Source organism: Centruroides sculpturatus, unplaced genomic scaffold (genome assembly GCF_000671375.1).
Source record: "Centruroides sculpturatus isolate CEXI.00-Female unplaced genomic scaffold, Cexi_2.0 scaffold131, whole genome shotgun sequence".
NCBI lineage: Eukaryota > Metazoa > Arthropoda > Arachnida > Scorpiones > Buthidae > Centruroides > Centruroides sculpturatus.
In genome coordinates, this window is record NW_019384439.1 from 763831 (window position 1) to 828877 (window position 65047).

General features: G+C 31.8%; 2 protein-coding genes across 7 annotated transcripts in view; one reads left to right on the top strand and one right to left on the bottom strand.

The window, feature by feature from the left end:
• LOC111620108 (pecanex-like protein 4) overlaps positions 1-279 on the top strand; it is a 34980-nt gene extending 34701 nt beyond the window's left edge. For all 4 annotated transcript variants that reach the window (XM_023361962.1, XM_023361960.1, XM_023361963.1 and 1 more), the window contains exon 12: positions 1-279. This exon is cut by the window's left edge and continues 255 nt beyond it. The gene's annotated coding sequence lies outside the window, so the exon portion shown is untranslated.
• A 34562-nt stretch (positions 280-34841) lies between these two features.
• LOC111620111 lies at positions 34842-60018 on the bottom strand. Of its 3 annotated transcripts, none has more exons than XM_023361965.1 (2): positions 59814-60018; positions 34842-36116 (listed from the first exon to the last, which is right to left on the bottom strand). In XM_023361965.1, exons 1-2 carry the CDS (start codon positions 59844-59846, stop codon positions 35013-35015), a joined length of 1137 nt encoding a protein of 378 aa, XP_023217733.1. In that variant the 5' UTR covers positions 59847-60018; the 3' UTR covers positions 34842-35012. The 3 variants fall into 3 exon arrangements, with proteins under 3 accessions (XP_023217733.1, XP_023217735.1, XP_023217734.1); XM_023361967.1 differs by lacking the exon at positions 59814-60018 and adding an exon at positions 54376-56975; XM_023361966.1 differs by lacking the exon at positions 59814-60018 and adding an exon at positions 53718-54355.
• Between the last annotated feature and the right edge of the window lie 5029 nt (positions 60019-65047).

A 65047-nucleotide genomic window follows, 5' to 3' on the forward strand; every position in this document is an offset into this window, starting at 1 on the left:
ATTTTAAAAAACTACAAAGAATTATTTAATGACAAAATTCTCCATGGAATGATTTATTTATTACTAAATGATGTACATAAGAAAGGAATCAAAGCATTTTCAAAAATATATATAAGCAAGCTTATATTGTCAATATTCATTCATTATCATTTATCTGTACTGTACATACATATGTCTTATTCATATGCCATTGTGCCTTTCTTGCATTACACATAATTGTATTTTTATTTATTTTTCAATTTTATGTTGTTAAATTATTTTAGTGTAATTCTCAACCTTATATATGTTACAGTTAAAACCCGATTTTAGTTAAAACCCGTTTTAACTAGTTAAAACTAGTTTTAACTGGATGCCTTTGTTAAAACTAGAATTTACTGCTTATAACTAGAATTTACTGCCGTACATGTTTTGATTTTAGTTAAAACTAGTTTTAACTAGTTAAAACGGGTTTTAACTAAAATCGGGTTTTAACTGTAACATATATAAATGATTAAAATTATTTTTTTATAAAAGCTCAGAACAACCATTAAAAATATCATTCTAATATTTGTTAAAAGATTTGTCAATTTTGATACACACAATGAACCTTGATCTATCATTTCCAGATGTACTCCTTTCCCAGAAATATTGTTCAAATTCTAGACCTGAGCAAATTCTATTTAAACTATGGAAATTAAATTCATATTAATTGTTTCTTGATTTATGCTCTATTGGTCAGTATTTTTAGTTCTGAAGAACATTAATTCTGAACAAACCATTTTTAAGTAAAAGCAACACCAAATACATAAATACAACAATATTTATGTATTTGGTGTTGCTTTTTCATAAAAATGTTTGTTTTTGGTGTTGCTTAATACATATTGATAAAAGTAACAGCAGACATGTTTTTGGAATGTGGTAAAGCAAGTAGTAGTCTAGAGTGTGTACAGTTAGCTGTGTGACTATGCACACATCTTGCCCATCAGACAATGAGTGGAAAGGGAATGAAAGTTGGTGATGATGAAGCTGAGCCTGAGCCAGTGCGGAGTTTTACTGAAGTGCATTCAATCTCATAAGAACATTTTTGTATTTTCACATTATCATTGAAAGGGATCAAGCAAACATTATGAATATTGGAAGTTTATTGTTCGATTCTGTTTGAAAAGGAAAGTGCTACTAAACAAATGAAGATTGGCTTTTTTAAAAAAGTAATGTGGATTAGACTTGTTAATATCATTTGTGTATGTTTAGTTGTGTGCATTTAGTCAATCACAATTTGCAAATGCAACTATTTTATTTGTTTGTTTATTTTATATAGGTCCCTACATCTATTGTTTTTATATGTCCGTAGTTCTCTTGGATCTCCTGACGAAAACAATGAATCAAGATTTCATTGTATGTTTCACACATATGTGATGACAATAATTTTATTTTTCTGAAAATTGTTGGTATTATTAAAAAAAACACACGTTATAAAATAAAATTAAATCTCTTTGATTAATAAATAATAATATCAGGGAAATAAAAAAACAAATGTTGAGATATATATTTTCATTTAAAGATGTTTATTATATTTAATATATCAGAAGTCATAAAACTCTGTAAACTCTGATAACTGAAAATTAGATTTTATAATGTATTAATTAGTAAAGTGAGTTTATTGAAGTTGTATATATTGCATCACATAACTTAGAGTAATAGATTTATTTTTATATAAGTTCCAATAATGGTAATTTAATAATATATATAATTAGTAACTTTTAGAAAAATAATAATTGTTTAACTTTTAAATAAGCATTGAGAGTTACCATTAGTGATGGATTCATTTTGAATGAATTTTTTAATTCCATCTTTCAACTAAATTCTTGCAATTTCCCAGATATTTAATACTAAAATGATGATGTAATCATTTTGCATTTTCCACATTGAAATATAAAAATATGAACATTTTTGACTACAGTGTCTACAAACTATTTTTAAAATTTCATTATTACAGTAATTCATAAATTTAAATACATTATTTTTAATTGTATTTAAATAATCACTTTAATTTATAAAATTAAATAAAAATGTTCCTAAAACCAAAGCTTTTCAATTGTCTACCACAGGAAAAAATCAAGACACAATCTAAATTACTCATTGATTTGATCATTATTTGATTACATTGATTTGATGTGATAGGAAACTGCCCAACTGTGTAGTGCAATGTTTCACAACTGGAATTAAATTTATCTTCTTTAATTAAAATGAACAAAATTATCTCGTTTAGGATCAAAAATATATTTTTGGCAAGAAACTTTAATTGTAGACAAAGTTTTGTAACTGTTTTGTCAATTTCCTCTTTATTTTAAATTTAAAATTACTTGAATGAATCATTTGTCCAAAAGGGACAAATGATTCATTCAAATAATTTTAAAATCATTACAGATATTTTGAATAATCAATTTTTTTTTATTTGAATGAACCCATCACCAATTACAAGTCTAGAGGAGAAGGTCACTAGCACACACAACTCATATGAAATTACGCACATTTCTGCACAGGCAAAGTCACAAAATAAATATTGTAGTAGTAGATTTACATCTGTACATATTTTGTGCAAATAATTAAATTTTTATTTTATTATATTAATTGAATTTTTTGAAATTTTGTGATAAAAATATTTTTAAAACAAAATGTATATAATCTTCAAAAAATTTAATAAAATTCTTTTATTTAAAATATATTGATATGTTGTATATAATCAAAATCAGACTCAGTAGTGAGAAATAATTAAAAAATTTTTGTAACCATCTTATGCTTGCTAAGAAATATTTATTTATATTAATATCATCACATACATTTTCAACCTAAATTCTATAAGTCATCATCAGGTGTAATATCGCATCTGAACGTCTTTTAAATGGAACATTTCATGATGGAATGCTTGAACACATAATTTAAAAAATAAAACAAAATAAATAAAATATAAATAAGTAACAAATAAAAGTAAATAAATAAAAGATATTGTTTGAATCCACCTTTCTATATACAATAAATGAGTTTCTATATTGCAATTTTTTATGTTGAATTTCCATGACAAAGGTAACCCTTCTGCATCTCTGGCATTAATGCAACAATCAATTAATATGCTTTTATAAATTTCAATTTTTTCCTCATTGGTTGTCAGTATGGGGGAACATAGTGCTCTAATGATATTAGCCTCACTCCATTTGACTGTAGAGTCTTCTAGTTGTGCCATCTCGGACAATATGGTGTTACATTGTCCTTTTTCAATGGTATATTTATGCTCTTCTAGGTTCCTCTTCGTGATGCCAATATAGTCTTTTTTATTCCCAATTACCAGTTCTCAAACAGTATTTTTTATATGCCTATCTTTTCTTTTTTTCTTAGTTTATCTTTGTCATTTCTTAAAATGCTATACATTTGGAACTGTTTATAAAACCATTTTGGAGCCTTTTAAGTTTACTACTTGTTTGATAACATTCTTGATATGTTTATTGTAAGTAAACTTGGTGATGCTACATATGCTTTTTTCTGCTTTCTTCATACCTTTTAATTTTTATTCCTCAAAAGACCAGAGTTAGGTAATTATACCAATGATGTGATAGAATTAACCAATCTAGTATGATATGAATAGTACTTCTGTTGTTGAAACAAGCATACAAAAGAAAGGTGTCCTCATGGGAAATCCAATGTCTGAATTGTTGTGTGATCTTGTTTTACACAAATTAGAGAGAGATGTTCTTAATTGAATTTTTACAAAAAATACATAGACAATGTTTGCATAATTTGGAAATCAGCAAGAAAATTCATTAGTTTGTGCATATAGTTAACAGAAACAACAAAGATGGATTGTGGAACTTCTTTGTTCTAAGACTAGAACAAAAGTTCCACAAGGATCCACAAGGTTTTTGAACATAGACATGAGTACAAGAGAGGTAGCATTATTACAGGGGTGTATGTAAAACCTACATACAGCCCATTGTACATTCTGGTTGGCTCAAATGATTCATATAAATATAAACTATACTTTTTGAGCACTAAGAAGAGCATGCTTGTATTGCTATTGACAGACAAAAAACTAAACAGAAACAAAACAATAGCTATGAATCAAAATAACAGCTACAATATTGCGATATACAGCGAGAACAATAAAAGGGTTAATTACAAGGAATGAAGAAAGCAGAAAAAAGAAAGAAAAGCTATGGTGACCAATTGTCCTCCTTTTGTAAGTTCTGTCCTCCCTCCAAAAGTGTTCTCCTACATGTCCTCCTTTTTGATATTTGAAGATTAATCTATAAATCTCCATATTCAATCAATTCCGAACCGATCCGTTGTGTGATGTGATGTGACATGTTTGAATTTAACATGACAATTCATCAAGGCTCTGTACAGTGCGATGAGATGCAATTATGAGATGCATGCTCTTCGTATGGGAGACCTTGAGAGAGAGCGTGCACAAATGGCTTTATTTACTTCTTATCAAAACATGACATGGCACCTATGCATGCAGTAGAGATTATTATAGTATATTATTGTTGCAATGAATAAAATGTTTTTTGTTTACAATATTTTTTCCTTCAATTTATTAGTGTCTTCCTTTTCATTATAAAAAAGTTGGTCACCTTAAAAAAGCAAAAATAGTATGTTTAATAAAACATTTAACACCTTATAATGCTGAGAATATTTATTAAATCACAAACGTTTTCAACCTAATGGAATAGGCCATCATCAGATGACAGGCTATCGAACAAATTTGAAAATTGTGTTAAAATGGAACTTTCAAACATTACAAATTCAAAATTAAAACTTAGAATAAATTAACCAATCAATATACAAAATAACTATAATAAATCGTTATAAGATGTTAAATGTTTTAAAAGAAGCTGAGTTTGATATTCAATTTAAAAGTAGTATGGCCAAGTTTACTTATAATAAGCATATTAAGAATGTTATCAAACAAGTAGCAGACTTAAAAAGCTTCAAAATAGTTTTCAAAAGAGCTCCAGACATATACAGTATTTTAAGAAATGACAAAGATCAACACTGCTCTAACGTAACGAGAAAAATTAAAGAATTGTGGCACTTCAGTAGAGGAGAAAGAGATACTACAACGGAAAATGAAAGATGGAGATGTGAGGCTCTGGACAGATCCGAACCTTCACTAAAATTCGCGTTAAAATTACTTTTTAAAGAAATAAAATAGAAGCTAGAAATAATATTTTTGTGTGAAAACGTGACGCGAACCTATGAAAAATAGAAAGGCCTAAAATCGACCTTCTCTGGTTGGGGATCGAATAAAACATCGATTTTGACCTTTCTCGCGATCTAAGCTGATATCTCGTTACACTTAGTAATGAGCAGTCAACCCCTTGGAAAGAGAGGACGAGGAAAAGCGGCCAATCGGAAAGGGCAATCGAAGATGGAAATTAATAAAAACCCGGGAATTTGAGGACGTGACGGCTTCTTCTCCCGAAAGTGTCCAAAATTCCCGAATATCCCAAAATTTCAAGTTTTGGACCAATTGTTGTGTGTCTCGTGCCTATCTTTGTCTACGTCTCCCTTCCTCGGATCAGCATCTTCCCATCACCGGAAGTCGACTGCATCCTCGGAGCGTGGAGACAGACGTCGAAGGAACTTTCATCAGTGAATCGAGGACACTTTTTGGGACTATCTTGGAATGGAGAGGAAGACCCAGAAGCCACCGCCGACTTTGACTTCCAAGATGGCAAGCTTCTTTCGTGTCAAATAAACGGTTTCTTGTAACCAGAGCTGGCCCTACCATAAGGCGAACGGAGCAGTCGCTCCAGGCGCTAAGTCCTAGGGGGTGCCTCAGTGATATAGAAAATTAAAAGAAAAAAAATTTTTTTTTTTATTTTCGATATTTTAATTGTAAGCATGTGGCCAGTATGTGAATGGCCTTATCTGTTGAGACGCGCGTGGTCGAGTGCGTGGGCGGGATTACACTAAAGGGGGCGCCATAATAGGATCTCGCTCCATCCTAAAACTTGCTTCGGGCCGGCACTGCTTGTAACCGTAAAGTCTGTCTCAGCAGCCGTGCCGATCGCTCACATATGATCTCTTCGCGACCATATTGCAAGAGTCCAGACATAAAGAAAAGTTAAATTAAGAATCCCTGCTCTAGATACTCGTAATTCATTTTGACATTTAATTAATTTATCCCATCTAGGAGGGAACGTAATCTGTTATAAATTGAAGTGGTATATATAAAGTCGTATAAGATTATCAACCTTTAAATCAAGGATGTCAAATACAATCAATTTCTTCATTATTGCCGTAGCAATCAAGAATTTTCTTGCCAACTAGACGTTTGGCTTGTCGTGGTCCATATTAATTAACTGCTTATGGCCAATAGATAATACTTTGAGAACCATTGTTCTATCAAATCTATAGGGGTAGCTTTCCAACAAGAAAATTTCACTTCAGATACAGGATCGTTTTAAAAAAGGCACAATAAAACTTCTGTGAGTACTCAATAGGATCCAAGAATATTTCTTGATTAAATAACAGATGGTTCTTAAATTCACCTGCAGTGTATCTCTTTTTGGGATAAAAGCCATTTTATTCCCTAAACAGAATCATTTAACTTCCTCTGAGATATTTACGAAACAAGTACAGTATACCGTATGTAAGAACCAAACAATAAATTAACAATCAGTCTTTGTTTTATTTTTAACTCTTAACGCCCTGTGAGCACTAAGAGGGATTCTTTTTAGCAAGCCTATTATGGGTTCGGCCAGACCAAAAATGGGGCAGCCGGGTGATGAGGGACCATTCCCGAAAAATTCCTGCAAATTTTTCGACCCATGTTTTATGAGACATCATTCTGTTTCCTTTCCTTTACATCAATATCTTGTTACTGTGTGGTATGCTATATCCAGACAGCTGCAAAATTTTTGAATCATATCAAATTTAAAAGCAAACATGTTATATCAATAAACATATTCTTGATGTTATTTAATAAAAGATAAAACTGGTAATTATAGAATTACCGGTATGATTTTTATAGATAGAATATCTTGACGAAATATGACTTTAAACGGCAATAAACATGTTAGATTATTTTGTACAAATGATGTAAAACAATAATTTTCTGATGTTTTCATCTTAAAAAATAAGTTAAAAAAAAGGTAAGAGGAAAGATCACTCGGCTGTCAGAATTACCAGAAATGTTCTATTTTTGGCTAAAAACTGATCAAAATAGCTCGGAATTATCTAAACTGACACAATTGATAGATTATGAGCGTATCAAAAAATAATATTTGACCCTCGACAGCGCTTTACTATAAACAAGATGTCAAACTAAATGTCAAATGAATCAAAACGTCTAAACTCCAGTTAATTTAAGACAAATCTATTTATTTACTCGAATTCTAATTACTAGATCCAAAAATATGATTGAAAGCTAAAATGTTTCGTGTAGTTTCGCGGAATTAACTATACTGAAACAAATGACCTTGAACTTACATACCTTAAACTGATTTTAATTATTTCCGGAAGCTAATTTTAGGCAAGGATAAACTCTAGGTATCAAAATAATCAGAAATAATTAGGACATAATTTTAAACTATCATTATTTATTTATATATTTTATAATTGCTCATTTTTTCTTTATGCCCAATAATTTAGACATGTATCCTTCATCAATCATTAAGATTAACAAAACTTAACCCATATTTCTAAATATTAGATAATAAAATTAGGTATTTTATGTGTTAAATGATTGTAAAATATAAGAAACAAGAAACTTGAAAGAGAATTATAAAGTTTAAATAGATATATAATACATAGAAGCTGTATTAATCGTGTATAACATAACTTTACATCTATAAATGTCACGTAACTATATCTTTTCATATTTTTGTATTATCAAGAAATTCGAACTGAGTTTTCAACTTTAGAGGAGTGGTTTCAGATCACGACCTCGATTTTAAGTATCTTACACACACCCTTTGATAAATTAATGAAGTGCTATATACGATGGTTATATTTCGCAACGTGGTGCTTTCCTAGATTATTTAGTTTACATATTTTGTATTCTAAGCGAATAACGTGAAATATCGGTCAATATATGAATATGTGTTTCGGCAGGGAGTAGATTATTTGTATATTCTAAGGACAAATTACCATTCGAAACAATTCAAGGATGACTTCAGAGTATATCCAAGGCCACTGGAAGCAAAACAAATTGATTTACTTGGTCATAAGAGCTCTTACTGTCTTTCTGAATCGTATTAGATTGGTACTAGAGCTCAGTACATCAAAAAGTACTTAATAACTAGATAGTTTCTGATCATAATGTTTGATTAAGCAGTAAAATAATGCATTGGAGTTGATAGGTGATTAGAGCTTCCAATCAAGAAAAGTTTACTTGAGTAATACTTTCTTCATATATATATATATATATATATTCAATATTTTTTAANAATCTATAGGGGTAGCTTTCCAACAAGAAAATTTCACTTCAGATACAGGATCGTTTTAAAAAAGGCACAATAAAACTTCTGTGAGTACTCAATAGGATCCAAGAATATTTCTTGATTAAATAACAGATGGTTCTTAAATTCACCTGCAGTGTCTCTCTTTTTGGGATAAAAGCCATTTTATTCCCTAAACAGAATCATTTAACTTCCTCTGAGATATTTACGAAACAAGTACAGTATACCGTATGTAAGAACCAAACAATAAATTAACAATCAGTCTTTGTTTTATTTTTAACTCTTAACGCCCTGTGAGCACTAAGAGGGATTCTTTTTAGCAAGCCTATTATGGGTTCGGCCAGACCAAAAATGGGGCAGCCGGGTGATGAGGGACCATTCCCGAAAAATTCCTGCAAATTTTTCGACCCATCCGGATTAGATCCCGAGTCCCCAGAGCGGTAGGCTGCCACCTTGACCGCTCGGCCATTCGGCCGTCGATTAACAGTCACAATGAATTGCTGATGCAATTTTAAAATATTTAGATTTATGGAAAATGGATACAGAAATTTGTTACAGCTGTATATTAAGATGTCATTCAAGAAATATGACGATATATTAAATATTACATCAAGTAAAAATAATTTTAAAATAATTCTAAACGACGCCATAAAATTTTAATAAAATATTATCAGTAGCAAAATAAAAAAAAATACTATAAGTATTTTAAAACAAATATTTTGTAGCTTAATCATTTTTATTCAATAAAAAAAATTAATAATTATACAAACGGCCATCATCAGATGACAGGCTATCGAACAAATTTGAAAATTGTGTTAAAATGGAACTTTCAAACATTACAAATTCAAAATTAAAACTTAGAATAAATTAACCAATCNTAAGAAATGTAATAAATTTTATTTTATTTTTTCTCATAAATATATTTTATATTCTTATTCCAAATATTATAAATATCTTAACTGAAAAAATAAGCATGATTGATATGGACAGTACTTAATACTGTACTGTTGAAAATAAATCCGCATATGATGTGTTTTGTGTAGAAAATGCTGTTAATATCTTTTTATGTAAATCATTGGTAAAGATTTTAAATTCACTTAAATTTAATTATTGAGAAGCGAAATAAGATACAGTTATTGAACTTGTGTTTTGCATAATCTGAAAGCAGGATTTCAGTTCATATATTTTTGTCTATTGAAAAAAATTTTTCGTGTTAAAAAAAATTAATTTATTATAAATTTAGTTTTGTAAACAACCATAGCCTACTTTTTATATGATTTAAAAATTCACTCAAATGTAGGTTAATGCGAATAAAGTATCAAAAGCATTAATGAGAAAATTACTATTAAATTATTAATGTTAGTATATAATTTACTTCTTAGTTAAAGGAATAGTAGTAGTTAGTTAAGGATTGTATTTGTTGTGATATCTGTCTAGATATATGTCAGGATATGTGTTTGTCCTGATGCCATTCTTTCCTTTTAACTATTTTTCTTTTCTGTAATAAATTTTCCAATGTTTTCCTATTACATCATTCTTGTCTGTCTTCCGTATTATTGTTTCATAAAAAAAATTAATAATTATACAAACATAAGCTTCTTGCAGGTGGCGCCGTAATCGCTTCGTTACCGTAATCAAGGTGATCGGACGAAAGTCGGGAGAAGAATTAGTCGCCATGTCCTTCGTCGTAAGAAATATTGCTTTGAAATCGCCGGTGATGAATGCTTTAATTCCTAAACGTAATTTAGTAGTGGGCCCACCGAGACGACGTGTTTCTGCAGGAGAAAAAGTCGCTCATATGGCTGTTATGGTGAGTTGCATAGTGGCCATTCCCGCTTATGTACTTACTCATCTAAAATATTACAGAAAGGACTAAGATAGCCGCACAACAGGCAAGATGTAGAACTGTTGATCGAACATTCGATATATATAAATATCCCGGTAGTTATTTTCAGTACAAACATAAGTTTGATATTCTAAAATGGATGCCGTTAATTAATGGACTGATGCTTGAAAAACACCAATAGAAGAGTTCTTTTTCATCATGAAATCTCTTATATTTCACCATTTTTTGTTTGTAATACGAAGACGACAGAAGCATGTTCTACATCATTAATCTGTTATGTAAGGAAATATTTAGATTTATTGATTTTAGTGTAATGTAATATATTACTTCATTTAATTCAATAAACTCTAATATAAAACTTGTTAGATCCAAATTAACCATTTTTATAATTAATCTTATGCATATTATTACAACAAAACATGTATTTGTTTGATAAAAAGAGAGCAACTTGTACTTAATAATGCCAGTTAAAATAAACTTGATGTCACTAGTTTATTTAGAATTATATCAAAATTTCTACATGAACACTTTATTCTTAAGAAATGATATATTTTATTTGATAAAACTCAAGTTTTAATGTATTCATGATTTGTAATTATTGTAGAAGGTAATCAAACTAAATCTTAGTTTCATTGGATTAATAATAGAAAATAGTAAAACCACCACTTAAAACTTTTAAGAGGTGGTTTTACCTACTGTATTTATTAATGTTATATAGGCCTGTATATACACTATATAAATTTAATGTTGGATTTATGAAAACTAATGTTTTTTTTTTATACATTTGTAGTGCATGATTGAAAGATTTTTGTGCAGGTATCAAAATATGAAATTGGCTCAGTACTTTTTAATACTAACAAAAAAGAAGTGAACTTTAATACAGTCAAATATTGATCTGAAACAAAATCTCTGGGTAGATTTTTTACTTTTTTTTTTTTACCCTTTAACAATATAACAAAGACAAACTATAAAAGTAGAGTAATACAAGAATTTAATAAGTAATAAAAGAGTGATTTATTAATTAATGATGAGATGCATTTTAACTTTAAGAAAAGCTTAATTCATAGTTTGAAGTAAAGATTGATACCTACTTAGTACTATAATATTTAAGAATATCAACTGCATGTACAGTACCATGCATTGGTTGGCTTTTGAAAGAGTGATAAAAACAATGGTCGTAGTAACTAAGTTAAAATGTACATTTACAGTAATGAAACTCCAAAAAAAATTGCTCGAGCTTAAGATGGGATTTAGGAGTGATTAGGGACCTCCAAGATATTTTTCCTACGGTGTCGGAGAATATTCATGCAAAATTTGGTGCGAATACATTGAATGATATAGAACCCTTTACCTAACATATATACATATTTTGACTTTTAATTATCTGTATATTAAAAGCAAAATGTTCCATCCCTACAAACTGAAACCAACACTTTACAAAGAAGCAGTATTTAAGTACTGTACGTTACATCAAGTGGGGGTCTACAATTCATTCTTTGAAAGGACCACCAGTTAACTTCTGTGGAATTGGCATGAATTTGTGGAAAGGATTAAAAGGGGGAAGGAAAGTCTTTGTGTAGAGAGAGGACACACAAAAAGACTTCACTTTTGATTCAGAATTGGAGTTGAAGAGACATTTGCTCCCTGTAATAACTATTGTTTGCTTGATTTTTAAATAATAATCTTTGGTTAGGCCTATATACAGATTAGGTTTTAGTTTTTATATTATTTTTAATAATAATTCATTTATTGGACTGCAATTTGGAAAAAAGTAAAGTCCTATTGTTGAACGTCTGTCTGTCGTCCTCTAATCTCAAGAAAGGAGTTAAGTAGACGAAAGACGAGACCAGATATAGAAATCTTGGAGGCAGAAAGCCCCGATTAATTATATACGAACTTCCGATTCAAATCGGAAGTCGCATTACTGTATTTCAATTCAAAAAGTTTCCCCTGAAATAAGTTACTAGATGACCGGCATGACTCTATTGCTAACAGGAAAGGTTTGATGTACAGGGCCAAGACACTACTAATTTGAGGTAGGTAGCATATATTTTAAAATTAAAAATATGATTAAATAATTGCTGCCCGGTATTGTGACGATGTCGCAATAAATAATTGCTCGTTTCAATTCGTCATACTTTCCCATCTGTATCTCTTACAAGGCCTAATATTACTGTACATACGCGAACTGTTATCCTTCACATTTTTTGGGCTGCAGTTTGAAAAATTGTAGACCTATAAATTGCCACTATCGTCCGTCCGGTGTCTATCCTTCCTTAATCCGAGAACGTTGTTAGTTAGATGAACGCTATTTTTTTTTTTCAATTATTCTTTCCGTTTATCACCTGATCATCGTTTTTTCAATCGGCTTTTTTACATTTATTGTGATTAAAGCATATTCGTTTATTTTCTTTAAGTATTGTTATTCGAAACCAAAAACTTTGGCACGCATAAACATCTTTAAAGCTAAGTATACTTACTATATGGCACGCGAATCAAAAAGGTTCGCCATCCTTGTGTTAGACTGTCACAAACTCATTAATCGTTCGGATATCCGGCCATCAATGCCGAATGGTTAAGGCTGTATGTTCAACCTTTTTCTAACAGTGACATCCTCAACTTGGTGCATTTTTCTTCCGGTCCTCCTACTTCTTTATTAAAGCAGATTTATAGCGATTTTTGTACTTTTAGTAATATATGTAAGAGTAATGGGATTGCTCAGCAATACATTTCGTGGAACCCGGTTAAAAATCATTAAGTTAGGCAACAACATAACACTGAATAACCGAGAATAAATCCCGGGTGGTTCAAAAGATCCCAGGAATTTTTCGCGGATGATCTGTCCGGATATGTCGGGCTCTGTCCATTATCGTTCGGTCATCCCATTCTAGGTCTGTCCGAACCCGTAATGGGCTTTCCAAAAAGTCTCTCTTAGTGCCCATAGGGTGAGAAGTTTTTAAAAACAAATGAGTATGGGAGTGATTGAAACTACCGATCATTTCATTGGCAGTCGGTTCCGGATTTGACTCGACCAACGTACTGACCACAGAAAGTTTTTCGGTTTTTCTTAACGCGTTTACATCGAAACAGAGATCAGTTTCCCATAGAAAATCAACTAAGGAGTCAACCCCATGCCAAATCGCCCCACGTTGCATTGTCTTATTCGATTCAACAATAATGAACAAATGATAATACTGTATATTAATAAAGACGAGCAAAAATTATTGTGACGATGTCACAATATTTCTGTGTACTCCAGCGCCATCTATCTACGGATTTTTGTACTATTTTTTAAGAAATATCAAGCACATTTGAATTATCTGTAGTCCAAATTTTGTCTCATTTCGAGCAGTAGAATGCACTTCTAAGCTCTCTGAAGTGGGAAAACTTATTTCTCGCTAACCCTGTATTTCCCCTCTTTTCCGATCTGTGGGCATTTAATAGGGCCTTTTAATCACACTCATCGTGTGCTCAGCCAGATCCACAATAGAGGCGACCTGGTGCGAGACATATCCGACACCCATGAAAAATTACTGAGGTTGCACTTCCGCAGGGTTTCTTTCAGAGGAGTCCGGGAAGGAAATTCAGAAATTGAAAAATACCCATTCACATAACCTCGTAAACACAAAGGATTATCTATACAGTATATATAAAATTACATGTCCTGACTGATTGATTCATCATCGGCCAGAGCAAACCGCTGAACCTGAAGATGTGAAATTTGGTACACAGCTAGGGTACGCAATGAGAATGCACATCAAGAAGGGATTTTTGGAAGTTCACCCGCTGGAGGGAGAGGGATAGGATTAAGGCTTAACCTGAGGAACGGCTTCTATTGTACTATTTTAGATGCGATTTTTTTTNATGTACAGTACCTAATTTATATATAATTTATATAATACTGTCCAGACGATAGAAATCTCTCCGTAGCGTGGCGCTACGGACGGCGGGAAAGTAGTTCGGCTTCCCGATGACGTTTGAGGTGTTTATAGGGAACTTTTACTATTTTTTACGGATACCGGTAGCAATTTTTTCGTAGTTTTATAGGAATCGTAACTATAGGGACCGTAATTATAGGGGGGTCGACTGTAAATGATAATACAGTCGACCCCCCTATAACACTGCTGATAATTCCGTTTTATATGAATTCCATGTTGTACGAGTCACTTAGATTTTACAAATACATGAGCCGTTCACAGGCCAGCACACGTATTTGTAAACTTTAAGTGACTCGTAAAACATGGAATTCATATAAAACGAAATAATCAACAGTGTTATAAGGGGTCGACTGTACTGTACTATATTAATAAAGACGAGAAAAAATTATTGTGACGTCACAATATTTCTGTGTGCTCCAGCGCCACCTATCTACGGATTTTTGTACTATTTTTTGTTTTTTAAAGAAATGTCAAGCGCATCATTTGAATTATCTGTAGTCGAAATTTTGTCTCATTTCGAGCAGTAGAACGCACTTCTAAGCTCTCTGAAGTGGGAAACTTATTTCTCGCTAACCCTGTATTCCCCCCTTTTCCGCTCTGTGGGCATTTAATAGGGCCTTTTAATCGCACTCATCGTGTGCTCGGCAGATCCACAATAGAGACGACCTGGTGCGAGACATATCCGACACCCATGAAAAATTACTGAGGTTGCACTTCCGCAGGGTTTCTTTCAGGGGAGTCCGGGAAGGAAATTCAACCTATAAATTGCCACTATCGTCCGTCCGGTGTCTATCCTTCCTTAATCCGAGAACGTTGTTAGTTAGATGAACACTATTTTTTTTTTTCAATTATTCTTTCCGTTTATCACCTGATCATCGTTTTTTCAATCGGCTTTTTTACATTTATTGTGATTAAAGCATATTCGTTTATTTTCTTTAAGTATTGTTATTCGAAACCAAAAACTTTGGCACGCATAAACATCTTTAAAGCTAAGTATACTTACTATATGGCACGCGAATCAAAAAGGTTCGCCATCCTTGTGTTAGACTGTCACAAACTCATTAATCGTTCGGATATCCGGCCATCAATGCCGAATGGTTAAGGCTGTATGTTCAACCTTTTTCTAACAGTGACATCCTCAACTTGGTGCATTTTTCTTCCGGTCCTCCTACTTCTTTATTAAAGCAGATTTATAGCGATTTTTGTACTTTTAGTAATATATGTAAGAGTAATGGGATTGCTCAGCAATACATTTCGTGGAACCCGGTTAAAAATCATTAAGTTAGGCAACAACATAACACTGAATAACCGAGAATAAATCCCGGGTGGTTCAAAAGATCCCAGGAATTTTTCGCGGATGATCTGTCCGGATATGTCGGGCTCTGTCCATTATCGTTCGGTCATCCCATTCTAGGTCTGTCCGAACCCGTAATGGGCTTTCCAAAAAGTCTCTCTTAGTGCCCATAGGGTGAGAAGTTTTTAAAAACAAATGAGTATGGGAGTGATTGAAACTACCGATCATTTCATTGGCAGTCGGTTCCGCATTTGACTCGACCAACGTACTGACCACAGAAAGTTTTTCGGTTTTTCTTAACGCGTTTACATCGAAACAGAGATCAGTTTCCCATAGAAAATCAACTAAGGAGTCAACCCCATGCCAAATCGCCCCACGTTGCATTGTCTTATTCGATTCAACAATAATGAACAAATGATAATACTGTATATTAATAAAGACGAGCAAAAATTATTGTGACGATGTCACAATATTTCTGTGTACTCCAGCGCCATCTATCTACGGATTTTTGTACTATTTTTTAAGAAATATCAAGCACATTTGAATTATCTGTAGTCCAAATTTTGTCTCATTTCGAGCAGTAGAATGCACTTCTAAGCTCTCTGAAGTGGGAAAACTTATTTCTCGCTAACCCTGTATTTCCCCTCTTTTCCGATCTGTGGGCATTTAATAGGGCCTTTTAATCACACTCATCGTGTGCTCAGCCAGATCCACAATAGAGGCGACCTGGTGCGAGACATATCCGACACCCATGAAAAATTACTGAGGTTGCACTTCCGCAGGGTTTCTTTCAGAGGAGTCCGGGAAGGAAATTCAGAAATTGAAAAATACCCATTCACATAACCTCGTAAACACAAAGGATTATCTATACAGTATATATAAAATTACATGTCCTGACTGATTGATTCATCATCGGCCAGAGCAAACCGCTGAACCTGAAGATGTGAAATTTGGTACACAGCTAGGGTACGCAATGAGAATGCACATCAAGAAGGGATTTTTGGAAGTTCACCCGCTGGAGGGAGAGGGATAGGATTAAGGCTTAACCTGAGGAACGGCTTCTATTGTACTATTTTAGATGCGATTTTTTTTGTTTTTGATAGCAATAACTTAATTTCCAAACGTACAATATTTACCAAATCGTTCAAATCGTTTGGTCGAGTAACGCCGGGCTCATTTGCTAGTTGTTTACATATATACTAGCAGATGAACCCGGCGTTGCTCAGGCAAAAAGTAACGATAGCAAAAGGAGGGAGGGAGGGGATTAAAAAAGCTGAGTTTTGTCTTGTTTTAAATACATAAAAATTGCGACATCTCGTTTCTTTTATGCATATAAGGGCATATTTGACACAATACTAACCGGTCGACGTATTGTTAAGTTGGTATCTTGTTTGAAAAGTTTTTTCAAGAACTGACACACCGAAAATTAACGAACAATAGCTTTAATAGGTTAGTTTTTACAATCGTAAAACCTAGCTACGTCATACTTACGTTATTGAAAGTCACGAGTTGCTATTTGCATATAGATACGTTCGATTGTACGGAGTTAGTTACTGGGCACGCATTGCGATATAATTTGATTGCGCTTTAACTTATTTTTCCGCGGAGTTTGTGCTTTACGTGTGAGATTTAATTTCGTGATTCTTTTAAATTAAATTACGGTTTTGGATATGTGTTGGCGTTCTTCCACAACTATAGACCTTGTTATGCTGTTTCGTGGTGAATAAGGAGTTAATTATGGGATTGACAAACGGTCATGAGTAATGCGGTAAGTGTATTTTAAGTTTATTTATTTTTATAATTATTTTAATTTCACACGTATCAACTGAATAAAAGATGAGAAAACCGCCAAGTGTCTTAATTTATAATACTCCATTGTGTTTGAAGCTACAAAAATGTATTTTAAGTGTTAACCTAAGCTTCATACGTAAGACTGGAAGTGGCTCGTGACGTAGGGGAGGTTTTAGGATTCAACTCTTTAGTATTTTTTCGTTTATAATATTGGACAAATGTTGTGACAGTGTATCCTAATGGTCCAAAATCTAAGATTATGAAGAGACTTCCGGTTAAAGTCCAGATGCGTGTACCGTCATGGCGGATTCCAGCAAATAAAAGAAAGGAAACAGTGGGGACGCACGTTCTAACCTAACCTATTCTAATAAATTACCATAATTATTAGAATAGGTTAGGTTAGAACGTGCGTCCCCACTGTTTACTGGAATCAGAGATGAGCCGCCATGACGGTATACTTATCTGGACTTTAACCAGTTATGAATTATGTTGTAAGACGTTTATTTACGTCAGATAAGATAGTAGAAAATATAAACAGTAGGCAATATTTTAATAATAATGCCTATTGTTTCTACATTTCAGAAAAATAACTTTTTATATGAAAATAACTGACATTTAATTTTAAGCGATTAGACTATAATTATGTATAAGTACTGCAGTATTTTTCAACCCTTTTCTAACCTTTTCTAATAGTTGCATCTCAGCTTTGTAATTGTTTTTTCTTGCGGCACTCCTACTTCTTTATCAATGTAGTTATTGTTCTTTTCGTACTTTCAGTGATACACACAAGAAAGTGTTATCTGAGCACTGTATTCAATTCTTTATTGTATTAACCTTAGTTCGTTACAAGGGAGTTAAATTTTTCAGATTTATTATTTTCTAATGTTAACTTTAAGAAAAAGAAACTGCACCATTCACAGCCAAATATCAAACTGTAATCTGCCAAACAATCAAATTTCGGAAAAACGGACCAAATTATTTAAACTCGGTACCTTCGAAAACCACTTAAATCACATTTTGTGATGCTGGTAACCTTGTATTATGTAATTTTTTTTATTTGAATGCCACCATACCGGCTGGTCCTATAGAAAGAAGAGAGTGTTACGGAAGGGGGTTGAAGTAATTCGAGCAAAAGTAGTCGTTGACTTCCTCCCGAAAGAAAGTATGGCCAATGACTAGTCATTAATACCGGTCCACTATAAATATTTGAAAAGTGATCCGTGTTAGACAGGTTGTGACGGCTCCGCGTGTGATCGAAGTTGCTAACCTTAACGTCCGAAAAACTTCATATAAAACTTGTTTAAATAATAAATAAAAAAAATCCTAAAAATGCTTAAATAATTCAAAAATTATTTTAAACGATGGAGTCAGATTATTTTATCAAATTCTTACAAAATTGTATTGTAGAAAAATGCACGAAAAATCAAATTTTCTTTCCGTTCAGACTTACGGAGGGCAGATAACTTTTAAAACTCTAAAACATTATATAAATAATGAAATAAAAGTAAAAAAAGGTAAACGCAAGTGCAGAGAAAACACTTTATTACGTCGATAAATTCTCTAAATGCATTTCGCCAGACAGGCATCCCCCAGTAGAGCCCATCAGTGTGTACAGTTCGAAACACCAACAATATTCTATTACAGATTTTCATCTATATATCCGATAAAAGTTTACAGAAACGGAAAGAAAATTTGATTTTTTTCGTGTATTTTTCTACAATACAATTACGTAATAATTTGCTTAAATAATTCTTTTATGTGGTGATAGTGTTTAAATTTCGGTAACATATTGTATGAACTGCGTAGGAAGTATGTTCTCGTAAATATTGTGTTTAATGACCGACACGACTATTGCTAACAGGAAAAGTATGATGTACAGGGGCAAAACACTACTACTATTCACGTAGGCAAGTGCTATGTGCTACCTGCGTCGCAATAATGGAGCATCTGTTTCGCGCTATATCATTGTCGCAGTAATTCAGTAAATATGATATATATATTTTTTAAAATTGTATCCTTTTTTGTAAAAATTATATTTAGAGAATTATGTTATTGAATTTTTTCCCAATAGATAGCGCGACATGTAAAGAGGCAATAAAATGTAGACAAATTAATCGATATATAGAATACTGTATAGTATTTTGTATCCTACCCCAATAATGTTTTCGGGTGGGATGTACGATATGATATAAATTAGAGGTATTTGAGGTATAAGTGCAGAGTTTCGTAGCAATTGGTCAAACAGTCTAGACGTGTATAGCGAACAAACATCCTCATTATATATATATATGATTATCCATCATTAAACATAATTTATAGTTTGTTATACGCTACTTTAACATACTATTATCATGTAGGTTTTAACAGTCTAATCCAAAAAGAAACTATTGCTTTTATTATTAATACCGATATTCTAGAAACATCAAACTCCAATAGCAACACATAGAGTGAAATTTTATGGTATAAAATAGAAATTCTTCGAAGATATAGGGCAAGAACAATTTTAATTTTATCATGATAAGTAATTGTCCATACAGGAGCAGTGTAAAGTAGTACAGATGAAATCATTGAGGGAAATAATTTTATATAAATATGAGCAGAATTACTTTTAGCTTTTGAAAGAATAGGCCACATAAAACCCAGTGTCATTTTAGTCTTACGAATGCTATAATTTTTAGCCTGTATAAACTGTCCAGAAGACGAAAATAATACCCCCAGGCAGTGTCGTTAGCATACGTAACTCAACTTGATCAGAGACAGAAATTCCAGGTAGGTCAGATTTAGCAAGTCGCACCATCAAACCATTAACATAAAAATTAAAAAGCAGTGGGCTCAGAATCTCACCCTGCAAAACTCCAATGTCAATACTAAGGTTTCTCAAAAGGGACCCCGGTTGTTTTTTTTAACCGGGGAAAATCCCGCAAATTTCTTAAAAGTTCACTTTTTTTCTTATTTTGTGTTAAGGTTGGGGAAATTTTGCAAATAGAAAGTATAATTAACTCATAAACGGTCAGAATACATTTGTATTTATTAATTTTAAGCCTACTTATTAGTTTAAATTTTTGCTCGTTATGACGTCACAAATGGTCAATAACCAATACGTGGCTTATTTGTGGTAAGACACTGAAAATTCTTTACTTGTCGGAACCTGTAGTATCTGGAATAATTGTGCTTACGCTGTCTTAATTTTTAACCATGCCCAGTAGATTCAATACCTGCATAACCGCCAGGTTGTGCAAATTGGGGAAGGATACAAACGAGATGAAGTTTTTCTTCATAAACCTGATTATTAAAGACAAACGAACTGCCTAATTATTTGGCTATAAGTTTGATGTTTTTATTAAAGCAGCCAAGTTAGACAAATCGAGAATACTAGAGAGCGAAAGAAGTACTGCAATCTCGAAAACGAACTCGAAATCTTCCAGGCTACAGGTGAAAAAACACATAACATCAGTCTTCTCTTAAATGCATTAATTAAATACGATTCCACTCACATCAATTGAATCGGAAAGGGCATTCTCGGTAGCAGGACTTTTCATTACTAAAATAAGAATTAGAGTGAGTGATCGGAGTATCGACCACCTTTCGCTTTTTAAAATCTTATAAAAGTTTACAATATTTTGTATTATGTTTTTATTTAAACCTCGAAAATTACCTTTTTAAGTTAGAAGTTTGGCCTGAGTTCGTTTTTTTTAAATTTTCAACTCAATTTAAAGCATTTGTTGTGGTATAGAGGAGGTGGTGGTATTATGGAACCCCATTTTCATTATAGTGAATAGTAAACAAGGTATCATAACTACACCCACATTTTTTTTGTGCGAAAAGTACTGGTAACTATTAAACTAAATGTTCCTAATTGGATTTTTCGCTAGTGTAACTGTAAGTATGGTTTTTGAAGGCTTCTGTACAAAAAGTCAGAAAGTAGGCTTAGAGAAAATCGGGTGGTAATGTGGAACCTTACTGTATGTTTTCAAAAAATGCTTTAATGTATCCAAAAACAAATAGGAAAGTACAAAGAATGTTAAATAATTACAAAATCATTTACTCCAATGTATTTTATCGAAAAAATGCTTTTATAATAAAAAAAAATATGACCTCCATCAACAATATATATTCCAGCAACTCTTTTACGATATTCTCAGGAAGAATAGGCTTTCTACCTAGTGTCTTTTTTCAAATTGCTCCCGACGAATGTCTGCTTGCAAAGAGAGAGTTCGGAGGAGTTGGGTTCCATATTAAAAGCACCAACGGGGTCCGTATTTCACGCATCGCCATCTCGAATTAATTTGTCTGTCGAGACCAAATTTTAAAAAACGTGAACATCACACAGATTAATATGTACCCCTAAGTCTCTGAAACGGAATACATGCACCAGTGAACCTACAACTGCACGATTTATATTTTAGAAATAATTAAATTCACTTAACATTCAAAACTTTCGAATTTCGAAAAACACAAATATGCTAATTCACTATGGACAACCGTTTAACTGAAGTGTCTTTTGCCCTTGCTATGGATGTCTGCCTAGTGCAATTCAGCCACAATCCGCTACAGTTCGCCCTTATTATCAGTTTGAAATGGAAGGGTTCCATAATACCACCTTTTCCTCTATATGTTAATTTTTATCTGTTGATAACACAGTTTATTCGTAACAAATTTAAAATAACATTAATTCAATCGAAATCCGAACCATAAATTAATTACAGTTTAAAACAATTATCATTGCTTAAAATTGATAGCTTTATTAGCCAATAACTTTTTCTGAAACTAAAAAGAGATACAAACGTGCGAATCCAATTGCAGAAATATTTTTGTAAACCAATGATAAATCTAAATGAATTTCGCTTTCTTATCTAGAAGGCCTCCTCAGTAGAGTCGGTGGCAACTATAGTATACAGTTTCGGGTTTTAACATCATCATCATGTAATACAAATTGCATTTCGCGAATTTACATTTATATCCTGGACGAAGACCTCCAAATACACAGCCACCAACACACCCTTATTTAAATTTACAACATTTCGCGATAGTTATGCAAAGTAATGTTCTTTACCTTTCTTTTTACAGTATTTTTCTCACGATAAACAATTTTAACATGTTGACATCAATTTTACAATTATTAACATAACAATTCTCCATAATTTATTGCCATTGTAGTTTTTTTAATCTTATCGAAGCTAAATGTCCTGATAATCTCTTTAATTTTCTTTGTTTTCCTCTTTGTAAAAACTTGGAATATTCCATGTACAGTACATCTCAATTTATATACTACACCTTGTAACATATTCTTTTTTATTCTTGTTCCTATGACCATCACATTCAACAACCTATTATTTTGACTAAGGGCAAATTTAATTTATTTTGACTAAGGATTTTATTGTATTTCTTGTATACTCCTCTAATATAGGGAAATTATATATACTGTTTGACTTTTCGCTTTATATCTATCCGTTATAAACCTCTCGTATCAATTAATCAATAATTTTAACGGATACCCGTTTAAAATCTTTAATTTCATATTTCGCGGACGTTCTCGAGAAAATCTTTCTTAATTCATCAAATATACATTTCTTTTGTGGTTTCTGGGACAATGATTTAAAATTAATTACCTTTTTGGCGTTACACGGCTTCTCAAACATGTAGGGTTGCCGACAGGGTGCAAAAATGTCAAGAGGGTCGAGCGGTCGCGAAGGGTCGTAGTGGGCGATCGGCACTGAGACAGACTCTACGGTTACAAGAAACCGTTTATTTGACACGAAAGAAGCTTACAAGATTTCCACGATCCAGCGGGCTCTGGGTCTTCCTCTCCTTTCCAAGATAGTCCCATTTTGAAGGAGTGTTCCTGGTTCGCGAATGACCAATTCCATCGACTATTCCGGGACGATGCGGTCGACTTCCGTTGATGGAAAGATGTCGATCCGAGGTCGGGAGATGGAGACGAAGATGGACACAAGACAGACACACACAATAGATCCGCCACTTGGAACTTTCGGGAGAAGAAGCCGTCGCGTCCTTGAATTCTCAGGTTTTATCCATTTTCCTCCAACTCCACTTTCCGATTGGTCTCTCCTCGTCACCTGGTGACAATTCGAAACCTTTTCAGGGGCGCGGGAGCGGTCAGAATCGAAGTTTACTTCGATTCTCATCCGGAGATAGTCTACCTTCGTTTTTCCATTGTTTAAAAGTTCTTAAAAGTTCGCGTCGTTTTCATTAAGAAAAACTATTTCTAACTTCTATTTTTTCCCAAATAAAGTTCTAATTTTGTCCTTACAAATAAATGATTTTAACTCGAATTTCAGTGAGGTTCGGACCTGTCCAGAGCCTCACAAGCATAGGCCTACAATGTTCGAGGTGATCGCTGAATCTCCAATCGTTATATCTAAATAATTTATCTTTTTATACTTTTCATATTCGTGAGTAAATCTAATATGTGGATTGATTTTGTTAGCATACGCCAGATTTCCTTTGGTGTAGTTATTTCCATCATATATAATAGCGTAATGTCATCAACATACCTGGCTAAGAATACTATGCCTTTAAAATTTGAAATAGTTTTATTTATATCCAACATATAGATTTCTGCCAATTTCGGGTCTATTACCGACCCCATGGAGATTCCATCTTTTTGACGATAAAAATTTCCCCAACTGAAATTAATCAATGTGAAATTAATTAGTTCTCTCAAATATTCTGGGACTTGTTACATAACCTTTGTTCTATCGTATTGTAATCGATGGAAGGATACATTGATGTTATGTCCAAACTCAATAATCTGTGTTCTGGCAGGATTTTTCCAATTTAGCTATTAATTAATCCACATTTTTTAACACTGTATTCTGAATTTGGTATTATCTGTAATGACTTTTAAAGAAATGTTTAAATATACATTGTTTTACAATTTAGAAAATCGATAATTGGCCGAAATTTATTTTGCTTGTGTGTCTTTATTCTAATATTAATCTTAGGAATTATTACATTTTCTTTCGGGAGGATTTCTTTACTTTGATGCGTTGAGATCTGTTCTTCGTTTACTAATCTTTTCAGTTTTGTAGAGTTTTTTCTGTATTTTCGTAGACGGATCCCTTCCAATCTCTTCAAAGTTTTCCTGTGATATAATTTCCTGTTCTCCTTCGTCTAGATCTTTTTAAATTCATAATTACTTTGTGATTTGTCAGCTTTAATTAACGTTTATTTTACGGACACTACAATTGGCGACGAGGATGGGATCATAGAATATTTGGTATTGATACGGATCACGTGCCCAATTGTCGCATCAATAACTTTCTCCTAAATAAATATCTCGACGGCCTTTCGATTTGATATCATACCCGGTATATCTCGCCACTTCTGTGTGATAATTGTTTGTTTTGCTTTGTGTAGATTGCTCATTCACTGAAATTAATTGATTTGGCACGGGATATACCAGTGTTGCCACCTTTTCAAAATCGCTGACCCGGACGGCAGGTGAGTTTTGTTCCAACAGAAGTTCCTGACACATGCGCAATGTCATTTTGCAATGCGAAGAATAATGTGCAGTGCATGCTGGTTCTAAATCAGTTACAGTTAAGGACTAGGGAGACTTGGGCAGGAGTAACGTAAGTAACCTACATTAAGAAAAAACTACAGATGACTTAGCTCTATTGGATATTGGAGACATGTACGAATACGAATCGTAAAAGGAAAAAAAGGTCGACAGGTTGCGCACGATGTTCCCAGACAAAATTAAGAGTTCACCAAGACAGTGAGTCGATTCCCGGACTGTCCGGGTGAAAATCGGACGGGTGTAACACTAGGATATACAGCAAGCATACTTCTGCCATATCTTGGTTAAAGTAAACTGATAGCATATCTTTCTTACACGTTTGTTTTTGGGAACAAAGATGGCGAGAAACTATTTGGGCATCAGTACAAAGGAGTATTTTAAGTAACATTTGTGGGTTTGAAACGAGCATCTCGTGGCTAACTTACGGTTCAACTTCTGCCATTAAACTTTGATTCTCTGAAACACTCGTTCTAGAATTTCTAGTTCCATTTTTCTTTGTTTCAAATCAGAGAAATTAGTAAAACTTCAATAAATTCAACATACATACTCCAAATTGAACCCTCTTCAGCTTCCAACCCAAAGATGCCAAACATTTGGTTTACTATAAATAGTTACATCAAGAGAAACTTCCTGTATCCTTGATAGAACTTGTCTCGTATAATATATCCAAACTTAATGCAAGTATTTTTAAGTCACAAGAATTTCAAGAGTTTTGTTCAAGAAACGGAATCCGTCAAAGTTTAATAGCACCGGGACACCCAGCCACAAATGGCCAGACTGAAAGATACTGCCACACCTTAAAAACACACCTCAAATGTATGAAGCATGAAAGTGGTACACTACATCAGAACCTTCATGAACTATTATTCCGATATAGAGCAACTCCCTTATCTAACAGGAAAAGTCCAGCAGAAAACTTATTAGGACATACAATAAGAACAAAATTAGATTTGCTCAAACCCCAGGCACAAGCTTCCGAAAGGAACACAACCGAACAACCGAAATTCTACAAATTTTATCGTGTGGGCGATCGTGTACAATTCCGAAATTACACAACTTCGGGTCCTTGGAAATATGGTATCATAGCTGAACGACTAGGTCGTGTATATTACTTAATTGAACTCGACGATGGATACGTAATAAAAAGGCATTACGATCAACTACGTCTGTGTGAAATTAACAGACAGACAAATCCCATTCAGATAGGATTCGACTTGACAGGTGCAACATAGTAAACAATACTCATCCTCAGCTAGCGCTAGTCCACACCCTAGCACAATTAGCTACGACGAAGAAACTGTAATGACATTACTCAACAAAAAGGAGACAATGACAAAAACAACTTCCGACCAGCCCCCAGAGAAGGAGGGAGAATCTAGCCGAACGATAGCAAACGCAAATGAATCGGAACCTCCACGATCAACACGAATACGAAGACCAGTACAACGCCTAAATCTCTAAACGAATAGATTTTAAATAACATTAAGCGTGGGAGAATTATGTATGTAAACCTCCAGGGGATAACCCACACCGAATACCTACTTAGGCGACCTCGCACCTCTGACCTTTTGTCGTGTTCCTTTGTATGCGTTAGCTGTAGTAACACAGACCTGGAGACACAACGTTACGTTTGTATTACCACATAGTTACGTTTCTGTTATAATAAAGCTAATTATATACGTTAACGAGTTATCGTTTATTTTACGGACACTACACAATTCTATAAAGAAAATAGATTACTAATTTACTATTATTTATTCTGCGAAACACAAGTAACTCGAATCTTTACATATCTTCAGAGTCAGTTGTGACAAACATAATATGGATTTACAACTATACATAGCTTGTGAGACCAAACCCTCACCACAAACCAAACAGAAGGTCTTTTTCTTTCTCTTCTGATGAGTCAGTCTTAGTGACAATTTGCCTCAAATGAACTTCCTTAACAAACGGCTCATAGTTTCTAATTTCAAAATAGAAAATTCGATTGCTCATAATATAAATATATACATTAAGGACCCATCTAATAAGAAATACAGTTTTTACTCACCTTTTACTAATTGCAAATTTTCAAAGGGCACAAGACATGATGCATCAAAGTTTACGCGACTTGCTGTAAATCTTTTAACCGCTAATTTACGGAAAACAATGCAACGGATATTATTCAAATTTTGTAATGACGTAGACGAGCGGTAAATGAACTCACTCCTAGATGACGTGACCATTCACTCTGGTATATTTCTTCCAGACTGGTTAATCTTTATTTTCAAAACTTCTTTACGAATATTTTTTCTAATTGATTTTGGTAGCCGAAGTGTTCTCCTCTCGGAAGATGACATTTAAAAAAAACTGTGTATCCGTTATGTATCTTCCTTTCTGCTGATGTAATCGCCATATCTTTTCCTCTAAATCCATCTTTCTTAAAAACTTAAATTTTTTTAATCCGTTCAACTTGGTTTATCCAAGATTAAATCTTGAGAGCGCACGGTACCTGGTACGGGGCATTGATGATATATTTTGGAGATTAGGACCGTCAGAAGAGGCTGGGGATTTTTACCCAGGGTCGGAGGAAACAAAGGCAAGCAGAGATCTCTACTATTACAAAGTACTGTTGTTTACTTGAATTTAATTTTTACTAATTGATTATTGTTTTTCTAATCGATGTGTGCTATTGTAGTCAATCTAAATTTCTTGTACGTAAACCGTTCATTTAATTAAAAGCGCACTTGGGTTTAGGCATTGTTAAATGTTAACTTACAAAGTAAGTACCCGTTTATAAAGCAAAGAAGTACTGTACTCCATCAGACGTCAGATGTGAAAAGTATCTTACAGAATTTAGCTTAGTCCATGGAGGTGTCGGCGATATTAACCAACATTTAAGATCAGAAAAACAAAAATTTTGATCTTGAGCTTCTTAGAGTTCTTCGATGCTTAATTTTTTTAAGAAAACGGATTCACCAACTTCAAAAGATCTGGAAGTTGCTGCGACAGAAGGCCGCTGGGCTTATCATACGGTGCAAGAGAACCAGTTTTCGCTCAAACTATCGTTCTAAGTTAATTCAAACATGTTTTGAACCGAAATTTAAATGTGCTCGTACGAAAACAGAAGCTATTGTTTTCAGTGTTAGCGCCAATCGTCTCAGAGAATGCAACTGTGTTACTATATTAATTAATTAACTGATGCTTCAAACCAAGGGTCCAAGAAAATATTCCCTGTTTTAGTTCGTTTCTCTTTACCATACGAAGGCGCACAATTTTTAAAATTTCAAGACCAACCGGGCGAAACATCATATTGTCAATTATCTAATGAAAGTATTGACAGAAAATAATTTGACTTCAAAAATCGTGGCATTTTGTGAAGATATAATTTTGGCAGATAGAAAAGACGAGGCGTCAACAATATTTATGCAAAACTAAATTTACCTCTCGGAAGAACATTGATAGGAATCGGTTGAGGCGCTCACCTAATTCACAACGCAATTAAAACTGCCGCAGATCTAACGCATTTTAACATATAAAAATGAATATATTTTCATAATATGTATAGTGTTCGCGTGGAAGCTCTGAAAGAAGTTTGTAATGAAGTTGACAGAGTATCACAAATTGCTAAGCTATAGTAAAACTAAGTGGCTTGCGCTTATGCCTACCATTGAGTTTTGAAACTGTACAAACTATTAAAAAACTACCTTTTGAGTATCGATAAATATCAAAACATACCTAGAACCTTAATTGTAACCAAGATACAGAAGTATTTGATGAGTATTCACTTATTTCTAACTACATTACACCTCAAAAAGTGACAGAATGGAACACTGGAAATGTTTCAACGTTAAGTCGTTGGGTGGAATTGTTCAAACACTTTCACGCCAATAATTTGAATCATATGAACTTTGGCATAATTATTGAATATATTTTGTCTGCTCGGCACTAATGTACCCTTAGAAAGGGTCTTTTCTCTTATGAATAGGTTATGGACGAGCAAAAAAACAGTTGCAAGTCGCAGTTCTTAAAAGCAATCCAAGTAAATTTTAAGAAATCCTGCCAAGAATTCCGTTCTTATTTGAAATCAACACCAAATATACTCAAGCAAATTTGTTCTTCAGAAAAATATAAGACTACATATATTTATTTTCACGTGTTCATTCCTTTTTCTTGAATACATTACTAATTTTTAACTAATAGTAAATGTCCCGTTTAGGAGAATAAATAAATAAATAAATGGTCACGTTATGCATGATATGCCTGTAGAACATTTTTTCAGATTATTCCCAAGAATGGAAACCTTGCCAGATAAGATGCTATATCTGTCTGGTTTTATACTTATGAAACATGTTTTCAACACCACAAACAAGGCAAATGTATTAAGTATTTATGATATTAAAATAACTAAAATCCTATTTAAAATGTTGCAACCTGCATTCTCACTGTACCTTTTCTACCTAGAATGAGGGTAGTGATATAAATTTTTAAATGGATCTTGCTGCTTAAGCTTCAGACTTATCTGAACATAACATGCATTAAAATTTCTAATTACATTATTGTTTCAGAATAAATTATGTGGACATTTTATAACTTCTACTCTCTTTGCAATTGTGGTGATTATTAAATGAAAGAAACAAACAACTTGTTTATATAAAATCTTTATTTAAACAATGCAGATAAATTTAAACAAATTTCACAGGATTTTATGTGCTTACTGTGTCCATTTGTCTCAGTGTATTTGTGTGTATATATATTTATAGAATAGTCTATATATAAATAAAATTACATATATAAATATGTAATTTTCTATCTATTTATGTACACTTTTTAACTTCTGAATAAATACTGTCATCAGAGTAATTACAAACAAATTGCACTATTTTCAGTATCTCATACAGTAATATTGTCGACTTTTTAAGAACTGATAAAAAAAACTTTCTTATAATCTATTTAATAAATTATTCGATTCTACAGAAATAGGTTCTGAACGGCAATATTGAGCTATTATTTTATGGCAATTGATGATATGCAATGTACAGTACATATTGCATATTCAGAATCAAGATTTTGAAATGCACAACCGTTTGCATAAAAATTTAAATTCACAACCTTTTAAATAATTTTACGATAAAAAATATTACAAAGAAATATATAAAGATAAATGAAAACTAATGGTTTTATATAAAATTTAGTATAAATTATAAGTTATTACTTTTCAATAAGTATGTATGTGTGTGTGTGTGTGTATATATATATTATATTATATACTAACAGAGTATCACACCTGTAAAATATAAGTGATAATTTATAAAACTAGATGGAATTTAAATCTAACTTATATAATAATAATTTGTATCAAAAAATTAACATTTATGATACAAAATTTTACATTTTCATAATGAAGAGCACTACCATTTTAAAAACAAGTACTCAAAGCAATTATAATTTTTGCAAATATATTAGTATACATAGCTAATTTTTTTACAAAACTATATACAATGTACATTTTAATCAATGTATTCGATCAAGTCTTATATACAAAAACAGTCCATCTTTGGCCATCAAAATTAATGACAGATTTACTTTATACCTTTTAATCTCTCGTTACATTCTGAATAATTTTCCTGCCAGACAACAATTAAAATCTCTAGTTTTGGCTTTAGGCAACAATTCAGAATGTTGTCAAACAGTATGGAACTTGTATGATGACATTAACAAAAATTACTATTATCATTTGGAGTTGGTCCCTTCTTTGGCAGGATATCCAAATTTATAAATTGGAATATGAATATAGAGAAATACATGTGTGATTGTAACTATTTCTAATTTTATGGCAGGAACATTTTTCTTTAAATATTTGAGCATTTGTTTTTTAATATCACATACTGGCCATTGGGTTATAATAATAGCAAGCATTAAGATCTATTAAAATTTTCAATTATTGCTTATTTCTACAGATTTAGGAACAATTAAGTATATATTTTTAGTAATGTAAAACTTAGAAATACAGTACTTATTTCTAATACAAAATATTAAAAAATATATATGTATGTAAAACGGAAGCATATAAAAATCAGATAATTAAAAACGACTATAAGAAAAAAATAAGTTAAAAATACATATTATAAAAGCTCGTGACGATCTGTTTTTATACATGATTGAAGATCATGTATAAAAAAAGCTTAATAATAAATAGTATAAAGCAGCTTCAGAAGAATTATAAAGAGCAAATTCATGCCATGGGAGAAAATAATATATTGCATTAAAGTACCTTAATTGGTTATTTTTAAGTATAAAAGTTATGAATTTTACTTAAATATTTTTTTAGCAAGTTAATTATTATATTAATGAACTGCACAGAAAATTTTGAAATTACAAATATACTTTCTAATAATTTATGTATATAGTCTTCAAATATGACATATTCATTTACTGATAAATAAAAATTAGAATTTTTCTTAACTTTCAAAGAAATACATCAAGTTTAAAAAATTCTTTTCTGTTAATAATACATAAATTATTTCATGTCTTAACATAGATTTTTTGTATTTAACACTTGTCCTTTGGTCCCTAGATTCTCAAAATACTTAATAGTAACTATGCACACATGAATACAAAATACATACAATCTTAGAAATGCATACAAAATATCTTGTATTTTTCCATAATTAATTATACAGTACATCTAATCCTTGATTTACATCACAGATTGATTCTGTGAAAGTTTCATGCATACATTGAAATCATGTGAACTAAGATTAACAATTATATGGGAAATAAGGAAAAAGGTTCAAAGGATCTATAGTTTCCATTTATGTTAGTCTCAGTTTCCATAATTTTAACTTTCACAAAACTTTTATGAACCAGCCTACCATGTGAATTGAGGATTAACTGTATAGAATGCTCTGAAAATCAATGTTATGTGTATTGGTAACAAATTGAGAATAGTAGTAAATGTACTGCTTCATTCTTTTTATTTACACAAATGAAATTTTAAATTTATTTTGTATAAAAAAAATTTATGAAAAAGTGTAATAATAATGAGAAAAATGAACTGATGACATCAGACACTAATATATGCTAACAAATTTGCAAAATTAACATTATTTATAATTGCTACTTGTCCTATTCAATGAATTAAATGATAGACAAAGATTTTTATTACAATGAACTATGGATTTTAAAACTATTCTGCATGTTTTGCAAATATGGAAATGGAACAGGTAATTAAGATTATTTTATAAAAAATATATGTGAAAATATAGACAGTTGTTTTTACACACATTTTAAAATTCATGATCAGAATGTTATGTTATTTCCAAGACAGTTAAATCTGTTTTGAACAAAAATTATTTGAGCCTGTATCAGTATTATTCCAAAAGTTTATAATTTAACATTAATAATCTTTTTGATATTTTAAATAAAATGATAGAACAAATTTTTTTATTGTTGAAAACATTCATGTTGTCTGCCTGGAACTGAGAATAATAAAAAAAAAGTTATCAATATTTTAAAAAATTAATATTGTAAAGCTTAAGATTTATTTTTTCATAATGAAAAACAGTTGTCTTTAGTTGCTTTTAATAAACTGAATTCTTTTTTTTAATACAGATAATTAGAATTTATTGTTTTGTATTTCATTATATTATTTTCTAAATTTCGTATTCAAAAATATAGTGTTGGGTATAATTCTGTTCACGATTCTTACAGAATATAAATTAAATATAAAAATCTAACTGTTTATCAGTTAGTTTAGTACTTTCGTACATTTAAATTTTTATTTGACCAGCATTTTAAATGGCAATATTAGTTTGTCTGAAAGTCATTGTAACTTTTACTTACTACACTGATATTTCTGTGTAAGATTATTTGGTGGTAAATGGCATTACTATTTATACTTGAAGGACAATCATATTTTAATTACAGCTGATAAAAGCAGCTGTTTAAATAAAATTTTTGTATGATATTATGCTATAAGAAATAGGCTTTCAACCCTGGAAATTATGTGGAAAGACTGCAATTGATAAAATAAATTACTACTACTAATAATTTTTCCAGAAACTAGACATAATTAAACAGAAAAAATTAAATTGAAACATTACTATCAAGCATTTACAAATGAACTAGCAGATATTGATATAATCAAAACTATAATAGATAGACACAATTTTCTAGAAAATATCTAGCATAATATGCTGACTATTAAGTATATCTTATAACAGTATTATTATGATAATTGTTGTTTTGGTCACAAAATTCCTCATTTAATGATATATATTGTCATTTGCCATTGTATATTTCATTAATTATTATATTGTCAACTGAATCCACTTGATTAACCCTGTTAATGGAAAAAATCAACATAACTGTATTTTTAACTTAAAGCTTAATGATAATTGATTTATGACTGCAACACAATAAAGAAGATTCAAATTTGACATCTTGAAATGAAGCATTAAGATATGCACATAACATAAGAGTGTTATGTTTAGAATATAGTCTGATAACACTGAACACACATTCATTTAATGCATGTGCTATACTGTATAATTAGTCAGACATATAATTTCAAGTTTTAATTAGCAACAAAACTTTAGAATTATATCCTTATATAATATAATTAAAACAAATACTCAGATTATCTGTGTGTTCATATTTTAATAAAAAGTCTGTTTTTAACTTTGTTTTAGATACACCAAAAAAATTTTTTTTTGAATTTTAATAGAAAGCAAAAATAATTCAAAAAATTTTCTAATAAATTAAAATTGATTAGTTTCTTCCATGTTACTTATAATTGAAATTTTTTACAATTTTTTTTTTGTTTTTAATTCATTGTGTGTATTATGTTTACTATATGTTGCTAGTTATTGACACTGTCATTAAATGTTTATTATGAATGTTTTGGAGCTTTTGTCATTCATGATACATGTTTAGTATAATCTGATTTGTTCATCTTGAATTGGACAAAGCATGCATATAAATATAAAATTTATTTTTTAGGATAAAATGGTAATTGAAGTTGTACATTACAAAAAAAAAATGTAATGTAGTTTTTCCATGATTACAAAGAATTAAAATCAATATTTCTTTAAGAAAAATCAAATTAGCAATGGGAAGACTGTCTATGGAAAGAATTTTTAAAATAAATTATCATAGGTATTAACATTATTTTACTTATTTCAATGATAAAAACTTCATATTCAAATATATTAATTTAGAATTTCATAATTAGTGACAATGTTGATTTTATGACATTGTAAAACAATATTTCGAAAAATAAACTGTATAAAATTATAAATATTAGTGTATGAGATGTAATGAAACTCCATGCCAATATTTTAGGGATAGATTCTAAATTCAAAAAGACGTTTAAAATCTTCTATATATATGTTTTTCAATTTCTTTTTGAGATCTGGCATGGATAAGTTTCAAATTCCTGTCAAAGTGTCAATCCTACAGTTGTCAATTTTTTTAAAGTAATTTTTACACACATTTTTAATGCTTCTGTCAACAGATGGAGACAAGTAAATGTTGCCCAAGTATGCTGCTGCTATAATAAATGTAAATAGTCTTTCAACATGTCCTTTACAGATGCACAACTGATTATTTTCAAAATTTGGTCTCCCAAAAAATGTGGAATTTGAAAAATGTTTATAGAGGATTTTAAAACATGACCCTAGAATTTATCCCTAAAATATTTTTAGTTTTGTTACATCTTATATATTCACAAATAAAGAAATTTTCAAAAAATTTAAATTATGTATTTTATAAGATTTTTTAATGTAAATGCTTTATAAATTCTCATGAGTAGTTAACATTGATTGTCAGAGCATTTTTAAAATGTTAATTAATTAATTTTATGTGACTTTACAATAATAATAATAATGAAAAATATNGTGAATTGCAAAGATGCCCATCCTGCCTACTCCCAGAAATGCCCTGCATGGCAACAAGAAAGAGATTCAATGGGTGAAAACTGCTAACAATTTACATTACCCAGAGGCTCTCATAAATAAAAGCAACAACCTATTTACAGTTGCTTCTAAAGTTTGAATAAAAAAAAAGAAAGGTATCATCACTTACTTTTTTGTTTTTAAAAACTTTGTACTTTTTTAAATATTTATAAATAATTGAAGAATAAGATATTTAAAAGAAATTAAGCTTGTAAATAAGATTTTTAAGATTGAACAAATGTGATATGATCACGATCATCTTGCCTATTATATATATTGCTAGAAGGAAAAGAGGCATTTTCGTATTCATTACTAAGTGACCTAATCAGTTCTTCGGCAGTCATAGGGGCCATTCTCATATTGTGTGGTGACACATCATAATCATATAATGTTACATTTACATCTCCGAATATTTCATCCACATCTCCTAGCATTTCGTCGCAGCTAGAAGAACTACTTGCATATGAAGATCCTGTAAGTGGACTAAGTGAAACAGATGGACTAGCACTCATGGTTGTGCTTGATGTTGAAAAATTGAGCATTATCGAAGGCAGAACATTGTTGCTTACAGTTTGTGAAACTGTAGCAGGAGGCATCAACGTGTGCAAGGATGGACTATAATCTGCAGGTACTTGATTTTGAGTAATTACATTTGCACTAGGATTTTCATTATCCACATTGTTTGAAAATCCATTTACATTAGCCACATTATTTTCTAACGTAGAAAAATTGAGAACTGAACTCCAATTAAGACTTGTTAACCTATCATTTTCATCCAAACATAAGGCACCAGTATCCATTTTATCATTTGTTCTCACAAAAGGTGTTATTCTTCCAGATATTTGTAAATCATGAAGATTCTTGCTATATTCACTATTGATATCACAACTTTCATCATTATTAATGGGAGAAATAGCATCACATTTCAAATTATCTGTGTCATTTAATGAAACAGGATGAGTGCTCATGGAGGAATTGAATGAAATCTGAGGCATGTTAGGATGATTAATGTTCAGTTCTGACACTGTATGGTTACTGGATGGAAATTGATTGCATTCATAGGAGATTTTATAACCATCTTCCTCCAGTTCTTTTCCTAAAATACGCACTGTGTTGTAAAGTAAAACTGATGGGAGTAAACGGGGATCTGGTCCTTTACGAAACTGATCAAGTTTACATTTACTGATGTGAAAAAAACACAGCCTCTGTTGTATATCAGTATCTTTGGTAATTTCAGATCCTTCATTATGATCCAATTTTCGTTTAATACCACGTTGATGAGTACTACTGAGCATGGCACTTATGTGGATATTCTTCGTGGAAATACACTGAAATTAAAGAAAAACTTTTAGTATTGAAATTTTTATAACAAAAATAAAATTTTATTTAATTCTATAAAATCAAATTTCAAAATGCACTATGAATTTTATATATGAATTTTTTTTAATATAGCTTTTAGTTTTCATCAAGTGTTTTATAGTCTGCAAATAAACCTCAATGCCCTCTTACATTCTATATTTAATTGTACAAATTTTCTTATTATAAAAAAACTAAAAGTTTTTCGAGTTTTCTTTGAATTATTTCATTAGAAATTGGTGGCAGACTGACCAGTGTGTTAGCTTGCCTGATGGTAAGTGGACCCTCCTTAAACATTAGACAGTGTGTTAAAAATGTTAATGGCCTTTTAGTATATTAAAAATATTAGAAGGTTCAATATTATTACTATAAGCAAATAAAATGTATGATATATACACACAACAATTTAGACAACTAAATTGCAATTGCAGACTTTATAAAATGTATGCAAAAATTTTCAAAAGAATAACCACTGCTGAGACTAATAACTTCTCCTTTGGAAAATTTCTACATATGTTTAAAATTTGACATATTACTACTACTATGTTGGGCATAGATTTATACTCAGTTGCCTCTCGATGTCAGTTCCTGTCCACGGTGAGGGGACCTCCCAGAGATGATTTAGTATTTTTCCTATACCATCTCTGGGATCTGAAAGCCCACCCTATATGTGTGACTCATATGACAGGAAGGAGAGATCCTGATAGTTGAAGGACGACAAACTGTTCCCAACACACTTCTTAGGCCCTTGCTCTGTATAAACAGGAGGCTCAAATCGGGCTCCATTTGAGTCAATCGGCTGGTCGCTGAGTCATTCTTGACCTTGGCCTGGAGTCAACTGATTGATGCAGACCAGGTGGACACGTCTGCTTGACAGTTTTATCATGTCAGACAAGATGTGCTCTTCTTGACTGCATTGTTAGGGAATAGCTCCTGGGAAACCCTGGTGTGACAGTCTATGGGAATCTCCCATGAGACGGCATCCCCTCGTTGTACCCCAACGTGGGTGAGGTCACTCTGGGAGCTGAATAACTTCCTAGTAATCAAGGACTCAAAAATCACGACATGTCTGTGTACAGAACAATCGCCTACAAACAACAGCAGCACTTCCAGTCAGCCAGCCTACTTGATAGTGCATGCTACTGCAGAAAAACCACCATCCAAAAGCTCCCCTTTTCTGATTCAAAAGCTATTTGAGTCAACTATTTGGCATCCAAAAAAAGTACAAAAATTGAGATCGGGACCTACTGCTGGAGACTACATCACCTCAGCAATTAGCAAGACTTTTTGCAATGAAGACTTTAGGAGACATTGAAATTAGTGTCACACCACACAGTAGCTTAAACTCATCACATGATAAAAATCTGATGCCCAAAGATGATTCAGATATTGAGACTGGCCTTTCAGATCAAGGTGTCACTGCTGTTTGATGCATTTCAATTCATTGAGATGGCAGGCTGAAACCTACAAAACACCTTATTTTGACATTGTCAACTTCTTTTGTAGCAAGCTACACTGTCCAGTTTGTCCATGTACCCACTGTGCTGCTTTAAACATTTAAACAGTTTGAACATTCACAAGCTTTCTGTCAAGGAAAAAGTACATGTGCACAGTGTGGAACTAAAGGTCATGAGAGTACTGACTGTAAAGGTGCTGTGTGAATTGCAAAGATGCCCATCCTGCCTACTCCCAGAAATGCCCTGCATGGCAACAAGAAAGAGATTCAATGGGTGAAAACTGCTAACAATTTACATTACCCAGAGGCTCATCATATGGTCACTTCAAGTGCACCAATGAAACAGAAGACATTTGTTGCTGTTTTAAAATACACAGAGACATGTGGAGTTCAGATATTTATGTTTTTCCAAATGAATCTCTCATTCACCATACTAAATATTTTCTGCTGTTTGTTTAGCTGGAAGCAGTAAAGGAGAGTACAAAGACAAAAACACCTAACTAAAACAGGGGCAATAATAATAATAATAAATGTGGATTCTAAAAAGGCAAATAAGAACCCACTTAACAAACAAAAAGTGATCTCTAAATCTTCAAAAAAAAATCAGAAGCTCAGTCTATGAGTGAGTTCTCTGACAAAGAGACTAAACCAACCTCACCTCCAAAAGAAAAACCACCTGTGAAATTAAAAGAGGGATGCTTTCACAAAGAATGCTGCCTCAAACACAATGTATTATAAAATAATTCAATGGAACTGTCCTGGTTTCCACAACAACAACTCTGACATTAAACACCTAACATCATCTATCCCATCCCTCTGTATGGCACTCTAGGAAACACATTTGAAACCTGGAGAAACAGTATCTTTAAAAGGATTTGATCTCCACCTTGATGATGATAGTCACAGCCATGCCAATGAAGGTGTGTGTATACTGATTTCAAATCACATCCCATCCTTGCTGAGACAAATAAGAACAGACTTACAAGCAGTGGCAGTTAATTTCATTTGGAGTGACTATCACGGTTTGTTCTATATACCTGCCACCAGATGTCTGAGTCAACCAGGATGAATTGGATGCTTTGGCTGATCAGCTGCCTACTCCTTTCCTCTTGGAGATTTTGATGGCCACAATCCTATGTGGGACAGTTGAGGGAGATCGTCGAGGCAGAGCCATTGAAAGATTCATAGGTAATCAGCAACTGTACGATGTATCTATTCAATACTGAAGAAGTGACATACCTTCATACCCCAACAAGAACATTCACCACAATTGATTTGTCATTAAGAACCCCTAATTTGTTCTCAGCATTTTCCTGAAAGGTTGGGTCTAATCCACTTTCCAGTGACCACTTCCCAATATTTTTAAAATACACAGGTCAACAAAGCTATGAAAAAGCTCACTGGGCCAAATTTTCTTTGTTGGCCAACATCTCAGATGATTTGGTTAACATTCCTTATATCAATGATGCAGTTGAAGCTGTCACTTCCAATATTATCCAGGCAGCTGTCAGTACAATGGAGAAAACATCTGAAACAATGTTAAAACCAGAACTGTGAGGCAGCATACAAACAACAAAGCGTGGGGGATGTTCAGAAGACCCCCACTGCTAGCAATTTAATTGCATTTCAAAAAGCCAGAATGCCAGAAGAATAAGGAGGCAAAGCCAAAGGGATACTTGGAGGAAGTATGTATCTAGTATAACATCTTCCACCAGCTCAAAAGTAGTCTGGGATAAAATCCATAAAATTAATAGAAAATACACCTTTTGTCTTTGTCCATGCTGGAAAATAATGGCACAATAATAAGTGATATACAAGGTATTGCTGATTTGTTAGGTAAAACCTTCTCTACAACATCCAGCAATATAATGTGTTAAAGAAATTTTCAAGCTTATAAAGCCCAAATGGAAAAACAATGTGCCATTCACCAGGATTGAACTACATACAGCTCTGTTGCTCAGGGAATACTGCTGTAGATCCAGATAAAATCCATTACAGCATGATTACTAAGGGCAGATTTTTAATCTCTTGTCTGTTTACCATTCAAGGAGAAACATCCCATTTTTCACCACATCAGAGGGGATTTTATAGGAACAGAAGTACCATGGACAATTTAGTAAACCTTGAAACATCTATAAGTGAAGCACTTAGTGTCTGTGTTCCTTAATATAGAGAAGACCTATGATTGCTGCTGGCAAAATGTAACTCTGTAATCTGTACCACTCTGGACTGCAGGGTAATTTGCCAATTTTTATAAAAAACTTCCTACACAATCTAAGATTCCAAGTTAGGATGGGCACCACTTTATTTAAGTCTTTTACACAATGTGTTCTTCAAGGTTCTATTTTGAGTGTGACACTGTTCCTAATTAAAATTAAAAGCATAGCTAACTGTCTCCCTCCCAGTGTAAAACATTTTCTGTATGTGGATGACTAAGATCTCCTGTCAGTCTAGTAACATGAGCTTCATCAAGAAACAACTGCAAACCTCCTTAAATCACATATACAGTTGGTCCAAGATCAAAGGTTTTACCTTTTAACATGGAGAAAGCCTTGTGCATCCACTTTTGCCGAAGGCATGGTTTGCATTCTGATCATGAAATTTACCTAAATGGGGTTAAAATTCCAATCGTCAATGAAACTAAGTTTCTGGGTGTTCTGTTTGACAAAAATTTGACCTTCTTACCACCTGTGCAATTTGAAGAGTAGATGTCTAATCTTTAAACCTTTTAAAGGTACTATTGTCTGCTCCCCAGGATGAGCAGCAATGATCTATGCTCAGGATTTATAGAGCCCTTGTCTGCTCTAAGCTGGATTATGGATGCATTGTGTATGGCTCCATGCAAGAATCTACTTTTCAGATGCTGGATCCAATCCACCATCAATCGTTGCATTTGTGCACTGGTGCTTTTCGAACTTCTTGTCCAAAGTCTGTATGTGGATGCTTATGAGCCTCCACTATCACTTAGAAGAGAACAGTTCTCTCTTCTATTACGTTAAACTGAAATCTCAGACTAAACCTTTTGTTTATTCTATAGTATCAAATACTCAAGATTATTTTCAGCCTGTTCATTTAGTGTCCCTACATTTGACATAAGAATGGAGAATGAAAGCAGCACAATTGAATTGGACTCAAGCAACACTTCACAGCCCGAGGTTGATAGTATATTACCTCAGTCAACTAATGTGATAAAAGTAGACCTTAGCTTAAAGCATGTTCCTAAGGAATTCACTCCAGACTGTGAATTCCTTAGGAACGTGCTTTAAGCTAAGGTCTACTTTTATAGACGTCACTTTGCAGAAATCCAACATAGCCACAGGAATTTAATTCCTATTTACACTGATGAATCTAAATCAGATAACTATGTTGGCTCAGCCTTTGTCTGCCAGGATAAATCGTGGCAGAACAAATATCACCAAATTCTTCTATCTTCACTGCAGAGCTGCAAGGCTATCCACTTAGCCTTAAAGTATGTAAGTAGAAAAGGTCATCATTGCTGCATGATTTACACTGACTCAGTTAGTGCACTTCAGACTTTAATCTCATCTGAACCTAGTTCTCTCTCTATATTGATTAAAATTTGTAAACTGATTTGCCATCTTTCTGCAAATAATTTCTCTCTCAAATTTTCTTGGGTCCCAGGCCATGTAGGTATAAGATGGAACAAGCTGATGCAGCTGCAAAGTCAGCAAGCCCTTTACAGCATTTAATGCCTATTGAAGGAGGTGACTTTCAGCTAGTCGTTAAAAAACGACTAGCAGAGATGGCAAAATGTGTGGAATTCACAAGTCTACAATAAACTACACAAGATCAAACCTTTTATAAAAAATTGGACAAACAATGAGGTTTATGAAAGGAGGTCTGAAGTAACTCTTACCAGTCTGAGGATTTGACATACTTGGCTGACTCATCAATAACTTTTGAAGGGTGATGACCTGCCAGTATGCCACTATTGCAACTGTACTCTAAGTGTAAAACACATACTGTGCAATTGCTCTGCTTTTGAGAGGAGTCGTAGACAGCATTTTGGAAATGAAAGTCTGACAGAGGTTTTGGGCCAGAGGCAAAATCTTGATAAGCTACTGGACTTTCTGAAAGTCACTAATATGTATAAACAATTTGATTATTTATTTACTGTTGTTTTGTTTATTTGTATTGTTTCATATGCTTGTTATTGTTTATTGCTGTTAATATTTTATATATAGATAATGCTTCACACACATGGCATTGCACAGCATGCTTCCCATTTATAACTTTGTAAATGCCATTTTTCTTGAAATACATTTTATTGAAGAAATGAATTTTAAACACACTGTTTGCTTCCACAAAAATATATTGTGGCGATAGTGATGCTCTAAGTGGCTATATTTTGAAGTTGAATTTATGTGCAAGCCATAACATTTTAAGGGCCAAAGTGCAAGCCACAGGACTTTTGGTGTGTAAAATGTTACAGCTTATATTTACATCATTTTGTTGTTCCAAATAATTTGTAACACAGTGAGTTTTTATGATTTTATTCTAAAATTGAAATGAATTCCTTGAAGTATGAAATACCTAAAAGGAAATGTGCAGAAAAGTGGAAGAACAACATTAGAAAAAAACAGTGGCTTAGAATACATTTCTCCCATATAACAAAGTTAATCTGAGAAAGTATCCACCAACAAGGTAAGTAAAAGACTTAATACTTCAAAAATATAAGCGTAGACTTGAGATTTACAAGGGTATGGACACACAGTATGAGTCATAGCATTTATGCGTGGGTATACAACTTGTGGATGTGTTCCTTTGCTTGCAGAAACATAAGGTTGGATTACTGTCAGGAACTCTTCCAACAATTTTATGAACTGGCTGACTACAATAAATAGCAGAGTTATCTTCAAAGACTTGTTCATCCCCAGATGATAAAAAGGAGACAATATGGAAACTATGACTATTCTCTTTCAGTTATCATTTGCTTCTTCTGGCAGAAGTGAAGTAAGAGTTTGCCTTAACACTTTGTGTAATACATTGGGGTTACTGCGAGAAGGATTCAGTTGACTGGAGAAAAGATTTTGGACAGAAAAATGGATGCTACCAATCAAAGAGCCTGACCAAGTTCAATCTACCTTTTTCAAAGACCTCGCATGGACACTTGGCTCAACTTGTGACCACCTTGATGTACAAATAAAAGCTGGTAATATGTCAGCAAAAACAAAGCTGGAATTAAATCACTACAGTGCTGAAGTAACCACAAAAGATATGTCTAATGACACAAGAAGTGCAAAAACCTCAGATTAATATGTTATATTGAATATCATTTGACTCGCAGTAGCAAATATATATACCACAATTGACACACATTGAAATGTACTATGCTCAACAATTGGCATGCTACAACCTTAGAATTCACAATTCAATCAAAGATTCTATAGACACTTCCATGCATCTTTTTATCATTAGTGGTAGTTGTTGTATATGTGCTATTATCAGTGCTTGTTGCTAGATTATCCTGGCAGATTAAACTTCATTAATGTTAAATGTTTGTCTGTTGATGTATTTAATCAGCAACCTGTTGTTTGATAAGTTCAGGTGTTGTTTGTGGGATAAGATTGTTGTGTATAAATGTTCTTTTTTGATCAATAACCCTTTGTCAGGTTACAATGAGGTGACAATATTGTGTGAATCTACAATGTAGTTGTTGTCTGCATGCTGTCATGCTTGTTTCAAGTCTTGATGGTCTAGCAAATACAGATAAGCTCGTTCATTTACATTCTCCGTTTCATCAGGTGGTATGGTTTTCCAGCCTTTTTGGTCCGTAGATGCATTGCCATAGAAACACCAAGACTAGGTTGGTTCCTCACAACTGTCGAGGGCATTGCAGTAACCATGCTTGGGCCAGTGCTATTTTTGCCACCAGTATCCAAGGGTGTGGTGCCTATTTTTCAAATGTCAGCTTCTGCCTAACCCACAAACACAACCCATTAAATCTTAAAAAGTTTGTTTTATTTCAATAAACATATACAAAATAATTTGACCTTATCAAATTTTAGTGCTTAAAAAACAATAAAAAAAAAAAGGGAAAAAATAACAAATTGACTAGTTATAAATGTGGGAAAAAGCAAAGTTAATAAAATGTTAAATAACAAATATATAAAATTTAGTAACACTTCTAAAAAACATTGTACTTTGTAAAATATATTAAAAAACTTGAAACAGAAATACTATTGTTTAAATTCATTAACAAATATATATATATATAACAATTCCATGCTACGTTAATTTATTTTTTAAAAATAATAATAAAAATAAACAAAAGAGAAATACACGTGTTAATTATGTGCGTATGGAAATTTCTCCAAGTAAATTTTTGATTAAAAAACGTGGTTATATATCACAATTTGTAAAATCACAAGTACATTTAGTTCAACTTGACTAAAAATAGACTAATTATTAAAACGTTTTCACAACAATAAACTAGTAACAATAAAACAATTTTAAAATAGCATTTTACGTGTTAAAACCTTATTCTGTAACATCCTGTTAATTGTTTATTCCAGTGAGTAAGTTAGTTTCTTCCTCAGAAAATAAACATTGCAGTTTCTTCATTCAAGTAAACTGCTTAGTGCTGTTTGGTGTCAAATTTTATTGAAACCATATTCTCCAATAATTTGTGTAGAATTTACTAATTTCCATGCTTTTGAAGTTAGTTCCATTTGATCTTGAGTCTTACCACATATTATATTTTCCCATTTTCCTTGACAAGATTTTTTTTGTCTTTTGTACTACCAATTTATCCTCATCAAATTGAATTCGTTGTACAGCATGGCATTTTCTTCTTTTTGCCTCTTTATTTGATCTGTGTTCATCTGTTGATATAAATCCATTCTCAATACTGGATACATTGCAGTAATCAGTAGAATAATTGACAGATGCTATATCAGGATTATATGAATTTTTTTCTATACTTTGATTGCTATCTTGTTCGATAATTTCATCGATATCATCAAAATGAGTTGTAGGTGTCTGAGGCACATGTTTCAATGGTCCAACTTTTAATTCCATTTCAGCTAATGCATCTTTGAATGGTGTTGGTGTTCAAGGGACACCTTCAAAAACATACTTCCTGTACTTAGGCGTTAGAAACATGCTTCCTAATGAATCTGATGTTACAGGATTAAAATCATGTAAAGGACCAGATTTAGTTGAAGGTGAGATGGGAGTAGATGTAAAACATCAAGATATCAAGTGAAGGAGGTGAGAGAGCTGTCCGTATTTCAGTTACGGACTTTGCCCTTTTGAAATGAAGGAAGGAGTAAGGTTAGGGTTGAAGTATGAAGAGAGGGATAAAGGGAGATAGGAAAGTGTGAAGGGAAGGCATGGAGGGGCACCATTGCGCCTACATCACATTTATTGATTAGTTAAACAGTATACATTAGGATTACAAAGCAATGATTGAAACATAGAATTAGGGTTGCGTATTTACAATGATGAGTTAGTAGTAACATAGATATAAATGATGGGTTACAATGTAAAAAAAAAAAGAGAATACTAGTACAGTCGACCCCCCCCTATAATTATGATTCCTATAAAACTGCGAAAAAATTGTGACTGTATCCGTAAAAAAAGGTAAAAAAAAAAAAACTCCTATAANTATATAAATTCTGATGATGATGAATTAAATCATATTCAATTGGTTGCTTTTTCTGAATGCTTGTGAATTTTGTTTCATTAACAGGAGTTACAGGATTAGAAGAAAAATTATTTAAGCTACTAACAAAAGCAAGGGTTTCCAAATTAGACCTAGCAATATCATCATCAGATTTTATATCTTTGAATGGTGAAAGCATAAAATTCAGATCAACAGAATCAGTCTCAACATTTAAGGCACCATGATGATTTTCTACAAATGAATTTTGTTGCCAATAATCTATAGATGTTGAAATTGAAAGTGATGTCAAATGATAAAGGTCATTGTTTTTATATCTACAGTCTGACTTTATTGATTGTGTTTCTCGTTTTAATTGTTCATCCTGTTTTAAGAAATCCATTTTATTACTTTCAGAAGTAATAATAGATGGGCACTGAGAACTTTTTCTTCTTTTTGTATACTCCTCCACTTCATTTTCTAACCTCTTTTTTAAAGTTGAATTCCAGTGATTTTTAATTGCATTATCAATAATTTTGAAATTTAGCCCACTGATTTTCCCATTGTTTATGAGCTTGACAGATTATAGACTCCTCTTCTTGTGTCCAAACAGTTTTTTTGATTGAAGGATTTAGATGATTATGCCATCTTTCCCGGCACTGTTTTCCTATTCTTCCTTTTAAATGCTTAGCTATTAGTCCATTTTTTTTGGACCACATTTTTTTACTAAATCCATAACCATTTCATCTTCCTCTTTAGTCCATGGTCCTTTGACCAAATTGGGATTGACGACTTTTTGCCATCTCTGTTGACACTGCACTTTGGTTCTATCTGCAAAATAACCAGATATTGTTATCCAATCTGAGGATCCATGTATTTCTACTAATTGCTTCAACTTTTCATTCTCCCCTTTTGACCATCTTCCTTTATTGATTATTTTTCTGGTTGAGTTTTACCCATGCTTTGCATGGGTAAAACTCAACCAGAAAAATTAAAATTTCTGCATATGACTTACACTGAACCGACCTACCCGAGGCCACTCTTTCAAGAATTTCAACTCTACCCTTTAATTTAACCTGTCGGCACACGCGTGCTCCGTCAAATTAAAATTACACTGAGTTTACCCATGCAAAGCATGGGTAAAACTCAGCGAATGCTTTAATTGCATAGGCCTCAGTTTGTGTTCTTCATCAGCTCTTTGTCTCATGCTAGTGTTTTGTGTTTTTTAATTAATATTTTTTATATACTGTGGCCCTATGCCATTTAAATATGATATCTATAATCCTTTATATTAAAGAGATTTATCAAACAAGCACTTCTTTTTCAAAGTCTCATAAACGAATTAGCCTACTCCCGGTATAATGAAAATAGCTAAAAAAAATTGCCACGAGTCAGTGTAGTTGATAGCAAAATATGACCCCATTTTGCAGTTCACATTTCTGCAGAACAAACAAGTCTACACAAAGCCAAACAATTAAGAATTATAAAGAAAGGCTCAAAGTAAAGGCTGTGGTGGACTTATTACATACCTGACAACTATTAACATGTTAATCCAAATTTTGAATAATATGATACAAAACAGAATAATGGATGAATTACCTTGTGTTGAATCAGCTTGAAGAGAATAATAACTTCAGGATGTTTTTCTTGTATCATTATTCAATATGTCCTCAAAAATGTTATCTGTGAGTGACTGCTTTCAATTGGGCCAAATAATGATGGTACAGGACAGGGACTTTTTGATTTATTGACTGAAACATTACAGTAGCTTAATATTGATCTCAAACAATGTTTATCTGATAGTATAGATGTGATGCAAGCTACCATGGTCAGCAAGGTCTATATAGATAGGTCAGGACATGATCCCGTGATTGATTGCGACAGCGGCCATTTTGGGGCTTATCAATAGAGTTCATTCCATATATGGTTTCTGTGTGAATCAACAATATTATGTATATAAGTACTCAGAACATTAAAGAATGGGTTATTGTGTGGCACCAAATTGTAAGAGTAAATCTATCTACAGATGTTTGATTATTCAGATTTCCTGCAGATAAGCAGAGGAAATCAAAATGGGTGCAGAACTGCAGACAGGATAAGTGGCAGCCAACTGAAAATTCTAAACTGTGTGAGGTTAGTGTATATCATGTATTTTTCTATAGGTACTGTCTTTGAAATGTATACGTGAGCTTACATTAAATTATTTGTTGTTCAGCTTCATTTCGAAGAATCTCAATTTGAACTGAGAAGAACTGACGGAAGGAAGTGGCTAAAATGGAATGCTATCCCCACAATTTTTAATGTGCCCAATCCTCCTAAATCTATTATGAGCAAAAGGAAGCCTATTAGGAAAAGAAAACTTCCTGAAGAAAGAAAAACCAATGGTAAGATTATTTCATTGCTGAACTAGTTCTTTTTTCATCTGAAATAAAGATTAATTTTTTATTTAAGTTTTCTCAGTTTTTGTAAATTGGCTATTATTGAAAATCTTGTGTGTGCCATGCTGTCTGTTTTTGCAAGGAATGTTATATAGCACAAACAAATAATATGTTTTGACTTATAATGTTTTTTTTTATATAGTTTAGTAGTCTTCCATGACAGAAGAAACAATTGAAGAAAGTGATGATAATACTTCAGATAAATTAAATAAACAGCTTCAGTCAGAAAACAGGCAAATACGACTAGGTAAATATTTTATTTACATTTAAAACAATTTTAGACCCACTTTTATTTTGTAATGTGAAACATGGAGTAATGTCTTTTATATTATGAATCTGAATTCTGATGTTTGAGTGGAAAACTGACTATACTTTTGTGATTTCTTTATCGTTTTCATTACATATATTCTTAAGCTTCTCAGAAAACATTAAATAATGTTGCTGTTATCTTATATATGTTCAACTTTAATTATAAGATTTCAAAGTTTAATATTATATACAGTATATATAAATTTTTTCTTAAATTTTAGATGTAAAAACTGACACAAAAGCAAGAAGCAAAAGCGCGTGCTTATTTCTGCTGACCTCCAAAAATAGTGTAATTTGTTTTATTATATTTGTATCTTGGGTGTATATAGAGAAAGAAGTCATGCCTCATAAGCTCTGCTAAAAATAACGCTGTGTTTAATATTATGCTTTTTGACAAATTTTATGTAATTTGAAAAATATAATACTTAAGCCTTTGTAAAGCCAAAAATGTTTAATTAATAAGCATTAGTCCACTATTTATTTTTTTTTAATGCATTAATATTGTAACTGTATTGGTAAATGCTTCAAAATAAAATTTTGGATAACTTCATTGTATATTCTTTATTATTGCACCACTTTAGGAAGAGCCTATATATGTAATTGCATTAGTTTTACCACGTATTTAATTAATTTCAATCATGACAGCAAATGATATGGATGATTTTAATCAAATAGTTTAAAAGAAACAGTTATGTAAAATTGGGGTTGCATAATCATCCAAAATTATTATTATTATTATATTTTTAGACTGAAAGTCACTAGTTTTATTTAATGTCATAAAACTGACTGCTCTTACAAGTATGTTTAAAACATGTGACTCAAAGCCCCAAAATGGCAGCTCCAGAAGTAGGTCACACGTGTCCCAACCTATGTATATAGATCTTGATGGTTAGTATAATTGTTTACAAAATAAAATTACTGATGTGGCAAATTAACTTGTTCATATATGATAATATGCCCATATCTTGAATTTGGTGATAACTGAAACAACAAAATGTTGTATGCCTACAGTTTTTTCTAATATGCTCCAGAATTTAGCAACTTTTGTGTGATCGTAATACACAGAAATGGCTACATGCACAGAAGTTCTTGTTCAAAAACATCTTGGACAAGGAAAATGAAATGATTAATTAGTGGACAAGATGGTCAGGATATTCCATGTAGCAACAACTATATTTTGACACTTTGATGATGCCACTGTCGGTACTTTTGTAAGTCTATTCATATGCTTATCAATGATACAAGATTCTGACAAGTTTGATGCAAAAACTAAGCAAGAAACAAATGTTTTACTTCAAAGTCTTCTACAGTTTGAATCAATATTGACAGCATTTACCTACTTGTATATGAAACTATAACCTCGTTATCAAGTTATTTACAGACAATGGTTTAGATATACTTTACTGCATGAAGTTTAGTATACTAAAATACAAGAAAGTTGAAGGAATAGACAAACATTTTCAAACGTTTACAGTAAGGCATTAGAATAAATGTAATTTCATACAATTTCATAGTTGAGTGGGGATGAAAATCAAAACATTGGAAATAGACTCTTTGGAAACATCATTGCAGAGGCAAAGGGAAAAAAAGCAAACAGATAATGAAGGAAATTCCTCAGATTATCTAGCTGATTTTCAAGTAAATGTGTACTACAATTTATGCTATCAAAATGTAGTCAAAGTTTGAATTTTTAATTGATACTTCTGTAATCTGAGCTATAGAGGTTTTGGGAGAAAATCATTTGAGATTAAACATGGAAAATATAGTGAATTTAGACAGAAAATTCAAGGGAGAAAATAAATTTTAAGATAAATGTGTCTTGAGATAGACAGGTTCAACTGTATCTGAATTCACTAGCCATATGTAATTGTTACTTGCTGTATGATTGCCAACTTGTGCAAATTTATGAGAGGGTTCAAGTAGCTAGTAAACTTATATAATGTAATTTAGGCTTTGCTCAATCATAGAATACATACTTTCCCTCTACTAATGAATTTTTTACAATATGCAGAAATGCAACAAAAATATCAATGAGCAATAATATAACTTACAAAGATGGAGAAAATGCCACTAACATTTTTACAATATTATTTTTCCCATGAATAATTAAAATCTTTTGGTCATTTTTTGATGTCTTATCCACATCATCATCAGTTAATTTTCTCTTCAACATTTTAATGAGGCTGCAATCATATGCTAAAATATACAAAAGTATCACAGGTGATTGCTATTTTCCATCTTTCTTCTGCATGTGAAAATTTCAATGAACATGATCAGTGTTATCATTCTTCAGCTCCTTGTGTAGTCTTATTCTTAATTTTAAAGTTATACAAATTTGTAGTTTTTAAAATTACAAAATTGTTATGTTTTTCTGATGAAATTTACAATTAAAAATTTTAAATATAATTAACTTGACTCTTAAAAAAATTTGCAATTATTAATTTTTAAAAAAAAGTTTAGCAAGATAATGATTATAAATAATAATCATCTTGCTAATATTGTTAAAAATACATAAGGGCATTTCTCACACCTTTTCAGGAGAGTGATTTAAAGAAAAAGGACTCATATTTTCTTCATAAATAAGAAACTATTGAGTATAAAGCACTGCTTTTTTCAAGTTTTTGTTTACAATACTTGGTAAATACTATAACACACACAAATTTATCACTGGCTTCCATAAAATAAGGCTCCAAAATAATTGAGACAAGCTTTTATGTTTTGCTAATAGTAAAAAGCTCTTCTGATTTAACAAGATACACCTTTTAGAATTAAGGCATAACTACAATTTAATATTAAAATTTGGTTCAAAGTAACTAAATAAACTGATTGCTATTAAAATAAAAGGTTCTGTGCACAATAAAAACAAAATGAAGAAAGACATTATTATACTGAAAAATTTTTAATGACAAACATAAAAATAAGAGTAAATTGACTAATAAGGATAAACTATTTAAGAATAAAATATGTGAGGTACAAAAGTGAATTAAAAAAATACTTTGGAAAAACAAAAATGCAATTCAAAAATTTCGTTTAAACTCATTGATATAAGTCAGCCTACCTCACTGCTTAGCATCTTTTAGTTTCCATCTGTTTACTGGTGTATCACTTAAAGTGCAATGATATAATATTTCTAGAATAAAAATAAAAATGAACGAAACCTTTTTGACAAGAGAAGAAACTAAAGTGTATGTAACAACATTTTCCCCTTTTTTTTTCTTTTACTCTACCGAATGAGGCAAAGATTTATAAAACTGAACATGTTCAAGCAAATTTATCACTGGTGTTGGTTCAGAGCAAAGAGTGATTAGGTCATACTTTTCCAATGACAATGGACGAGATTTCTTATTTAAGTTGTTTTGTCATTAGTAGTGCATTTTGCTGTTTTAAAGTCAATGATCGGTAGTTGTGATCAATGTGGCTTGTTTTAAAAAATATTTTACCTAACTCATTCTTCATTACATTGAATTCAACAATATGTGTCCATTTCCATTTAAAAGCATTTCCCTCATCATTGATTCAGATAGAATGCACTGAGGTTCTTGCTAAATTTTTTTAAAGTCTAAAAAATTATAACCTAAAGAGTGCACTATATAAGACTTTGCCTTTCTTACAAGATGAAAGACTGGTATAAGCTGAGAAGGTACAAACAATTCACCAGCCTTTTTAATTGAGTATGGATTGCACTGTAAGTGAAGTGTTCTTTACAATGTCTGTGATTAATGGTAAAGAAATGAAGACTTGCTTCATTGAAGTGTTTCAACTGCAAAACAATGTTTGCTCTTGCCATGATGGAATTCTGATTTTATCCCCCACAACCATCAGCAAATATGGCAGTATGGACCTTCCTTTCATTGTATTTCAGAAACGTTCTAAACAGTGCTGTTGATACTTCAGAAGCACCTCAACCACTTTAGCACTCATTCCAAGTAAAGCAATAACAATCCCAAGAGGCTGTCATAAAAAGTTAAATTATAAACAATAAACCTTTTGTAACATACCACTGTTGTTTGATACAGGAAAATAGATGACCTATTGAAGATCAAAACAATAAATAAAGCAAGCTTGCAAAAGTTTTTGATCTCACACATAGCATTTTTGGAAGCAATATACCTGCCATAAATGTCTTGGATTTGTAGCTTTGTTTCTTTAGATGCCTGGAGATATGCTTTGCATAAACTGCACTGGTTCTTTTTGGACCTGTGAAATGAAAAATTCATGGATTTAAAAACTGTATGGTATGATATGAAACACTGTTTTTCAATGTTGGGATCATCACTTCTAAAAACATAGTGCTTGGGAATATCTTCACAGTGACTTGACTTTAAATAAAATAGTATACTATCTTTTCGGCAGTAATGTGACTCCACCCTTTGGAAGTGATTAATAAATATGATCTTCAATCAGCTTTTGTTTAGCGTGATCCCTCAATGCAGCTGCAGCACATCTACCACCATGATGATCTTTGGATCATACTGGTGGCAATTTATTTCAAGTTTTTCAAATACTGTTCAGATTGCTTTCTCACTGATACTTAATGTATTCATGAATAATTTATGACACAATTTGACTGCATTTCCTTCCAATGGAAGGAAAAAGAAGTTTGTATTTTGATGACATGATTCTGCTTTACCTATTGTGCATGCTTTCTTCAGCATCTGCTTAATATGCCATGCAATAAATTCCTTTTGAAGCTGCAATTGGTAGAATACTTTGAATATTGCCCACCTACATTCCTCACTAAACTTAACAGACTGCCCTCTGCCTTTTCTGCACCATTCTGTATTGCACACTAGAACTAATACTTGGCCCTTCACAGTTTTCTTCATATTTACTGAAATGTATTTTGCACCACTGCATCGTAATTCCCAAGCAAGTTTTTTTTTTTATTTTTTTGTTTATCCTTGTAATTTTTTCTTAATCATATTCCCTTCAAGGACCTTCTACTTCAAATTCCTCTTGGTTTTTCTTTTTGTTTAATCATAAACAATGAGTCAAACTTAATTTTTTTCATATCTGTTTATGAAAAAAGTCATCTAAAGTGATGAACCTTACAATAAAAAAAGATCATTGTAAACATTTCATACAACAAATAATTGAAATTTACCAATAAAAATACTTTCTGCTGTTTATTTTTCCAAAAATAATTCCATTTTCATTACTTTGTACAGAAAGTACTTTTTTCATGGGAGCAGCCATATTGAATTAGCACAAAGCTCCACAACAAACTAGCTAGCACTCCAAGCTTACTAATTTTGCTAAATATGACATCACATAACTCTAAAGTAAATGCCAATGAGCATGGTACTCTGATGAAAGTATACAGGCTGAGTAAAATTAGCTCAGAAGTAAATACACCCTTTGTAACATCACAATAAACCAGATAAAAGAGACATATCAATTCAACAGGGAGTTGTTGCTCCCAAAAGCAAACTTGACAAGTACCAGAGACAATCTACTGTTTGGACAGAGAATTTTCTGGCAGACTTTTTTTTTTATTGGTGATGGTTAGGCACTTAACTTATAAGAGATAATGTATATATTTTTTTATTGAATTAGATTTAGTTGTCCTGGTGGAGACTAGATTAAGTTAATTTTAAGTCCCAAGTTGGGAAAAATCTTTTTTTTTTTATAATTGTTTGGGTTTGGTGTTTGAATACTTGAAATATATTTAATACTAACTTCTTGTTCATAGTTATTAATAAATATTAAGTCAAATTATAATATATAATCATTGATTTTTGCTTACATGTGTGTCATTTTTTATTCTTTTTTTCTTTTGCTTTTCTGTTAAGTCATGAAAATTACACCCATTGTAATCCAAGTCCAGGCCTGGTACTCAGCTGATCAAACCCAAATTTTATGTAACACCATGTTGTTAGGTATTATTCAAACTTAATTTTGATTACACAGTATGTTGAATTACTTTGCACACATGGCTTTAAGCTGCAAGGATAATAACACTGATCTTACTTATATCATGATAACACATAGCTCTGCTGTTTTAAAAGAAAAACTTAAAATTTTACTTTCAGTGAGAAAAGAAGAAAAAAAAATTCTTCCAAAAATGTTTTAAAGTTGTTTCAATAATTTATGGTTTCATGCTATTTGTTAATATAGTGTTAATATATCTTATTTAAATACAAAAATGTTCAATAGGTATATTGTGGTATAGGAAATTCTTAATTATACATTTAATAAAACATAACATTTTGCATGCTGAGATGGAGAGAAGCCTCCAAATAAAGGTTGACTCCACTGTAAAATTGTTATTTCCTACTAATGCACAAAGGGACTCAAAAAGGAGGACGACACTTTTAAAGTTTGTCCATAGGAAATATTTTCTAGTTTTTCCAAGTTCACATGAAATTCTTAATATTTAATGCAAAAAATAAATAAGCAATTACCTATAACCAGCATTAAACCTCTCATAAACGAACATTTTTTCCATCTAACAGTTATCATCAGGTTTCTATGCTTTGGAATGTTTGTAAAAGAATACATCTTCTGAAAATTCAAAAATTGTCCATCTTGAAGATACGTGCATGCTCAATGTAGCTCTTTAAAAAATTGAGTCTTCAAACTGGCTTCCTATTTTAAAAATTCAATGTTTATATAAATTATAAAGATAAACTTGATATTAATGGAGAAATGACTTCTTTGATACAGTCACAGAAACTGTTTAAAGCTGCAATGTTCATATGGGAAAGACTGGCTTCTGGAGAGTGAACAGCAGTTTACATGGTATAGTAACAAAGTTAATCTCCTATGTGTAAGGTACCACTTAAGCATCAAAAGCCTAGAAAAATACTATCCCAATATAATATAATACATATCCCAAATGAACTATTCAAGAAATCATTTTCCAGAATGGCATTGTTGAATATACCAGTAGTCTGGTAATACTATGGAGCTAACTAAAGGACTGAACACATTAAGTGCCATGTGTTGCAAATAAGTAACACACCCAGCAATTTACTAAAGCTGCATGTTGCATTTCTGCAACACACTATACATTGAAATCTGTGCCATGTAACTTTGGAGCAACATGCTGGCCATATAAATGTAACGGAAATAGAGTATAGCCTGTGGGATTGGAAATTTCACTTAGCCCAGTAACTTTTTTTTTAATGATAAAATACTAATAGAAATTTAATTTTTCCCCCTATAAAATATGAAATATAAGTGAAATTTGTCTTTTCTATTTTTCTTGCACATTGAACGTAAATAAGTACAATATCTTGAAAATATGCAATGCAAAAACAAATATTCAAGAAACAATTTTGATTTGCTCTTAGTGGCCATAAACAGTAAAAATAACAGTAGGTATATTATTTTAGTGATGATTTTATTTCTCTTCAATTTGTATTGATTCATTTATGCAACCCTGATTATGGTAGAAATTCTTTTTGAATTCAAAACCTTATGATTAGCAGACAAAATGGCATAACATAATGAGAAAAATCATTCCGGCCACATGTTGCAAAATTGCAACATGGCTAAAAATTAAGAGGGGGAAAAAATTTTAACAATACAGACAAGATTATATTAAATGGACATCATATCTGTGCTATTTTGTTATAAAGAAAAAAATGGCCCAGAGTGATATTTTATGCATTTCTATTGTGGTGCTTAATAATAGCATTTTATAGCTAGACTTATTACACCATTAAAAAGACAACAGTTTAAAGAGAATTAATAATAAGTAAAATAATTCTGTACAAAGATTACAATACTTCCTCAGTATGATTTTTGGTTTCTTTGAAGGTGATTTATTATCTGCATTTCCATGAATCTTTGTTAATAAAAATAAACCAATGTTTAATATTTTACTTAATTGTTAAGTTCAATACAATCTAAACACCATTGCTGTATTTATTCTGGAATGTGCCCACAGTAACTGATTACAATATGCACACTTATGCACAATGTTTATAACTATACCTAGTTATCACCATTATTTTTACTTGTACTACTTGTATCTCTACTTGATAGTCAGTTAAATCATGCTTTACATTCCAAACAGACATTCTAGGCTTACAGGAAAGCAGCAATGAATGTCCAAAGTACACGTTTTTGCATTTAAAACTTTGGCCTCAACCTTGCTATTAACTGTTTTTAAAGTTACACCAAAAAACATTCTTTAGTTATTTTAAGTATGTATTGTGGTGAAAATATCAAATCTACAATAGTCAATTATCCACAAAGGGACTTTGCCTATGCTGTTAATTAACTATCTTTCATTAACTTTTGCATAATCTCTTTCAAATGCACTTCAGTGAGTTTCTGAATTATCTATATGAATATGGGGAAAAACTATTTATATGAGAGAAGTATAGAATAGTATATAAATGGAAATGTAGAACTTTAGTATTTGACCAATACAAGAATGAAATTAAGTCAAGATAGGAACAATACTTGAGCAATAGAACAGGAAGAAACCAGAAAAGACAGTTTGAGAAATTGAACAGAATCTGGTGGAATGCCAAAATCTCACGAAGAAAATGGAATATATAGTCAAACCCTGTTTAATGTTTTTCAAGGAAACTAAAAAAAAATATCATAAAAGTAAAAACACTATTGAATTGGTCTCAGAGTATAATTATCACAAAAGAATGATGAAGCATAGATTAAACATGTTAAGCTTATAGTTAACATTTTAACCAGACAATAAGCATGTTAGTCTTTTTAACTTTAATATAAGTTGATTATTAAAATAGAATGATTAGTCAGCCTGAGCAGCACTGTAGAAAGTTAATTCAGTTTTCAGTTTATTGAAGCAATGCAAATCCAAAGGATAGTGAAAGATGGTAGGAAGCAAAGATTAGAACATTAATCCCGATATCATAATTAGTAAAATATGACTAGTATGAATGAATTGTATTGTTTGAATCCTATTTTAAATATTTTTTCTAGATATTCCAAATTAATAATTAGATTGTATTTAATTATTAAATTGGATAGATGGGATGACAGCATCACTTACATCTATCAATAACTGTTTAGTAATTCAATTGTAAAGTATTGGCCTTTTAGCAGAGAGGGAACAAAAGAAGAGACCTTGTCAATTGGACCCACTTGCAGTCAGGCAATATACCACTTGTAAGGTGTTGACTTGTAAACAGAGGGAAAACAAAGGAAGTGCCAAATTTGTCAATTGGACCCACCTGTGGTCAGACGATAGACCATTTGCCATATGGTAAACTACTGAATGTAAACAAGTGGCGGACATTTATGTAAGCTCCACTCTCGTCAGATGATGGCAGACCCAACTGTAAGCTGTTCAGGCAAGAAAGGGTTGTGATTGGTCAGAAGTCCCCATCCAAAAAACCCTTAAATTGCAGGGCGAACGGGAGAGGGAGGAGAGAAGGGCAAGAGACTGGTATACGGTAGTCTCAGGCACTTGGGAAGCCCACTGAGCGTAGAGAGTGTGTTCTCCTCTGGTAAACATCTCAGGGATGGGTTAGTGCGGAGACTGGACTGACCATGCAGTTGACTCAACTCCACAAGCTGACTGAGGCTTCTCCAAAGTTTAATANTGAATAATAATAATTTATATTGTTCATTTAAATAATAATTAAAATTGTTAATTTAATTTGAATGTTTTAAATATGACACACGATAGGGGCGCCTCTAGTGTCCGTTATCAAACGGTTACGGGACAGACGGACAGTTGAATGGGTTATATATATAGATGAGTCACTACGCTTTGTTATCCTGTAGGCCAGGGGTCGCCAAAGTGGTCGATATCGACCCCCCCCGGGGTCGATGCAACATCATTGGGGAGTCGATGCGGCTAGGGGGTCAATTAGGGGGTCGATGCGGCGAAGGGGTCGGTTAGGGGGTCGATGCGGCTAAGGGGCCACAAACTTTTTTTTTTTGCTTAGACAGAGACCACAACCCACAACTTTTTTTTTTATTTTTTCGCTCATACATATACACTTATAATAAAACTTTACGGTGGGGGTCAATGTGAGGCTTTGGAAAGTGATTGGGGGTCGACGGTTAAAAAAGTTTGGCGACCCCTGCTGTAGGCTATATACTGTGTTTTCGAACTTGTACATTCTGCATATAGAATCTGTAAATAAACTGTAAATATTATTAATTTGAGTGTGGAGGTGTGCTTTCCGAACCTGGATCACTATATTGAATTGTGATACACACAGAAACCAACCCAACGAGATGGAGTTTGGGAAAGAACTTCACGAGAACTTCAATCAAACAACAAAAAGTATAAATAAAAAAAATCTAACAATATATGGCTTATATTGAAAGCAGCTTTGTCATGAAGTATAATTTGTTATAAAAACATTGACATTTGGTTTTTGATAGTTTTTCTGTTATAATTGTAAGTACAAAAATCCTTTTTTAAACATGTTATTAACTATTTATGAAATATATGCATTTGTTACAGTAAATCTAGCATTCAAAAAGGAAATATATATTGTTATTTTATAGAAAATTAGTTCTTCATTTGGGTATTTAAGAAATGATTATATAAACACATGATTTGAGAAACTTATATGTATATTTGAAATTATACCATATATAATTTCAAATAAAAGCTATAATAATAGCAATAAGAATAAAAAAAAAGCATTTTGATATTTTTATGTTATAAACTTTATTTTTTTAAAAATAAATAAATTTCGTAACATAAAAATATAAGACCAAGCTAAAAAGTTTTTTAGCTTTTTAGTTCAAATATTTTTTTTATATAAAGTTACTCTAAAATTAATCATTTCAAGAAATGTCATTTCTTGAAACATAGACACACACAAATCTAATTTCTTTTCTTAATTAACAAATGAAAAATCACATTGAAAATTTTGTCAATCTCCATACAGTTGTTAACATGTCAATCAATTAAATCTTTGATGTTCTTAAAGCACCAACTAAGAAAATTAAAAAAGTATTGGAAAAATATATTATGTAGCTTCACTGAGAAAATCTATTAAATTCCTGTCAAAATCATGATTATGATTTTGGAGACCAATATTAAACTAAAATATTGACACTTATATTACACTACTAAAAAAAAATGATTAATTATAGTCACATTGCAAACAAGACTATTCATCATAAACAAAATGATAAATTAATCTCCAAAAAATTAATTTTAAAGAATGTTCATGTCTCAACTATTTGTTTCATATCAATGTTTTAAACTGAAATTAAGAGAGATTGAAATTAAACACAAAACTGATACACCGAAAGCTGTCTTTAACTAGCATAAGCCTCTGAATAATATCAATGTACTGTATATACATATACAGTACATTGATATGATTTAGATAATACAATGATTTATCTGCTCAATGGGAAATTGTTAAAATCAAACTAAGTAATTACTTATATATAGATGATAAAACAATAGTTAGTTTGGTTACTAGATGATAAATTTTTTTGAGTCTGGAGCACGTTTTTAGTATAGTTTGTGTAACTTAACAATTATTGTGAACTACTACTGTAAACTAAAACATTCATTGAAAATTTCACCATCATATGAAATTTTAAGATACAGATGTAGCTCCATTTCATTATAATATATAACATAGATGTACTTTCCACATGGATTTGCAACATACTGTATTATTATTGGTGGAAATCCACGATTAACACTTCTACTCACACAACTTGTCTTTTACACAGCTATATTTAGTCATGAAAATGAATTCCTTTAAAAATGACTATGGAAATGAGTAATCTAAGAGTTACTCAATGTTCCTGACTGTACTAACTTTGAATGTATGGTTATTTTAACGTTTATAGTCGTATATATTAAATCGGAACTTTTGACAAAAATCAAAAATCCACATGTTTGATGAAAACTATCTTGACTAACCTTGACATCAGCGATCTTGTAATCGACTCCCATTCCATTTACGAGTCTCTACTCTATTAAGTTAAGAAATCATAGTACAATCTTCTCTACGTACTTCTTACCACATACTGAAAATGTGTACCGAACAGAATACGTTCTTCACATATTATTTTTCCTCGACTACAAGCGAAAAAAAAACCCACGATTCTTCCATAGCCTCCGGAGACGCCAACCAGGACGGATGACGCAAACGGTGACGTTGTACATCGTGACAACTCCAGCAAGGAGTACGTCGACCAATCGCGATCATCGACTTATTTACTGATCGAAACTATTCTAATCGTAAGAGATTCGTTTCTGGACGATTAAAAATAATTAAGTTTTGATTTACACAATATTTTATCGTCGTCCGTAAACATTTTTGTTTTTTTTTTTTTAATTTTTTTGGATTATAAACTGTCGCTGTGTAGTATATAAGGCAATGCCGCTAACATTGTAGTAAATTGCTCAATTTTATGCTTCCGAGATCTGTTAGGAGCATTGCCCCTTGTAAATAAGAACAAGTAACTGTATCGTTAATATGGCGGCATTAAATAATGTAGCAGATTTTGTGACAAAAATTTAAATTGTTAGGAAATGTTTCGAATTTATTTCTCAACAAGATTCACTTTACAGTCCAGTGATGATAAAATCCATCTATTAATATAAATAATTTTATTGCGTTTATCTAATCTAAGACGTTCTACCCATTGAATATTGTAAAATACTTATAAAATTATAATATTCAATGGGCAACTATTTGCTCTTGGAATAAAAATGGATCATATTATGCTTAATTAATATAATTTCTTTTACAAAAACATTATAGAATAAAACAAAAATCACTGTAATTATTTTTCCTTAGTATCTTAGTGAAGACTCGTATTACTAACAAAACCGGCTCTATGCACCAGCAAAGATCTCTGGCATTTCGCAAAATAGGCTAATTATATTTTTAAAAAAATAGTTTGAAAATTTTTAATTGTAAATTAACTTAAAATAAATAAATAAATTGTATTTTTCGTAGCAAATTTTGAAAAATATCAGCAGCAAAAATATACAGCCGGCCCCGGTAACTAAATACAGTCGACCCCCCTATAACACTGTTGATTATTCCTTTTTATATGAATTCCATGTTGTACGAGTCACTTAGATTTTACAAATACGTGAGCCGTTCACAGTCCGGCACACGTATTTGTAAAATCTATGTGACTCGTACAACGTGGAATTCATATAAAACGGAAAAATCTTGAACTGTTACAATATATAAAAGTGTTAATTTTGACAAACAAACCGAATTGCAACCAAATAACACGGAAACTAATTAAAATAACAAAGAATAACTTTTCGCTATTAAAGTGTTCGATCAAAGGAGAAATTCCATTTCAATACAGTAGAAACCAATAAAATACGGCATTTCGTGAAATATTTAGATATAGGCCTATATACATTTTAAAAATTTATGGTATGTGTTTATCACTGTAATTTGAAAAAATAATGTGTTTATACTATAAAAGAATTATATCAAATAATATATTATTTAAATAGTTTTACAAGTATATCTAAATATATTTATTCGAGTAAAGATAAAGAAATGGCAATGCATAAACTCAACTATGAAACGTGAATCAACACTTGGACGAATATTACAGTAAATTAATGCTGCTATTGATTTTAGAAAAAATTATTCTCAAAACTTATAGACTAAATGTCAAGAAGTAAAAATTTATAAGATTTATTTCCATGTTGGTGAAAGTTATTGCAGTGTTGTTGTTGTAGCTTATTAATTTATTATTATTAATTTTTTTAACGTTAAAGACACACAAAGAAAACATTCTCTCTGTTCGAAAAATATGAAAAAAATGTTCTCATATTACTGTTTGAGAATAACCAGAAAATGGCACTTCCTCTTAACTGTTTCTCGCCATTGTTTTATCGTACTTGGCGAAAACTTTTCTTCTCTGTTATTGATCGGTTGATATTTTCGCCGATTGAATGTTTTAAATCGGTATAAGAAAATTTATAAATCCTTTATTAAAATCACACCAAGATTGCTGAGATGATCATAATATAAGGATTTTTAAAATACAATAAATAAATATAAAATTTAAATACTACTAGACGAAAAAATTTATTATCTTAAATACAAATTAAAAAATGGACATTTATTACCATATCAAATTCTTTAGTTTTTTATGATTTGATTTTAGTTTCTGATATAAAAATGTTATTTTAAATGATACAAAAAACAAGAATTTGAAAAGCCCATAAAACTCACAATGGCGGGCTACAATTTTTATTTCATTTAAAATATAGACTATGTTCTCCACCTCAAATTGTAGTATCTTGCCCCTGTACATTATATTTTTCCTTAATAGATGATTGGCACGACTTTATCGTTAAACTGCTTTCAGGGGAAAACTTTTGCATTGAAATTACATATGAACTTTCAGTGAAAACCTGAAGTCACGTTATCAATCGGGGGCTCCCTGCCCCTAACTGATCTTAGATTTCATCTATCTAATTCCGTTCTCGAGATTAAGGAAAGACAGACGGTCGACGATGGAAATTTATGTCAACAATTTTTCAAATTGCAGCCCAACGAACACTAAAATAGTGTGGTTGAGATTACAGGACGATTTCATTTTATTCGCTAACCACTTACTATTGAAACTTTAGTAGACAATTGTTGCGTTTAGTAATTTGGCCGAAATGCATATTGTAAAAAGTTGTATGTTATTGAATAAAACATTTTTCTAAAAGTAATAATTGTCCAAAAATGTTTCAATAGTAAATGTTAGCAATAAATTTAGATTATCCCGTAATCTCCACCACACTATTTAGTGTGTTTATAGACTATTAATAATTGCAAAAAACACTCTCATTGTTTCACAATAATAATTGTCATTGGTAACTATCACTTATAAAAACCGTATTTAAAAATAATGTATATAAGAGGGTCGATAGAAGAAAATTCTCTTAAAATTCTGAACCTAATAAACTTACCATCTTCTGATATTTTAAGTTATTCGACAGCAATGCCATTCTACTGTATTGTACTTAAAAAGGCAAAAACTGAATCCAAAGTAAATGGTATCATAATTTCTACCGCCTTGTTTACAAGTTTAAAAAATATTGGAGAGGAACGCGGAACATCTAATGGGCGAAAATACCAACCGACCAATGACAGAGCACATCTTTGCCAAATACGATTTAAAAATATGCGTTGTACTGTACGTGGACGTCCGTAAAAAGCACTTGCTTCCCCCGGGATCGAATAAAAAATGTCACAAATTATAATCGTAAAACTGATAACTTGAGATATGTAACCTCGATCCTCAACCTTGGGACGTTTTGTCTGTGTTTTTATGTTGATGCAATATGGTATTCTATAATCTACTTGTGGGAAGAACCCCCAAACAAATAATTACATCAATAAATTTTTATTTATCTCCAAACTTTGTCGCTTCTACGACATATTTAAAAAGTTAAATCTGAAATGAGTTATGTTAAATTTGGTTAAAAGTATGCAAGTATTGCTTATTTGTAATGTTCCATTGTTATCTTTGTGAGTCATGAAAACTAAATAAATAATCTTTAATACAAAGTAATCGTTCAACAATGAAAAATACGCGTATCACAGAAGAAAACTTTAGCATCAAAATTTTGCCCAATATAAAATTTAAAATACATCACTCCCCTACTTACAATTAATTTGACCACACGTCTATAATTTAAATTTCGTGTGGATTCTTAAGTTCTCTTGATGCTCGTGCAGTGAGGTCTTTGGCCTGTAATAAATAATAAATGTGAGCCTATTTCTATCGTATCGTCATCTTTCGTTTAGCAAAAATTCTGAGAGTCCGTTGCTGCTGAGGTGACGTCGAAGTCGGTAATGTTGGAGAATGTGGCGTTTTTAGCCATCGTTTACAATTTTTAGTAACTTTTACTATTAGTGCTTCACCAATATGACTATAATTATGACGATCTAAAATTTGTGGGATAGTTTTAAGTTTCATGGGTACTACAATGAGCAAGAAGGAACTTCAAACTGTCCACAAGTTTCCAGAGAAGGTTCATGTATTTTCCCGTAGCGTAGCACCGCCATTAAGATACTGCATGAACTACGGAACTGCAGAATTGAGAATATAAGTGATTTTGAAATTACTAATAGAAATTAGTTCATAACGTCCACTTTGTTAGTAATTATAGTTTAAAATATAAAAACTCTACAGAGTATTTTCAATAGTTTTTACACAAGTTTAAATTTTTTCTAACGTAAAGAAAAAAGCGTGCTACATGCATGGTGGGAAAATATCTTTTATTAAAACTGATAAAAATTTAAAGTAAAATTAAGAAAACCTGAATATATCTTATTATTACTTTGTTTTAGAAAATAATTGGCTAAATTGGCTTCTGTAATTGTACTAATATTCCTTTGTTATAGTTCAAACACTGCAAGACTGGAATAAAGTATGTCATAAAAATGTGATACAAAATAACAAATTCTATAATACATAATAAACTACATATATTACATAATTTATTACTTTGTATCACATTATATACCCTTGTGCAATTTTTATGTATTTAAAGAGTTTTCAAATAATTTTAAAACGTTCCTTTCCTCGCATTCAATTTTGGAACATATTAACCTGAAGATGATCTCCTATGCACGTGTAGATCGAAAGTGTTTGTTTTTTTTATATGCATTAAATTATGCTGGAATTTCATTTGTAAGATTCAAAGATTTGCGTTTTTTGTTCCACTGTTATAAGTATTTCCTGATAAATAATATCACCATTTAATTCATAAAGTAGTCCAAAATATTCACAGAATACAGTAGAGCCTCGATTATCCGACCGTCCTAGTCGGCAAATTTCAAATGTCCGCTAGTGATGTGGCGCTACAATATTTGGCTATGTCTGGCTACTTTAATATTATTTTTACGTGTTTTAGCTGGCAACACTCATTCGACCATCAAAGGGAGCCAGTATTTAAACGAAGCTTAATTTTCTAATTTTTAACGATACAATAGAGACGATTTTTATTTTAAAAAAATTTTTGTTAGGCTTAACATCGAGAAAATTCAACGCGAAGCGACACAATAGCGATATACTAATATACTAATTACATGGGATATAATAATATACTACACTAATAATGGATTTTTTCATACTTTTCGGTTATCCGACTTTTCAATTATCCGACCAACC

Coding starts and splice junctions, on each gene's coding strand:
- LOC111620111 (XM_023361965.1), bottom strand. CDS start 59,846: ATGGGAGTCGATTACAAGATCGCTGATGTCAAG. Junction 36,117..59,813: donor ACAAGATCGCTGATGTCAAG/GTTAGTCAAGAT, acceptor CTTTAATTTCAG/TGTATTTCCACGAAGAATAT.